The sequence below is a fragment of the Populus nigra genome, chromosome 2 (genome assembly GCF_951802175.1).
Source record: "Populus nigra chromosome 2, ddPopNigr1.1, whole genome shotgun sequence".
NCBI classification, from domain to species: domain Eukaryota; kingdom Viridiplantae; phylum Streptophyta; class Magnoliopsida; order Malpighiales; family Salicaceae; genus Populus; species Populus nigra.
Genome location: NC_084853.1, coordinates 47810046 through 47870226, shown reverse-complemented (window position 1 = coordinate 47870226; position 60181 = coordinate 47810046). Strand labels below are relative to the sequence as shown.

The 60181-nt window shown below is 34.9% G+C and overlaps 6 protein-coding genes across 6 annotated transcripts; 1 reads left to right on the top strand and 5 right to left on the bottom strand.

Moving 5' to 3' along the window:
* Positions 1 to 4030: 4030 nt before the first annotated feature.
* LOC133681352 (3-oxo-Delta(4,5)-steroid 5-beta-reductase-like) lies at positions 4031 to 5595 on the bottom strand. Its single transcript, XM_062104385.1, has 2 exons — positions 5435 to 5595; positions 4031 to 5343 (listed from the first exon to the last, which is right to left on the bottom strand). Exons 1-2 carry the CDS (start codon positions 5471 to 5473, stop codon positions 4216 to 4218), a joined length of 1167 nt encoding a protein of 388 aa, XP_061960369.1. The 5' UTR covers positions 5474 to 5595; the 3' UTR covers positions 4031 to 4215.
* Positions 5596 to 13588: 7993 nt separating this feature from the next.
* On the bottom strand, positions 13589 to 17899 carry LOC133683045 (uncharacterized). Its single transcript, XM_062106558.1, has 4 exons — positions 17621 to 17899; positions 16375 to 17505; positions 15211 to 15294; positions 13589 to 15118 (listed from the first exon to the last, which is right to left on the bottom strand). Exons 1-4 carry the CDS (start codon positions 17657 to 17659, stop codon positions 13985 to 13987), a joined length of 2388 nt encoding a protein of 795 aa, XP_061962542.1. The 5' UTR covers positions 17660 to 17899; the 3' UTR covers positions 13589 to 13984.
* A 4975-nt stretch (positions 17900 to 22874) lies between these two features.
* LOC133683126 (uncharacterized) lies at positions 22875 to 25577 on the bottom strand. The gene is made up of 3 exons (XM_062106655.1): positions 24947 to 25577; positions 23799 to 24146; positions 22875 to 23704 (listed from the first exon to the last, which is right to left on the bottom strand). The coding sequence occupies exons 1-3, from the start codon at positions 25397 to 25399 to the stop codon at positions 23081 to 23083; spliced, it is 1425 nt and encodes a 474-aa protein (XP_061962639.1). The 5' UTR covers positions 25400 to 25577; the 3' UTR covers positions 22875 to 23080.
* A 16245-nt stretch (positions 25578 to 41822) lies between these two features.
* Positions 41823 to 42528, top strand: LOC133682053 (peamaclein-like). The gene is made up of 2 exons (XM_062105293.1): positions 41823 to 42012; positions 42119 to 42528. Exons 1-2 carry the CDS (start codon positions 41931 to 41933, stop codon positions 42301 to 42303), a joined length of 267 nt encoding a protein of 88 aa, XP_061961277.1. The 5' UTR covers positions 41823 to 41930; the 3' UTR covers positions 42304 to 42528.
* Positions 42529 to 45484: 2956 nt separating this feature from the next.
* LOC133682678 (aspartic proteinase 36) lies at positions 45485 to 51513 on the bottom strand. Its single transcript, XM_062106142.1, has 12 exons — positions 51117 to 51513; positions 50909 to 51029; positions 50231 to 50658; positions 49977 to 50133; positions 48898 to 48980; positions 48671 to 48767; positions 48328 to 48400; positions 47999 to 48202; positions 46771 to 46895; positions 46419 to 46520; positions 46219 to 46316; positions 45485 to 45962 (listed from the first exon to the last, which is right to left on the bottom strand). The coding sequence occupies exons 1-12, from the start codon at positions 51362 to 51364 to the stop codon at positions 45794 to 45796; spliced, it is 1905 nt and encodes a 634-aa protein (XP_061962126.1). The 5' UTR covers positions 51365 to 51513; the 3' UTR covers positions 45485 to 45793.
* A 1742-nt stretch (positions 51514 to 53255) lies between these two features.
* LOC133683044 (pumilio homolog 12-like) lies at positions 53256 to 57294 on the bottom strand. Its single transcript, XM_062106556.1, has 5 exons — positions 56474 to 57294; positions 56214 to 56376; positions 54593 to 54756; positions 54233 to 54491; positions 53256 to 53604 (listed from the first exon to the last, which is right to left on the bottom strand). The coding sequence occupies exons 1-5, from the start codon at positions 57292 to 57294 to the stop codon at positions 53482 to 53484; spliced, it is 1530 nt and encodes a 509-aa protein (XP_061962540.1). The 3' UTR covers positions 53256 to 53481.
* Positions 57295 to 60181: the final 2887 nt, after the last annotated feature.

Below are 60181 nucleotides of genomic sequence, written 5' to 3'. Positions count from 1 at the left end.
TTTCTGCATCAAATCATGCTCCATTTGAAAATCTGTAGCTTTGCATTCATTTGTTCAAAGGTGCGAACTTAATCAGTCCAAAATTTAAAAATACAAGAAAAGCTAATTGGGGATAAGATGTTGGAAATTTTTGTGGAAGAATTTGGGTGTAAACGTCCAATTTTATAGGCACGTGGATTGTAGAGAAGGTGCTCCTCAATTGAATGATTGTGGTTACAACCTCTGAGGTAGTCGGAAATGTCACATTCATTCATCTAAAGATGTCTACTCAACCAATCAAGATTTCCAAAAAAAACAAAGATAGATAGAGAATGAATGACATGTCATCTAGGTTAAACTCTAGAAATTAGGGTTCTTTATTTGGGTTTTGGCAAAGTTTAATTTAATCCATGCTCTTCCAATTCCTTTTAATTACACCTAGAATTATCTTCTAAATTTTAATTGCATACAATTATAACCCTACTAAATTTAAATATCAGCCTCAAAGTTCAACATCTTTTACAAACAAGTCTTTGGTTTTTAATATATTCAATTTCATCCTTAATTGACCATCAAAATTTTAATTTCTTTCAATTTGACTTCTAATTTCATCAATTTTTACCCATGAAATTGAGTGCCACCTACAAGTTGATCCTTGCTCTTGGGAATCTTCAATTAAGTCTTTAATTGACCTCCAAACTCTAATATTATCACAATTAAACCCCTTATTTGACAAATTAAACTTTTCGAAGTTCAATTTCAGTTCCTAAACTTTAATTTCTTCTAATTAACACTCAAATTAACTTCAAAATCTGTTTTTCCTTGTAATTAAGTCTTCAATAAATTAATTAAGCCTTTCAAATTTCTCATTAAGTCCTTAACCCTGCAAATTTGTATTTCTATACTCTAAATAAAAATATTTCCATCCAAATTGATCCGAGTTTTGTGGTTTCATCACCGCAATGTCGCGAGAAAGCATTAGATGGTTTGATGTAGAGGTAATCAAAGAAGATGAGCTATTAGGATTCAATGAATTGGTAAAAATTAATCCATCTTATTTGAAGATAATTAAGGGTTATACATGCCCCAGTAGCGAGTAGTTGGAGCAAAAGAGTCATTTGCAAACTGGTAAGAAAAATGAAGCCCAACAAAAAATAATTAATGCATATATAGTGTGGAAGATTCATTGAATTCACAGGTCTTTGTCAAAGAAAAGCAGACAGTAGAGCCAATGCCATGTTAAGAGGCATCAAGAAATGTCCAGTGACAAGAACAAGAGAAGAATTCTCACATCGAAGCAAAGTGAGACAAGGAAGTTAGAGGAGAACCCACCAGACGAGTTGATAAAAAAAATATAAGTCTCTTCAACTGATTGAAAAATTCAAACAACAACACAAGATGAATCTATTAATTGGTAAGCAGATGCTAGCTGGAAGCGTTGGAAGAGAAATGCGAGGGATGCTTTCCCACACGAGAGCATGACGCAGCAGATTAAAATGGTGAAGAGCTCGCCCGAAGAACAACGTGAAAGCATTCCTTTTGCCGTTTTCAAATTTTCTTCCTGTAAAACCAACCTGACAAGGGAATATTCAAGTTTTGTCCTTCATCGAATAGTCAAACATTTAGGTACAATTTTAGAAATATATTTCGAATTATCTCAAAATACCTTGAAAATAAAGCATGTTAAGTCTCAACCTCCTCTTTTTTCAATGTCTGCTGCTCGAATAAATGTTAGTTTTTCTTCCGAACAAACTATACTATTAAATTTTTAATTTAAAGATTAATGATATTGTGACTAATAATCGAGAAGGATTTTATACTATTTAGCCAACGCAAACGCAAGAGTAGACATATAACTTGGAGTTATTAATTAGGTAATTTTCATTTTCAAACACGACAGGCTCCCTGCTCGAGTACTGTTTTAAAAGAGACCCCATCTTGTGGTTCAAAAGCAAACAAAAGAATCCACTAAGGGAAAAAGAAAAGCAGCTCCCCTTGGAATTACATGACTCCTTGGATATACTTGGAACATCCAACGATACCACTTCCAGACACGGAGATGTTTGGTGTGATGTCGGACTCATCGTGACTTAACCAGATGATACATCTTGTGTATACGTAATTGTCGTCTCGAGATAAAAACAAAAAGTCAAGATCGAGGCAATATATTTTTTTATTTTTTTTAATAAAAATTCACTATAAATCTTTTTCACATACAAAATTATTTTAGATTTCTTTCTTTTTACTTTCAATCAAATAAGTGTTATCCTTTTTCTTTGAAAAGTCGCTTATGTCTTGGATACTACTTGAACACAATTTCAAAGTGATTTTTTAGTATTCTTTGAGAAAATAGATAAAAATAGAAAAGACAAATACATGTTTGGTTTGCTTTGTTTCAATTTATTTTTTAAGTGCCAAGGTAGTAACCAAATGTTATACCTGGATTAAGGGATTTCATGAGGTTTTATAGTTGCAAAGAAAGCTTGTTTGATGGTTTGGAAAAATTATATAATTATTAAAAAATTACATTTTTTACAAAGACAAATGCAAAAGATATTAATAGTAATTCTTATTTTAATGAAAGAGATTAATGGATAAAATTGGTTCTTGGTTTAGTTTTGTTTTACCGCACTTATAAAGGTAGTGATCAGAAGTATTGTAAATTCTGTTTATTCATGATATTTTAAAAATACATTTTACATGAAAAAATATCAAATTAATATTTCATATGTTTTAGTCCAAAGTATTCTGCATCATAGTAACAACTAGTTATTTCTGGCCAAACACTGAAGATGAAAAATAATTATTTTTTAAAGGTGGTATTTTTTTTATATAAAAAAACTAAATTTTCACGATTTTGCACAATTCTTTTCAGATTTGGCGACAAACAAAGAAGGAAATTATTTTAAAGAATAATATAAATTATATTTTGGGACCTTACATAACAGCTTAATTTTTTTGATTGAAATGGTTCTTTAACATGGTATAAAAGTCTTGATGATCAAGCGATTACAAGCTCGAATATCACCATCACTATTTATTTAATAAAAATTAAGTACATTTGTGTAAGTTTCAAGTTCAAAGAACTTTTACTTTATGAGATGTGTTAGGGAATAATATAAATTATATATTAGAAACTCACCCAATAACTTAAATTTTTGGGTTAAAATAGTTCTTTAATAAAATATGCTTTTTGTTTATCATTTTAAATATAAAAAAACCTGAAAACTTGAAATCATTTTTTAAATAATTAGAAACATTTCAAAATCACTTTATACATTAATAAAAAATAGAAAGAAAAAAAATAATTTTAAGAATGTACACCTCTGGAAATGAAAAGGAGGAGCCATCCTTTTTTACCACTATACCTGAACCATTGAAAACACAAATTATCAATCCAAAAATTTCTCACCACCTACCATTCTTTTTTTTTTTTCTTTTTTTTTCTCACCACCTACCATTCTTGAATTATATAGACGACTCCCATTAAATATCCAGTCATTCTTATCAACTCAAGGTAGGAAATATCTTATCTCCAGAATTACTAGTAGGCTTGCAAAATAAAAATAAAATTACAGTACTCTGGAATTGTCTTAGATTATAGGGGTGTGCAGGGGAGAAGTGTCCAGGTGTAAGAGTAAAAAAAAAGTTTGGTGGTGTGAGGAATATTAATAAAAGAAGCGTGAATTGTGAATCAGTGCGAAACATCATTAATCATGATCATTACTGTCCTAAAAATTCAACAAGTATTATCAGAGTAATTGCCTATAAATCATGCCCAATAATTAATACCAGGGCTTATCGATCAACGAAATATCAAAACTGGTGGTCAGAGACTACGATAAAGTAGCTAGCACAAGTGTTTGCTCGATTGTGAAGTTTATTGAGGAATCATTAGAAGAGGCTCTGCTTTTTTGGGATCGTCTTTTTTTATTTTTATACATTAATGTAAATAAAAATAAATAAATAATCTTAAGACGGGACCAAATCGAGGAGCAATCCTTTTTTACCACTATATCTCAAGTTCTCAACCATTAATCAGAATCATGAGTAACAAAAAACACATTTATTAATCTTGCCAAAATACATATTATTAATATTGCCAACCATTAAAATTGGGTGAATTTTTATGCGAACAATCCACCTCTCCCTCGTAGCTCTTATTTTTCAACACTACCGGGCAGCAAGTTACCGACATGCAGCGGCTAATACAAGCAAAATGGAAAACAAACTTCTTCAATTAGGGATGACCTTCTGGGATCTCATCTTATCAATCCAGTGCACAAATGATTTGGTGGAATTCCTAAACCCCAAGAATCCATGTTCCTTGCTCTTATTCATGCACGATATAAAGGCATCACCACTAAGCATGGTGTCCACATACCACCAGCCCCCAACCTCCTCTAACTTCGTAGGAAACAACTGGTTCTTCTTCACGATCTCCTCCCACACTGGCCCTTTATCTTTCATCCTCTCAGCCAAGGTCGCTCTTTTCCCCCCCTCTTCGAAACCGTACTTTTCTATTCCGAACTGCTCGGCCAGGACTTTCCATAGATGCTTCCACTTGAAGTAATCTGCGTTGTGGATATTGAACGCTTGGTTTTGAGCATTAGGCTCCACACATGCCCAGATTTCCTGCTCTGCCACCAGATCGGCATCTGATGCGATCGCGTAACAGTTCCACGCCTCTTTAGTACCTGGAAACATCAACGGAGCTCCCTCGTGCTTGCATATAGCAGCATAAACAGAAAGAGTTACAATTATATTCATCAAGCTATGGGGAGAGAAGCCAAATATGATATCAGGACGGTGAACAGACCAAGTCACTCCCTCTTTCTTTGCCACTTCCTCGAACATAACATCTTCCAAAGTGTAGTAAAAATTATCCACCTTTAATCTCGGCAGATCCTCCGAGTAAGGAGGATCATGGGATTCGAAATTGTAAAATGACTCGAAAGGGCCAATGTAATGCTTGGTTCCGGTTTGGAGACTCACGTGGCGGAGATTAGTGGCGATGGGGACAACAGCCTGAAGAAGGTTTCGGAACATGAGGCCGTTGATCTTGCAGTTCTCTGCTTCGTTGGATCGGCTGGCCCAGGTGACATAAAAAATGTGAGTAACATCAGTGAGATGAGAAAGCTTTGATTTTGCTAGCGCCGAGTCTGAGATGTCACACTGGATGTACTCAACTGGGCAGTTCTCATGCCAGTTTGGACGAGGACGACGGGCCACTCCATAAACTTTCCATGGACCGCCTGGTGTGTCGGATCGTGGGAGGATTTCTGCCAAGCTGTTGCCGACAATTCCCGTTACTCCTACTATCAAGGCCACGCTTCCTTGGCCCCCTTGAACTGCCGGTTTCTTCTGCAAAATGAGCCATGGCAAGAGAAACAAATGAGGTCACAAAATTATAATAATTAAACAGGTATATCTAATTAAATATGATCTTTTTTACCCAGGCAGCGCTAAGATCACCAGCCCACCACCAGCTCATTTTGTTTTGGAAGATTGCAGCAGAGGAAGATAGGAAATGGAGAAGACAGTAAAGACAGCTACTGGGAGTGTAAGAGCAAGTGAAAGTAGTAACCAACAACCTGTGGCTTGGATCTTCCAAGTTCTCGCATTAATAAGAGCTGCCTTGCTTTTGGTGGTGTCGACGTGTCGTGTATCTTTCAAAAAAAAAAATTTAAATTGAATTTGTTTTTTAAATTAATTTTTTATTAATGTTTTTAGATTATTTTAATGTATTAATATTAAAATTAATTTTTTTTAAAAAAATAAAATATATTATTTTAATATATTTCTAAATAAAATTCACTTTAAAACACAAATATTATTTCATTTCCGAGCACCCCATCTCAAATAATTGCTCTTCTAAAGTCGTTGTGCTGAAATGCCGACGTGGCATGAAATCGAAAGTTTTGATTGCGTAATTGAATCAGAACCGTTGAAGATAAAGTAAGGATGAGATCAGTTACCTGATTCTCCTTTATGATACGTTTTCTTTCTAAAGAATAGCAATATTTTTCCAATTTATTTATTGTTATTTCTTGCATAAATAGTTAATTTCTTTATGGAGACAAGTTATGTAATACTTATCTTTTTTATATTTTATTTATTACATAAATTCTTAATAACATATTTTTATCGGTTTCATCTTACGTTTTGTCGTTGTTTATAACAGTACTCTGTTTTTATGCGGTTAGAGAATTTAAAATATAAAATTCACAATTCATAAAAAATAATAAAAATATTTTATTCAATATTTTTCTTTTAATTTTATATCTGTTTCTTTAAATTTTATTTCAATAAATAACTAATAAAATGTTACTAAATAATTCACAGTCATTATAAAATTTTCTGTACGAGTTTGTCATCACTAAACCAATTAGTAACTGAGTTTGATAATATATGCCGCTTTTTGTTCTTACTGTGAGATTGACAATATTTATATAATTCTAGTTAGATTACTCGTGCGATGCTGCGGGTTAATTTTTTTTATATAAAAAATATCAAAAAAAAAAGATCTAAAAGTATTATGTTTTTTTGCAAAGCTATACCCAATAGTCTTGGGTCTGGCTATAACACTTAATCCAAGAGTAATATTTATAATATTAATAATAACATTAAACTTGCATGACCCAAGTTTAAGTGGGTCTGACTGCAATACCAGACCCAATAGCTTTGGATGTGGGTCTGGGTGCAAGGTCGTGTCATAAAAATATGATAATTAATCAAATAAATAGATTAATTAAAAAAAACAAAAAAAAACCAATAGGAAGAAAAAAAACTAATGAAGAAAAGGAATTTTTTTAAAAATTAACTGGGTTAACCCTTCAAACCAGGTTAACCCGTCAAACCTTGGATTTATGTCGTGAAAATTTAATAACTAAATAGAAAAAAAAAATTGACGGGTTAACCCAGAATTAATTGGGTTAAGCCGTGAAACCATGTTAACCCATTAAACATGGGATTCGTGTCATGAAAGTTTGATAACTAAATAGAAAAAAATTTAACATTAATAAACTAAATTAAATGAAAAAAATTAACTAAAAAAAACACAAAAGACATCATCTTTTTCACTGTGGACTGCACCGTGCAGTCCACAGTCAAAGGAATAAAAAGAAAAAGAAAAGGAAAAAAAAACAATGTCATACGCGACGGGTTAATTGTTTTTTCTTGCATAAAAAATATCAAAAAAGGCCAAGATCTAAGAGTGTTAGGTTTTTCTGCAAAGATATATTCAAAAGTCTTGGGTCTAACTGCAACGCTTGACCCAAGAGTAATATTTATAATATCAATAATACTATTAAACTTACACGACTCAAGTTTAAGCGAGTCTGACTGCAACACCTGACCCAATATCCTTGGATGTGGGTTTGGCTACAAGGTCGCGTCATAAAAGTGTGATAATGAAATAAATTAACTAAAAAGAAAAAAATAAAGAAAAAAACCAACAGAAAGAAAAAAACTAATGAAAAAAAATGAATTAACTGGGTTAACCCTTCAAACCATATTAACCCGTCAAACCCGGGATTCGCATCATAAAAGTTTGATAACTACATAGAAAAAAAATTGACAGGTTAACCCATAATTAACTAGGCTAACCCGTGAAACCAGGTTAATCCGTCAAACCCGAGATATATGTCATGAAAGTCTGATAACTAAATAGAAATAAATTTAAAATTAATAAAATAAACTAAAAGAAAAAAATTAATTAAAAAGAAAAAAAATTTCGGGTTAACTCGTCAAACCAGGTTAACCTGCTAAACCTGAAATTCGTGTCATGAAAGTTTGATAACTAAATAAAAAAAATTAACATTAATAAACTAAATTAAATAAAAAAATTATTAAAAGAAAAAAAATTGACGGGTTAACCCAGAATTAACTGGGTTAACCCGTGAAACCTAAGATATATGTCATGAAAGTCTAATAACTAAATAGAAAGAAATTTAACATTAACAAACTAAAGTAAACGAAAAAAATTAATTAAAAAAAGCAAAAAAAAAAATTCGAGGTTAACTTGTCAAACCATGTTAACCTGTTAAACCCGAGATCCGTGTCATGAAAGTCTGATAACTAAATAAAATTTTTTTTAACATTAACTAACAAACAAAATTTATTAAAAGAAAAAAACAAAGAAAGAAGGAAAAAAAAACCTAAAAGCATAAAAAATATAAAATAAAAACAGCTAAAAAAATTAAAAAAAAACAGTTAAAAAAAAGCTAAAAATAAAAAAGAAAGATAGCTCATCTTTTACTCACAGTAAAAGACTGAGCCGTTTTAATTATAATTTAATTTATTATTAATAGAATAAAATAATTTAAATAAAAAGAAAAAAAATTGATATTAATTTTTTTTGTCACGTGTTTTGTGTTTTGTGCAATCGTCCTGAAAAATGATGGTACCCTTCCCCACCATTTCCATTTCCACTAACCTTGAGAAATGCCGTGCTACAATATAGCTTGATTTTTTTCATAAAATATTTTTTTTATTGATTTTATTTTTAAAAATTTCAACTAGATATTTTGTTTCTCTTATAAAAATAACATTGTTTTGTAAGGTATTTAATGTTTCATGCAAGTAATTTTAATACAAATTTTTAGTTAAGAGATGAAAATAGTATGAGAGTAAAATTAATATTAAAAATATTTTAAATATATAGCTAAAACTACCTCAACAATTTAAACATATAAATTTAAAATTTTCTCTTATGATTATAGTAACTTCAAGTTTGAGTTATTAATTTATTGACTTGGTGTACTTTAATAATATGTTTTAGCAGTCACTAATTTAATTAATTACACCATAATTGTGCTAGATATTAATCCTATGTCATAATTATAATTTAATAAATACTTTGTTACCTTAAAAAACAAATAAATACCACTGCTATACTAATAACAAAAGAGAGCTCGAAAAAAGAGTTTCTAAAAAAAAAAGAATTTTGAAAAGAGCACACAAACATGCTTTTGTCCGCTTGACCGCATTTAATCCATGCAATCCTGAAAACCAATCGTTTCGCCACGTCAACGTCTTATCTTAATTCTCTCAAATTTGATCACTCTTTGCGTGTTAAGTACAAGACAGATGAATGGGGAGCCTACTTTTCAGAATGTGGAACAATACGGTATCTGGTACCATCCATGATGGCTTTTGTTGACCGGTCTTCGTTGCATTGGAAATTTCCGGAAATTTGATGTTACTACGTGGATTGATATTGATGAGTTGCCTAGTGTTGCTAAGTTGGAAGGTTAATTGTATCATTATATTTGTTTATTTATTTATTTATTTATTTATTAATATAGATATATGGATCAGCTTGTGCGTACCTCGACTAATCTCACGTGCTCTAAAATTAACGACCTTGTATGTCTCTAGTAGCCCTGAGATTTGTGGGACTCGAACTTGTGACATTTAGATAGCAAATTAAAGGTCTGAGCAGTTAAACTACATCTCTTAGAGTTATTGTTTACGTGCTTTTGATGGTTGAGTTTGTTGTTGTATTTAGCTATTAAAAAATCAAACTTGTAGGACTAAAATCCAAAGTTTTTAAAGTTTATGAATGTTATAACATTCTGATTTTGAGTTTTTTTAAGAGTCTATTTGTTTTTAAAAAATATTAAATTAATTTTTAAAAAAAAATAAATAATTTTGACATGTTGTTGTCAGAGAGAAAACATGAAATAAATATTTTAATACATTTTCAAATAATAATCACTTTTGAAAAATAACATATAACCACACATACATATATCATTATACCAACCTCAAACTAAAACTTCTAGAGTTGGCAACACCAAGGATGTAATGTTGCTATGCCTCTTAAATGGTTGCTACTTACACATTATAATTTACAACTTGTTATTCAACCCATGTTTTGCTTTGTAATGAGTTATAATTTTTTTTTCAAAAACAATATCTGGTATGCATGTAATTTTAATGTCTTACCAGATTTGCTTGTCTTACCAGGTCTATAGGTAAGTAGAAAAAATCATGCTCTGACTTAGAACAATCAAATTACTATATAGCATTCTCTGCTCCGTATTAAAAAGTGTTAAAGGTTTGATGGAGCAGATATGATAGTGATTACGAGGAGGTCTATTACGCGTCCCTTTCTAGAAGTGTCGTGATTATCTACATTGGATAATGATTAGGAGTGTCAATAACCAGTTCTGAAAGAATAGTTGATGGCTTTTTAAACATTTTTTCACAGACAGTGCCAATGATGATGATGGAAAAATTCAAGTAACTTGAGAGCAAGGCTTTTGTGTTGGATAAATGAATAATCTTTTGATTACAGGAGTTGGATCTTCTAGGAGTTGGATTCACTCTCCCTAGTAAAAGCTAATGATATCAAATACCTGGAGTTTGGATAACTAAAGTGACTAATGACTGATACTTGTAAAAAAAGTCCCTCTTTCTTAGATTTGGAGACTTTCTAATGCTTAAGTAATTATATTTTTAGAAAAAAAATGGTGAGGCACAAGATATTTTTCGAAGAAGATCTTGTAGAGAGAGAGACTCCCAAAATAAGTATTCAGAAAATATTAAAAACATGGAGAGATTACCCCTTTTTGCGTATACCTCCCCCTTTATATGGTTCGTCATTCCTATTCATTTAGGGATAGAAGGGCTCAAATGTCATATTTTCTTAATAGCATCAAATATATATAACTTTATTAGAAGGAAAATATCTTTGACTTTATTAGAGGGGAAATATCTCTGATTTTGTTAGAGGAAAAATCAATTATTGGCCGAGTTAAAATATGTTGGGTCTAACATTTTTGTGAGATCCATATAATCCAAGGTTTAGTGCTTAATGCTTAGTTGAGCACAAAGATGTTCAGTCTAGTAGCCTTGATAAACTCATATATATTTGGGCTCACCGTTTAGTTGAGTTTAAGGATACTGGGTTTGGTAGTCTTACCATACCCATATATGGTTAGGCTCGGGATTTTGGATTTAGTAGCCTAGCTAGCCTCATGTATATTTGAACTCAAAGCTTAACTAAGTCTAAAAATACCGGGTATGACAGCTTTATCGGACACATATATGCTTGGACTCAGCACTTGGCTGAGCTCAAGGTTTGTTTAGGTCATATTGTTTTGTGTGTTTTATGTACATATTGTATTAAAAAAAATTAAATGTTTTAATAACATATATATATATATATATATATATATATATATATATATATATATATATATATCAAGTTAGGTTCGAATGAATTTTGGAACGAGTTTCACAAAATTTATACAATATCTACTATTTACTGGATAAAATGATTATAAAAAATAATATTCACTGGTTTAGATTTATACAATATCTACTATTTATGGGATAAAATGACTATAAAAAATAACATTCACTGGTTTAGATTGTACTGGGTCGGGTCGGTGCATGAGTTTGGATTAAATTGGCATCCTAACAACATCATGTTTAAGCTACGTTATTGCTACTGCTACGTAGCTTGATTTTTTTATATATAAAAAACTTTTTATATTAATTTTATTTTTAAAATTTTCAACTACGTTTTTTTATTTGTATTTTTGTTTAAAATTTATTTCTCTTATAAAAAAACAGCATTATTTTATAAGGTATTTAATGTTTTATGTCAAGTAATTTTAATATAAATTATTAGTTAAAAAATCAAAATAATATGAAATTAAAATTGATATAAAAAATATTTTAAATATATAACTAAAACAAATCAATAATATAAATATATATTTAAAAATTCCTCTGACAATTATAGTATTTTCAAGTTTGAGTTATTAATTTACTGATTAAGTGTACTTTAATAATTTGTTTTATTAGTCAGTCATTTAATTAATTACATCGTAATTGTGTTAAATATTAATTGTATGTCATAATTATAATTTAATAAATACTTTGTTACCTTAAAAAATAAAATAAATACCACTACCAATACTAATAATAAAAATGAATTAACCTTTTAGATGGTGGTCCAGTGGTAAGAGTTTGAGACTAAAAAGTTTGTTCTCTCTGTGGTTTCAGGTTCGAGCTCTGTAATTGCTTATATAATAGCCACTAGAGGTTTATATGGTTGTTAACTTTAGGGCCCGTAGGAGTAGTCAAGGTACATACAAGCTGACCCGAACACCTACGTTTAAAAAAAAAAAAAAAGTGAATTCAAGAAAAGAGTTTCGAAATTTTTTTTTTGAAAAAAACACAAACACATGCTTTTGTCCGCTTGATCGCATTTAATCATGCAATCCTGAAAACCAATCGTTTCGCCACGTCAACACCTTATCTTCACGTTATCTTAATTCTCTCAAATTTGATCACTCTATGCGTGCTAACTATAATTTAATTTATGTAATTTAATAAAACTTATTAATTGATCATTATCTTATTCATTTATTTTTAATTGAATGTTCGTTTTCAATTTCTTTCCTTTTCGAAGAAATATAAAAAAGGAAACGAGAAGTAGATAAAAGGAAAAATATGGGCAAGGAGAGGAGGTATTTTTTTAACAAAAATATTTAATCAACCCATGATTAATGCTGATAAAAAACGGAGTTGTTAAACTTTATATTACATGGATTAATTAATTATTTATGATAAGTTATAAAGATTAAGTCATTACAAATTCCTCTTTCCCCTTGAATTTTCTATCACTATATGGTATAATGACTTAAATGGTGACAAAATGCATTCAAATCACAAGCTAAATTTTTATGCCGATGGCGTCCAGTAATTTAACACACATCTAGAATTGAACTACAATAGACTAATTTTACACAAATCATGAATTAAGCTGCTTGAGATTTATTTTTTATAATCATGAGTGTTTGTATCAGTTTATATACATTTTAATTAATTTTTTAAAATTTTAAAATTAATAATCATATAAATTTTTAATAATAATGAGATTTATCTACCTTAAATTAATGATTTCTGATAAGGAAACCAGCCTAACCAGTTAAAGTGTTTACTCAAATTCTTGTCTTCATTTGTTAGAGTGTGTTTGGCAGTGTGGTTGCGGGTGCTTTTCAAATAGCTTTTCGTGCCGAAATGCATGCCAATGATATTTTTTTATTTTTTAAAAATCATTTTTGACATCAGCACATCAAAACGATCCAAAAAATACAAACCGTACTCAATTTTAGCAAAAAAAAAAAAATTTCAAATTTTAAGAAAACGCAGGTACAAACACAGTACCAAACGTTCCCCAGTGTCAGGTCACGTTTACTTTTCTTCTTTTGTTGTTTACTTATCCATTTGAGAATGCTATCACTTCTGATTTTACATATTTCTAAAAATTATATTTATTTTTAAAAGATATAAAATTAATTTTTGCTTTAGTTTTTTATTATTATTTTAATTTGTTTACATCACAATATCAATCAAAATCATATCTTGATAAGAGATGGATCCAAGTGAAATGAATGATTTGGAACAGGTTGAAAAATATTAAAAAATATCTTGGGATAATTTTTTAATGATTAATAGAATCTGAAAAAAAATCAAATTACCCTTAGTTCCTTATAACAAAGGCTTTTATTTTTTTCCACCCAGAAATAAAATGATAATTTCACTCCACAGTAAATCTTTTCTAGCACTAAACGAAAAATCCAAGCCCTTGGCAGCAAGCAAGATAAAATCTACTAAATTACTAGGGTTTTACAGGGAGATAGAATTAGACCAGCTCCAAATGCAATTTGACTGGATTACAAACATAGTTGCCAATCCGGTCTGGCAATTTAACCATGACTCAAAACTTGATCCCGGGTTGAATTTTAATAATCCAATCAACTCGAATAAACCCGATAGGATCATTTACAAGACAGAAAAAAATAAAATAAAATAATTGAAACATGTTTATTCAATTCCGGCGAGTTGATTCGACAACCTAATACAGCAGGGTTTTTTTATCAATTCCGAATCAGGATGACAATGTGATTACAAACCTTGATACAGAACAAAATGCCTCCAATCTCCAAGTTTATTATCAAAAACAGATATAACACCACCCGTATCAAGGCACAACCTTGTAATCTTTCATCTTGTCTAACCACGAAACAAAAGATTTCTTGGAATTTCGAAATCCCAAAAATCCATGTTCCTTGGTCTTGTTCAAATTCGTGACGATACCCGGACCACCGAATATCAAATCTGCAAACCACCATCCCCCAACTTGCTCCAGCTTGTTTGGCAGTAGCTGATTCTTCTTCACAATTTCCTCCCACACTGGTTCCTTATCTTTCATCGCCTCGGCGAATGTTATACTACTCTCCGCCTCTTCAAATCCATGTTCTTCGATCCCAAATTCTTCTGCTAAAATCCTCCACAAATGCTTCCATTTGAACAGATCCCCGTTGTGGATATTAAAAGCTTCATTTTGTGCATTAGGATCCACACACGCCCAAATTTCATGCTCTGCAATCAGATCTGCATCAGAAGCAATTGCGTAACCATTCCATGCCTCTTTCGATCCACGAAAGATTAAAGGAACTCCCTCGTGCTTGCATATTGCAGCGTAAACAGAAATAGTGACAATCAAATTCATCAAGCTATAAGGCGAAAACCCAAAGATAACATCAGGCCGGTGAACGGACCAAGTCACTCCTTCTTTCTTTGCCACTTCCTCGAACATAACATCTTCTAAAGTGTAATAAAAGTTAGGAGCATTTAATCTGGGCAGATCTTCCGTGAAAGGTGGATCATGAGCTTCAATCTTGCCATACAGCTCAAAAGGACCCACATATTGTTTCCCTCCTGTTTGGAGGCAGACATGGCGGAGATTGGGAGCGTTTGGTATAACGGCCTGGAGGACATTACGGAACATGAGACCATTAATCTCGCAGTTCTCCTCCTCCGTGGGTTTACTGGCCCAGGTAACATAGAAGATGTGGGTCACATCAGCCAGCTTAGAAAGCTTCGATTGGGTTTCGGCGGTATCGGAGATGTCGCACTGGATGTACTCCACCGGATGATCCTCGTTCCAGTTGGGGCGTGAACGTCGGGCCACGCCGTAAACTTTCCATGGGCCACCAGGTGTGTCGGAGAGTGGGAGAATCTCCGCCAAACTGTTGCCGACAATCCCCGTAACTCCTAAAATCAGAGCCACGCTTTGGTAACCTCGTGGTGCTTCATCTTCTTCGGATCTTTTCTGCGGATTGAATCAAATACAACAAATGAGTTTTATTTATTAACATGGGCGTGGATGTATCATAGCTAGGGAGAGGATTGTTCCATTCTTACCTTGGCAGCGCCAATAGCACCAGACCACCACCAGCTCATGTTAACTTGCTGCTGCTTCTGGATATGTTTTGATTCGGAATCGCCCTATTAAAATTGGTTCTCGCGTGAAAACATGAGCTATGTGACGCGAGCCATGACATACGTGACAACTAGATAGAGTTTTCTAGTAAAGCCTGCCTGTCGGGATTATCCGACAAAAGTAAAGATAAGAAACGTGATTCGATTTTTAATTTTAATTAATTTTAACATTAATTTAGAGGATTAGTATGTAATTTGATTGAGCTTGTTAAATTAAAAAAAAATAAAGGAAATGAGTTTTTACTGTTAAAAAATCCCCTTTGATTGTAATTTTTTTCTTCTTGTTTTCTATATATCATATCAACCAAACTTTCATTCGACAACACTTGTGCACGACACTCTGCTGACTCGGATGATTAGAAGCAAAAATACCAATTTTCTACCTTTCCATAATACAAAATCAGGCAAACAAAAAATTGTAATCTACAAATACACCCTCCATCTATCGAAGTGGTATCAAGTTAGTCCCTGTTGACTGCACCAACGACACCATCAACTTGTGCATTTTATGACTCAGTGGGTTTTGTTGCATGCACTTAGTAGCCCATGGCATACAAAATTGGTATAATTAATCGAGTTTTTGTCTCAATTTTTTATTTGATTTAACATATCTTTAGACTTTTTTGGTTAACTAGGTGGAACAATTTATTGAGTCATATTAAAATAATTGTTACATAATTTAATTTAAAATTTAAAATTTAAAATAAAAAATTAAATTTAAAAAATATCAAATAATTATATTTCTTGATACATGCTTTCTTCTTTTTTTTAATTCGACTCGCATTGTGTTGTAGGAAGAGTTGTAACTTTAAGTTACCTGTCTTGTGGGCTCTGGACCCTGACCTCGAAGGGAGGCAGCCAAGACAAGTTGTTAACTAATATTAATTCCAGCCCAGTCGGAGTTTTTTCTTATAAAATTAAGAACAAAGAGAAATAGACCTCCAGCAAATACATTTTTTCTTCAGAATTCAGATATGCTTTAATAGAAGTCATCAACAATAAGAAAATCCTCCAATCTTCCAAATTATTTTTTAAAACAACATGACAGCAGCAAAAAGACCAGCAAACCTAAATCCACCGAACTTAAGGCACGATCTTGTGAGCCTTCAACTTATCCACCCACGAAATCAAGGAATTCTTGGAATTTCTAAACCCTAGAAACCCATGCTCCTTGCTCTTATTCATACACGAAATAATGGACTCTGCACCCAACACAAAATCGGCAAACCACCACACCCCGACCTCCTCCAACTTGTTAGGCAATAGCTGATTGTCCTTCACAATTTTGTCCCACACTGCTCCTTTATCCTTCATCAACTCCGTCAAGCTCACTGTCTTCCCACTCTCAGGCAACCCATATTTTTCTATCCCAAACTGTTCAGCCAAAACCTTCCACAAATGCTTCCACTTAAAAACATCTCCATTGTGGATGTTAAACGCTTCATTTTGTGCATTAGGATCCACAGCTGCCCAAATTTCCTGCTCAGCAATCAGATCTGCATCAGAGGCGATGGAATAAGCATTCCAAACAGATTCGGTCCCGGGGAATAGTAAAGGCATCCCTTCATGTTTACATATAGCCGCGTAAACAGAGAGAGTGCCCATCATGTTCATCAAACTATATGGAGAAAACCCGAAAATTGTATGCGGCCTGTGCACAGACCAAGTCACTCCCTCTTTCGTTGCCACTTCCTCAGCTAAAATATCTTCTAAATCGTAGTAAAAGTTGGGTGCGTTTAATCTGGGCAGATCTTCTGTGTAAGGAGTGTCATGTGGTTCGATCTTACCTACCAACTCGAATGGACCAACATAGTGTTTAAGACCAGTTTGGAGGCAAACATGTTTGAGATTGGGGGCGTTGGGGATAACAGCCTGAAGGACATTGCGGAACATGAGGTTATTAGCTTCGATGTTCTCGGCCTCCGTGAATCGGAGGGCCCATGTGACATAAAAAATGTGAGTAACATCAGTTAGCTGGGAGAGTTTTGCTTGAGTTTCGGCCGTGTCAGAGATGTCACATTGTATGTATTCAACTGGGTGGTCTAGGTTCCAGTTTGGCCGTGGACGACGGGCCACTCCGTAGACTTTCCATGGACCACCAGGTGTGTCCGAGAGTGGTAGGATTTCAGCCAAGCTGTTGCCAACAATGCCAGTTACTCCTACCACTAAAGCCACGCTCTGGTGTCCTCGTGACGCATCTCCATTTTCAGATTGCTTCTGCAAAACATTTGCCAACAGATGAAATTAATGTTAAGTTAAAACATAAATATCAAGTTCAAATATTAAAGTGATGAAGATTTGTAAATGGGGTAATTGGTTTAATCTTAATTACCTTGGCAGCTCCAATAGCTCCTGCCCACCACAAGCTCATTTTCTAGACAAGATTCTTAGTTCTAACCAAGAGTCAATCTTCACTGTCTCGCAAACTTGTTTGCTGTGTTAGGTTTCTATGGTGCCAATTCTTGAAGATTGTTATATAGGTGGCGTGGACGACGGTATGGGATGGTTTAATGATTTTTTCAGGCCTGGCTCACTGTCTGTGGTCACACATGCAGAGATTCTAGCAATCTTTTCTTGGCAAACTCTGGTGATATTTATTATCTATCTATCTTTCTATATATAACGGAGTGCTAGTGCCCGCTGCCCACCAACGTTTCAATTGTCAATCTCTTAATTCAATTTTTAAATTATTTTTTTTTGCTTAAAAGAATATTTTTTTCTATAATTTTATTATGCTGATATTAAAAATAAAAAAAAATCTAAAAGAAAAAGTATACCTCCTCTCTATCTGTCATAACAAAACGACAAGTCGAGAAAGTTAGTTGAATGCTATTATTAATTTTTTCTTACAATCACACGATACAAATATGGGGACATGGGCTTCTGCAAGAGAGGGATTGGTGAACCGCTGTTCAAGATTCACAACAAACATTTATTTGTCTTTTATGGGTGGAGGCAGCAGTCAAGTTTATCCACGCCACCTGGTTTAGCTTAATCATAGCAGACTTGTTCCAAGACTAGCTTGGGCCATGAAGCGATGGACGCAGGGGCTAGCCTACCTAACTCAAATCTGGCTTCATGTGGAACTTGCAGGTTTGATGGGTGTAACTATAGGGTGCTTACCCTTGCTGCCTAGTTGCGAGTGCAATAAAATATCTCATTAATTTTTTTTTATTTTTTAAATAATTTTAATATGCTGATCTTATAAATAAAAAATATTTTATTTCATTTTAAAATGAAAACACTTTTTAAAATCATTATACACCATAATGCTCATATTAAAAGAACCAATAAACTGTGTCAATGGATACATTCTAATTTAACTACAAACATAAAGAAAAAAAATTCAATGATCAAAATTTTAAAAAACAACTTAATGAATCATAAAAAAAAAACCTAGTTATAAATCTACAAATTAACAGAAGTATTTTTTTTTAATTTGTAATGTAATTGTAATTCATGATTATTTCTTATATATATTTTCTCGTAATTTTAACATGACCAGTGATGCTAACCTCACATGTTCACCCACTTGAATAATATAAGAAAAAAATAACTGAAAATATTCCAGGAATTGATCATACAGTGCGTGCATGGGACTACATTATCTTGTTTAATAAAATAAACATAATGGTCTCCATTATATATTGTCTCAGGCAGGAGTTCCATTCCACGCACCTGCAGAAAACAAGTGGCCGAAAAAGTATATCAAAGATACTGAGATCACCACTTTAAAATTAAAAGTCACAAATCGCAGTATCTCTGCTTCAGCATGTAATATATAGCAGGAGATTCCATTCTCTTTGATTCTGTGATGGTTGGCTCCTCTCTCATGGTGGACAGCCCTGAAAAGTTGCAGGCCTAAGTGCAATAATGCATCAATGTTAACTTAGTGCATCTCTAGGTCGATTCAATTAAAATTTAGTTTGATTTTATTTTTGAATTTTTTTTTCAAATAACCTTTTTAAATTTTAAAATAACATTATTTTAAATTTATTAGGTCAAATAAAGTTAATCAATTCTATCCAGGGCTTTAAGCTGGTCATGAGATGGGCCGGGTTTTAATAACTTTGCTGTATACATGTGTTTGATAAAAGCTCATACTTGCCTCAGATAAAAAAAAATTACCCTTTTCTGTCGTAATTCTCATCATTCATCATATTTTTGCTGCTTGTAATTGCAACTCTCATAGGCATGCTTGCGCTGATGCTTGACGTTTTTGAGCCACGAGGCTTCCGTCTGTTTGCTGATCATTCGTGCTGCATGGTATTGAATTTTCACACCTTTGGTAGTATCAGTCTTGATGCAGCCATTCAGGAATATTACACAGTCCATCAAGCTGCCTTGGGCCAACGTCAAAGGCCTGCGATCTTCTCCATGGGCTCTTGCTGTGAGAATTTGCAGGACAGACAGGCAGGGAGGTCACTAATGGCAGCATCTAGGTCTCCAAGCAGTGACTCTGAGCTAGGTCACTGTGAAGTACCACTCTCTCTTTTTCTTAACCTCAATGGACATTATTCTTGCTTCGTTTCACTAGCAGCTCTGACAGAGATTGTACTTTGCTGCATCTGTTTATGAGCTTGAGAATGGAAGATCAAATAGTTACAAGATGTTATTCATGTACATCCTTCTGAAAGGCATAAAGGCATTCCACATATCTTATACAAGGACGAAACTGATCCTATGACCACCATGCTGTAAGATGTCAGGATGAGAGAAAAATTTTATTATTCGGAGCCCAGTGGAGGAGCCAGCATCTGCATTTCTCCACCCCACAAAACCCAAAATAATAGCAATTGTCAATCTAACCCATTAAATATCAAAAGAATTCTCTATTCTCAGCCGTTAATGAGCATAAAACAATCCATAGATTTTGCTTTGTTTTCTCTTCTATGCTCTCCAAGTGGTTCCCACATCATAAACCAAGTGGTCCTCGCCAGCCTTAAGGAGAGGACGAGACATACTCTCTACACTTCTTCACCCCACAAAACCCATACAATTGAGAAATTTCAAAATTTCAATTACCTTCATCTTCCCGAGCAGTTCATGGACCTCAAGTAACGCGTAAATTAAACATCATTTTCTCTTCCATGCACCTAGTTCATAGAGCAAGTGGTCCTATCACTCAGCATTTTAGACCTGAACTCACATAACAGCTCTGCTTTGCTTTTGAATCTCACTATTTTCACTCTCTAGATCCTCTAAAGGGATTGCATAAGCAACAAGATAAGTTTTTGCAGATTCCTATATGTCACAAAACAGTTAAAGTACTCAGATTAATTACAACTCTGGTTTTCTATACGGGTTGTTCACCATGTCGTCCAGAATGTACATTTTCGTTTGAGTTCCTTCATTAACTTCTCCATTGCTACTCTCACGGTCGCATTCTCGTTAGAAAACTGGTTTAACCATAAATGCATGCAAAAGTGCAAAACATAAAACACTGACAGGAAAGAAGCTTAGCATCAAATGTTGATGGTCACTAAACCAACTGCAACTTTGGTGAGGGTTTAGTTTCTTCTAATTAGGAAAACTTCCCCTTTTCACCATAATCGCACAAACGACTCATTCTCAGTGATTTGCCAGCTGAAAACTATGCAAGACTGAAGTGATGGATGCCATATGTACAGAGTTAGAATGTTAACCATTAGCATGCAATTTCCCCTGATTTCTTTCACTTCCAAGTTATGATAATGGTTACTGTAACATGATCTCAAGTGGGCTGCAAAAGGAAGTGAGGGACCGCAGGGTGAACATGGGACATGGTCCCTGCAAAACAGAAGCATTATATATGTGGTCCCTTCACATTCTTCAACTTATAGCTTCAATTACATACTAACTCCATAGCTAACAAATCTGAGAACAGAAGCTTGGAGAGACTAAAAAGCAGGCATACGGATTTTAATCTATCTAAAGCAAAGGCAATGCAGCCACATTAGACTCTGTAGAAATGGTAGACATAGTTTGCTTCTGTAACTTTTTGAATAAAAGTTTGAATGTTTTCTTTCTACCAATTTCTTGAGTCAAATGTTGAAAGTATCTAAAGGAACAAAGATTTGGTTTTTTCATATATCAATATCAAATAAAGAGAGAGGTTGTTCAGATTCTTGAGAATGCTGAATGCTACACTGATAATAGGCCTAGGTTCCATGATTTTGTCTCAGAGGAGAGTAAACACGTTTAATGCCTACAAATAGTTGTAGTACCGACACTAGAAATATTTCTTACAAGCAATGAATGATGGTTCCATGTAAATTCGTGACCATCATATCTGATTCTTCCAACTAAGATGGTGGAAAGAACTGTCTAACGTGTAGCATTCTGGGCATGGCACAAGGTGGAGAGAACCTCCTCCAAGCACCATTTTCAAGACTCCATATGCTGAATCAGGGCATCCATAAAGCATTAATACTCTCCATAACAGATTATGGCACCTTTAAGATACGTTTCTGTTGTGGAGAACTACTAACCTGCTAATTTGGCATCTACTTGTAACTTTTCAGGCTGTTCAAGGCTGAAATGTTTTCTTGGAAAAAAGGGAAATCTTGATAAACTATGCATATTGACAAATAATCCACAAAAATAGAAAAAAAGAGCACAAAAATCTTGCCTTTTATCTGGCAATCTCACAACCCTAACAACACATTGTTGTATATTTTACCTAGCTTAAGCACTATGGGCGACTCTGATTACTCGAGTTTCAAAGAGACTAATTATTAGTTTTCAATTTCATTTTCCTCGAGCTTAAAAATCCCCAATCCTTCTTTTTATTCTTCTCAAGCTCAAGACCAAGTACTTCCTTCTCCCATGTCACATTAATCAACAGTTTGGAGCAACACAAACAGATGGTTTAAAAGAAATTTGTTGTATATTTTGGAGAACCCTAAAATCATAGTTACAAGATTCAGATCCAGATCACAAACTGATTGGGTCAATTCTTGGGTCGGCAGTTGATTAGGTCAACCTTATTTTTTAAAACCAAAACAACATTGTTTTGGGAAAAAAAAAATCAAAATAAAACCCCATTTAAAACCAGGTTTAGTGCGGTTGTTCACCAATTTGATGACAACTATACCACGAGGCATGAAGCAAAAGCTAGGGACCATCAAGGCTTGTGCCCCGACAACACGGTAAAGTAATCGCCCAGGCTGGGGAGTCCATACAGAAATTATCTACCTAAATGGGCTTTAGTGCTCCCAGTTCTGTGTTGGTCCAGTAACTGTTGCACATCATCCACTGTCACGGCGTATGCATTGACACGGCCATGGACAGGATCAAATATTCGAGAAGCCCGATACCAGGTCTGCCTCTACATTTGATATGTTGCTTGCATTTCTGCAACAGCGTCAGTCTACAGAACGCACAGAGAACTCGAGCATTGAGGAAGTGCACTTACAAAAGGTAAATGATACACCACATTTGAATGGCTTCATAGATGAAATCTTTTTTGAGAAGCCAAACAAAGGAAATGGAACCTCAGATATCCACTATTCCAGGAGGGTGAACGGAAAACCAACCTTTGTTAGCTGTCACCCACCATAAACACATGCTCTGGCTCCATGATGGAATTCTTCCTTGAGAACAAGTTTTCAACCAGAACCTGAGAAAATATGTAAATGACTAGGCTCTATTTACAAATTCAAAGGGACATTGATTCAATGCCAATACTTCACAAAACCACTAATAAGTTCCTACCTTTACCATTCACCTTCTAATTGGTAAGAGTAAAACTAGACGCCTAATCTAGCAGTGTGATGATAAGATACCACAAGCCCTTTCCCGCCCCTTCCCTCTAAACATCTGTTTTCCACATCATATTGTTAGTAGCATTTTCATGAGATCTCTCTAGTGCAGCAACTTTAGCACGATGGGTTGAAGCAGTCACAGCAGGCTTTACCCTCTGACTGCGAGGAAGCTCGCATGTTTCACTAATAGAAGCAAACCTTAATTCAGCAGGAGGAATAAAACAGTCCATGGACAGGCCAGGGACATTGAATGCCACTTCTTCAATTGCCCATGCTTCTTCCATTCGGGTCCTAGTGTGGCTCATTGCCGTATCTCCAAACCGGAAAAGGGTTACTACTGAACGCCCGGAATGAGCAATCATAATACCATCCACTAGCCTGTAATCATCAAGGAAAGAATTGATTGTGGTCTCCCAGTAAACGGCGTCACCTCCATTGTTCTGGATGCGGGTCAAATGAGAGTCTTCTAAATGAACAAGGAGTCCTGTTTTCTGGCTGAAGTAGCCAAACAAAACATGCCTTATGATTTCTGCTGGCCCTTCACTCCTAGCCTTGAGAGTTGCAGGATCTGCACATATCTTGAGGATAAAGCAATCATCTCCATTGATCTTCTTCTCCCCAATGCATCTTGCATTAGTAAACATGCTTGCAGTTGTTCTTGGATCAAGGCCCTGGGATTGAACATGAGCATTTAAACAATCATTAGATCAAAGAACTGCCTGTTTGTTAGGTAGTAAAATGAGTGAAAGATGAGAAGCATCTCACCTGAAGTGCACGGCGCAAGGGTCTAACAGGACCTTTAGCAGCATGTGCACCAAGCCAAGGTGTATGCCTCCACACAAGCTTCCCATTGCAGCCGGCATGAACCTTGCTTCCACCAAGCGCAAGCTCAACATACCACATATCTGGATTCATTTGCCACAAGACAAACCCACCAGACTCTGCAGCTTTGGAAGAGTTCCTATTTCTAGTGACCTTGTTAGCCGTCTCAAATTCTGAAGCTATCATCCTCACCTTACCCATAGCATACGCATTGTGAATGGAATTCTGAAGCCTTTGCCCTCCTGATGCTGCTGTATACTGCTGTAATATGTACTGTGCAGACGAAGTTTCCTGCAATCACCAACATAAAACCACCTTAGCATGTGTATTATTAAAATAAATGAGCATACCCCATCGATCAATCTAACAATAGCAAAGAGTCAACTAATCAACACCATCTTTATTATTATTTTTTTGAAGTAAAAAAAGATAATTCCAAACACATTTCCCCCTTTGTTTTAACGAAAAGCACAAGCAACGAATTAAAGAGTAATCATATCGTATTGCGTATATTTCCAGATACACAAACCCAAGGAATAGAATCTTACATCACAAAAAATGTGAGTGATTGTCTCGAGAAAATCTATAATGCTGAAGCTGTAACTACTAAAACTTATAGCATAGGAGGGAGACTGATACAAGAAAATATTTTTGAGAATTAGAGAGATATTCTTCTCACTTTTAGTGCGTCAGAATATGATTTTCTCTCTTATTCTTGTTTCTATCCTTTTTCCAATGCTGTAAATATTGATAGTTACAGCTCCGATTACCGCAAAATCTTCCAAGTGATTCTATCAACAAACATCTTTTTTTCTTAAAAAAATGTTGCTCCTAAACAAGCATGAAATGAAAACAAAGAAACCCACTTTGATCTCAACATTTCATCAAAGGAATCAACTTTTTGCATAAGAACACAGTAACTTTACTCATCTGAAGCAGTGACATTACTGTAAAGTAAATTAATGCTGAAAACCAATTAAAAAAATAGCAGAAATCCAGAAAAAAAACTTCTTTTTTGTGTTATTTTTAAGCAATCAAATAATTCAGTATAAAAACTAACGCAGAGAAAAATTGCAAGAGAAGGGACTCACAATGGGAGTATCTTTTATACTAAGGTGAGGCAAAGGCTCAGCAGTGCTGACGTGAACCGGAGCAAGCGGGGCACCCAAGACACCAAGCAATAACCTCAGATCGGACCGTTTACTAGTGTTATTACAAGCATTTGATGAAGAAGACACAACTGAAGACGGTCCTCCTCTTGAAAGTTGTCCTTTCATCCACTGGCCCCACTTGCCTTCCATCCTTGAATCTCCACCGTCATCTTGATCTGGTCCCTCTTTCAACGGTGATAAAGCTTCCGCTGGCCTCAAGCTCCCTGATCTAGGAATGATCAAGGGCTCTGGCTTTGCCACGTGCTGTCCATGTCCTTTTCTCCTCCTTAACAAACTAGACATCGGTGAAGCACTCCTCGCCGGACTCTTCGCTCGTGACCTCCCCGGTGATAGTCCTCTAACAACTGAAAAGAACCCCTGCTTCCTCTCCATTTTTACAGTCTTGTCACTGTTGCAAGAGAGAAGCTAGCAAAAAAAAAAAGAAGCAAAGCGAGTGGAGAGAGAGAGAAAGAGGGAGGGAGAGGGAGGGAGTGGTGTGTGTGAGAGAGAAACCTGTAAAGATAAACTGATAGAACTAAATCATTTGCCGCGAGACAAGAAAACTGTAAAAGGAAGGCCAGTGTGTGTCTATATGTTTTGTTTTTACTGTGCTTGTGTTTTTCATTCTACGAGGAGGAGTTGATGACGTTGGATCAATTCCGTTAAGTATGTTGCTCCTCAAAAGATATTATTTGATGTTCAATTTCATATTTTCGAAGTAGTTTTAAAACTCGATAAGATAAGAGTTGATCTGCATCTGGCTGACCCGGGCTAGAATTAGGTTAAATTTTAAAAAATAAATAAAAGTAAAAATTTAGGTTGATTTTGGAATATTTTTTAAAAAATTGATTGCAATCCATTAATTATTTATTTCTTAACAAAAATAGCTTGGTTTTGTTTTATAAAAAATTAAAAATTTATCTGAAATACAGTAATCTGGTCAAAACCCTTCGTCAAGACAAAATTCCATTTAAATAAAAAAACTTAACAACACTGGATAATAAAAATAAAAAATAAAATTAACTAAAAAAAATCACTGATTTCTGATTTGAAACTCGCAATAACTTTTTTTTCCTAGAAAAATGAGTTTTAAAAGGAGAAATAGTATCTGAAATTTGTAAGCGGACTTACCTAATACAGAATTATTATTGGTACGAAAGAAAACGACAAGGACACACAATAATCTTTTTCTCGTGACAGAAATTATTTAAAAGATATTGATTGTCATGGAAAATCGTACCATCGCCGTTAGCAACGGTCAAATGGGGTTAGGTTACGGTCAAAGGATCGATAAAGAAATGCTAATGGGCATGGGGTGTAGAGCTTAATTTTTAATAATTAGAGAGTTCAGTGATCATTAATTAGTAATCAGCATGTTAAGCACGCCAGCAAGGGTGCAGTTTGTTTTTGTTTCTTGATTGTTTTTTTAATCCTAATGTTTACTTACATTAACTTTTCAGTATTCTCAGATTTTCAAAGTTTTAGGTTCCGTTACTTCATGCAATTTTTTAAAAATATTTTTAAAAATATAAGAAATTGTTTATTATATTAAAAAATGTATTTATTCTTTTTACAAAAAACAAGGATCGATCCATGAGTTATTTTTATATTGAAATTTATGTTTTTATTTAAAAATTATATATATATATATATATAGACATGCCTAATAATAATTTTCAATGAAAACTGTATGGAACGATGGGCAAAAGATCTTGATTGGACTCCTTAGGATTTACACAAAGAGAACACGCTGTTTAAAAACAACATCATTGGTGAAACTTCTTTACAGAAATTATACTCGTTTTTTCCTTTCTCCTTCTCCGTTTCGGGCACAAAAAGTGACTCGATGGCTTCATAAAACATGGCCATCCTTCCTTGTTTTTTTATAGCCAAAACTTGTGCAGTTTTAGGCGAAGGAGCCGCTGAATGGACCATGTCTCGAACAAAAAGATAAGTAGCCCCCCCAACTTTCCTGTCTCTAATTAATTGCTAAATTAGCCACCTTTTGAATCTTTGCAAGCACTGTAGCTCAATCACCATCGCCAATCACGGTCACAGCCCACAGGAGCTTCTTCTCCCTCGATTTTTCTTGGTGTTTTGTTTGAAATGAGGACGCCTGGTATAGATACGGAGTGGTTCAAATTTGCACTTCTAAATTGACCTAAAGTCGATGGACATTATCAACAAGGGGACAGCTCATCGACTCCCAGAATTTTTCAACATTATGCCATTGTTTCTTCACTTTTAGTCAATGGCCTTCTAGCTAGTCAAATGTTCTTCCCTTCCCTTTCTTTTTTTTTTTCTTTGTTTTTGTTTTTAAATACAATTATAATAAATCAAATGTTTCCTGTCATGATTGCTTGAAAGAATGCTCCACTTATTGAATGAACATGGTGTGATCTGAAATCAACCACAATGATGTCAGTTGGGTTTTTTTTTTCTCCTTTTTCTTTTTTCTTCGATTATTGAATTGTCAATCTAACGGCTTCTTTATTGAAAATATCACAATTGTTTGATTTGATTTAATTTGATCAAGATATATATTTTGCAATAGATAAAATATATGAATTGAGCATAATAATAAAGTTGCTGGGAAGATTAGCATATAATCACAACTGCCTGAATAATGTAAGCATAATTGGTGTCACCCTAATGTACTCAGCACCAAAGAAAACCATCAAAATAGCAAAGAAAGGAGAAATTTAAGAAGAAATCACACTCTATCGTTTATGTTTTTATAATAACATAGTCTTGCTGAATTTATTTGAGAGCTATGTTTAGCTGCCTAGCCACGTCAAGTGATGCTAGGTAGGTGGGCATCAAATCATCTTCCTACCAAATCTTGGGATTTAACGACAAAGCAAAAGTCAAAAAGAATACAAAATCGGCGATACCTTCAAAGGGTATCGGATCACATGTAAAGCTCCAGTGGATATCAGGACATCTCGAGATCTAAATATGTTCTCCCAACAAGATCCTACAGCTCCCCCGTTCTGCCATCGGGCCATTCGATACTTTAGTATCTCAGTTAATGTGTCAGGATCATGCATGATCCACCCAGTACAGGTTGCATGCAAGAAGACAAGCAACTCTTCGAGTAGTAATTCATTGCAAAGTTCTTATATCTGTTCTGGTATTGGGTTACTGAATCCTCTTATCAACTTATCTATTAATTAATAGATGAATTACTTTTGCTCAAAGCAATCGTGGTTTTAGTTTTCTTTTAACAAAAAAAACTATTTGAAGTTAACCTAGTTGAGTCTCGACTAAATCAACCGAATATATCCAATGTAATCAAGCTTTGAATCCACTGGGGAGATTAAATTTAATGACTATGGTTTATTTACCAGTGTCTAACACATATATGATTGGTACGAGGGGCCCTCGAGTTGCATTTCTGTTGGTCACTCAGTCCTTTTTTTCTCACTTTATAAATAAACGCCATGTTTCCTTTTTATTTTTTACAGTGAGACGCAGCAGCCGAATCATTGCTTCATTCTTCAAACTCAAGCAATGTATTCTCTCCACCTTTCATTTATGCCCTCTTCATCAGTCTGTTCATGCTTTCCTTTTCTTTCTTTTTTGGCCTTTCTTTTGCCATCCCTTTTTCAATAGAGCACTAATTAAATAAAAAAAATCCAATTCACGTATATGCTAAGCTTATGATTGCTGTAATGACTTTAATTTATTGTTTTTGCTGGTTTGGTTCCATTTCTGCTTTTAATTTTTAAAGTCTTTTTTAAATTAATTTTTATTTAAGAAAACATAAAATTTATATTTTTTATATGGTTTTTGATGATTTTGATAAATTAGTGTTATAAATTAAAAAAAATTAAAAAATTATTTTAATATATTTTAAATTAAAAAATATTTTTAAAAAGTATCACCCACTTTACTCCAATCACATAACCCTTTTATTTTATAAATCAGGTAAAATGTACTTGTTTACTTAATTCAGATACAAAGATAAATTAAATGTAATCAAAATTATGGTTATTTGAAGTAATGAAAGTAAATTTAATCATTTCTTCTATTTTAGGTACAACGGAAAAGGAGGGGAAAAAAACTAGGAAGCTCTAGAGAAACAAAGACCCGTAAGATCTGCTTGAAGAAGGTGATTCATAATTCCTGGTGGGGGCGAATCCCAAATGATTAAAGCATTTGAACCCTTCGCTGCTAGCTTCGCCGAATAGTCAGCACAATTAAGCCTTGCCTTCCCTGTACGTAAGAGAAATTCCGACTTCTCAATCCGGCTTGACAACAAGTTTCTGATGTATAAAATCCATTAGCAGGTAACTTGTCATGAAAGATAAGCCAAACAAGAATATTCGTAATTCTCTCTGGAGCCTGCAGCTTGATTGACCAAGACCATTTATGCTCAGTCACCAGGTCTCTAGATCTTGATATCAACTAAGATTAAGTTGGCTAAGGTTTAAAGAGACCCGGAACTGAAGTGCTCTAGGCAATAAAGTCACAAGCTACTGAAGAATTAGGAATAGGAATAGCCATAATTCTATTCTGCAAGCTCTCTGGAAGCATTGTATATATTGAGTTCATCAAAGTTCCAAAGACCATTCCCTCAAAGGCCCTTAACGTCTAAGACAATGTCCATGATACTGACGGTTGGAACCAAGGATGTTCAGGTTCCTTCCTCAAGCCATCGATCATACCATAAATACAAGTTACCCATGCCAATTCTCTATATAAACCCTTCCCATAATAAAGAGAGAGCTTAATTTGTGAATGGGCTTCCAAGTATATGAAACAGAATTCATTGGTATTGGATTATGGAACCATGAATTATTGTTCAAGTATTTGTGCTGTGTAAAATGTTTACCCATAATTTATAGGGGCTATTAAAGACTTGCCACACCAATTTACCCAACAACAAAATATTAGATAGCCTAGCCTCACGAACTCCAAGTCCACCGTACTTCCTAGGCTTCGTCATCGTCTGCTATTTAACAAGGTGAAAGCCTCTCCCCGAATCCTTATTTCTCCAGATAAAGGTTCTCACCACCCTATCAATGCCATCGCAGATAGCTTAAGGCACCCAGTAGTTATGCATTGAATAAATAGGAATCGCAAACACTACTGACCTTGAAAGAGTTGTATATATGCCCTACTCTGTTCAATAATCTTCCTTTTAATCCGTTAGCTTTCTGTTGATCTTCTCTAAAATAAAGTTGAAGTCGGCCTTCCTAACTCTCTCTTGAAGCAGCGGGAACCCCGGATATTTTCCTAAGTCATTGGCAACCCTGGTAGATGAGAGCTGAGAGATCTTAGTTCAGTAGTCTCTTCTACTCACAAATTTCGATCACATAAATCTGGACTTTTCGTAGTTCATTTCCATCCCAGAAACTCTTCAAAAAATCAGATAAGGCTTTATTGACAAAGCCTTACATGCGAAGTCGTGGCCAGTGTGGAAAGGAGGATATCGTCTATAAAAAACAGGTGAGAGATGCATGGCCCTTCTCTAGACACATGAATAGGCTTCCATTTATTGTCTTCAACCATCTCTGCAATCAGGCAAGACAATTTTTCCATACAAATCATAAAAAGATACGGCGACATAGCATCTCCCTGACGCAGACCTCTAGTAGGAGCAAAACTGGGGAGCTTTGACCCATTCCAGAGTCAAGTCAAGTTCGTAGACCGAATACAAAACATAATCAGCCTAACAGTGATGTCAGGAAAATCAAATTCCATAAGCGTGGCTTGCAAGAAATCCCACTCGACTCTATCATAGGCTTTTTCCATGTCAATCTTCGCAGCTAGAGACCCTTGTTTACTCTTGGACCTGTGCATAAAATGCATTATCTTCTGAGCAATTAGAGCATTATCAGATGTTCCTCTGCCAGGAACAAAGCTACTTTGAAGTGGGCCAATCAAACTGTCTAAGAAAGGTTGAAGCCGGTTCACCAGGACTTTGGTAATAAGTTTATAGATCACATCACAGACTTATTGGGCGAAACTGCTTCATATAGGTGGGATTATCCTCTTTAGGAATTAGGAAAATTAGAGTCTCCACTAATTGAGGATCAAAACTGCCAGAAACAAAGGCTTCTTTCACTAGCTTCCAGACAACATCTCCAACCACAGTACTCAACATTAGTGCAAACCACTCTCAACACACTCAACATTAGTGCAAACCAGGGATTTATAAAAGCTAAGTGCCTTATTCTGCAACACACTATCCTCTGTGCACCAGTCTCAATTAGATAGAAATAAACCATTCACTCGGTTTCTCTTCCTACGAGCTGCAACCAATATGCGGAAGAATTTGGTATTCTTGCCCCCAAACTTGACCCATTTTTCTCTCGAATTCTGATACCATAAGAGCTCCTCCTGACTAAGTACCTTGTTATATTCGCATTGCAGGGATCTCCCAAAGGAAGCCAGGGAGTCTGTTGTGTTAGGATACTAGCATGCAAACCCGACAAGATAAAAGGCAAGAGATAGGATAAAATGAGAAATGAGACACACAAGAATTTACGTGGTTCACCCAATTTGGCTACGTCCACGGGCAAGTATAGAAGGATTTTACTAAGTAATGTGGGAATTACAACCTCTCTCAAATAATAGGAGAACAACTAAGAATCTCTCTATTACTAGGAGAAAACACCTCACTTACTCTCTCACAAATACCTCACTTACTTTGTGGGATTACTCTCTCTTCACTCTCCTCTTCTTCTTCTCTAACTTGGTGTGCAAAATAAGCTTGAAGGCATTGCCTATTTATAGGCAAGAGTGAGGGGACAAATGCCATAAATCATGGCACCAATTATGCCACAAATTATGCCATAAATCATGGCACCAATTATGCCACAAATTATGCCATAAATCATGGCACCTAATTATGCCAACAACTCCACTAATATTTGTCTTCCACTAATTAATTAAGTGGTGGCTTCACATTCTCCCACTTGAAGACTTTGATGATTTAATCAAGTCTTCACACTTGATCATCTGTGATTCTTCTATCCTTTCTATACTTGCCATCTTCATGCTGCTTACGTTTCTGCTAGGCCAGAAGAGGATCTACACCATATATACTTATCAGTGTTGACTGGTTTGGTCAAAGCATCTGCTGGGTTTTCCTTTGTGTGAATCTTTTGAAAGTCCACACTTCCATCTTCCACCACTTCGCGAACAAAGTGATACTGAACATCTATGTGTTTTGTTCTTGAATGAAACGCTGGATTCCTTGCAATATGCAAGGCACTCTGACTATCACAATACAAAGAAATCTTCTCTTGTTTGTGCCCGAGCTCCTCCATAAGTTTCTTCATCCATATTGCTTCTTTACAAGCTTGTGTAGCTGCCATGTACTCAGCTTCTGTTGTGGACAATGCTACAACAGTCTGAAGTTTAGAGATCCAGCTCACAGCTCCTCCTGCAATTATGAACACATAGCCTGTAGTGGATTTTCTTTTCTCAAGGTCACCAGCAAAATCTGAGTCAACATAACCTCTGACAGTAAATTCTGATCCTCCATAACATAATGCAACATCTGAGGTACCCTTGATGTATCTCAAGATCCTCTTAATAGTATTCCAATGCTCTCTACCAGGATTTGCCATGTATCGACTAGCTGCTCCCACTGCTTGTGCAATGTCTGGTCTTGTACATATCATGGCAAACATTAAACTTCCCACTGCTGATGCATACGGTACTCGAGACATCTCCATCCTCTCTGCTTCATTGCTAGGAGACATACTTGAGGATAATTTGAAGTTAATAGGAAGTGGGGTGGAAATTGGCTTACAATCTTGCATGTTGAAGCGACGCAAGATCTTCTTCAAATAATTCTTCTGAGAAAGCCAAATCTTCCTCTTACTTCTGTCTCGGTGAATTTGCATCCCTAGAATCTTGTTTGCTGGTCCCAAGTCCTTCATATCAAACTCCCTAGCCAACTGTGCCTTCAATTCTTGGACTCGATCTTTGTTGGGGCCTATCACCAACATGTCATCCACGTACAACAACAGAATGATGAAAACATCATCTTCTTCAAACCTCTTGTAATACGTACAATGGTCTGAACTGAGTCTGTTGTACCCAAGGCTAATTATGAAGGAATCAAATCTCTTGTACCAACACCTCGGCGCCTGTTTGAGACCGTATAGAGATTTGTTCAACCTGCAAACCAAGTTCTCCTTGCCTGTTTCAGCAAAACCCTCTGGTTGGAGCATATAAATTTCTTCTTCAAGTTCTCCATGAAGAAATGCAGTTTTCACATCTAACTGCTCTAGGTGAAGATCAAATATAGCACACATTGCCAAGACTACTCTGATTGTAGTAAGTCGTACCACCGGAGAAAATATCTCATTGAAGTCTATTCCTTCTTTCTGAGCATATCCTTTCACCACCAATCTTGCACGATACCGCTCCACTTGATCATTGCCATCACGTTTTATCTTGTAAACCCATTTGTTGCCAATGGCCTTTCTTCCTTGTGGTAGCGGAACAAGATCCCAAGTGTTATTCTTGTGCAGAGCTTCAATCTCCTCTTGCATTGCTGTCATCCACATAGATACATCTGTGCTTTTGATAGCCTCATGGAAAGTTGATGGCTCTCCATCCTCTGTTAGAAGACAATATGCAATATTGCTCTCAGTACTATATTCTGAGTGCCAAGCCGGTGGTCTTCTTTCACGAGTCGACCGCCGAACTTCAGGAGTTTCAGACTCTATTTGTTCTTGCTCTTCATGCTCTAGTGCATCTTCAGAAGAAGTATGATTCTGAGTATTTTCAATCTGGACTGCTGTAGTCTCCTTTAGAATGCTATTATGTTCTTCCATTTGCATTTTACCTTCTGCAAATATGACATCTCTGCTGATGACTACTTTGTGGGCAGTGGGATCCCACAAGCGATACCCCTTCACTCCATCAGCATATCCCAAGAATACATATTTTCTGGATTTTGAATCCAGCTTGCTAACTTCTTGTGTATTGTACATCACGTACACAGGACTTCCAAATATATGCAATCGAGAATAATCAGCTGGCTTCCCAGTCCACATCTCCATCGGTGTCTTCAGCTCAATTGCAGTTGATGGAGATCGATTTATCACATAACAGGCGGTATTGACTGCTTCTGCCCAGAATGACTTTCCTAGACCTGCAGCCTTCAACATTGCTCTTGTTCTTTCTAATAGAGTTCTGTTCATCCGCTCTGCCACTCCATTTTGTTGTGGAGTGTATGCCGTTGTGAACTGTCTTTTGATACCTTCATGTTGACAGAAGTTATCAAATTCATCACTGGTATATTCTCCTCCATTGTCAGTCCTCAAACACTTGATCTTCTTTTCAGATTCAAGTTCCACCCGCGCTTTGAAAGTTTTAAAGACTGCGAACACATCTGCCTTCCTTCTAATTGGATACACCCAACATCTCCTGGAGAAGTCATCTATAAATGATACAAAGTATCTTGCTCCTCCCAAGGATAGAACCGGTGCTTGCCAAACATCAGAGTGAATCAGGTCTAAGATGCATTTGCTCTTAGTTGTTGATGTGCCAAACTTCAACCTGTGCTGTTTGCTTGTAACACAATGCTCACAAAAGGGTAAAGTAACCTTTGTAAGCCCAGGGAGTAACTTCTTATCAGAGAGAACTTTCAAACCTTTCTCTGACATGTGGCCTAGTTTTTGATGCCACATCATCGTCTTCTCTTCTGCAGGATTGGCTGATGCGATTGACGCTTCTGCCCCATGATGTGTTTCTCCCATTAATACAAACATGTTTGCAACTGTCTTTCTTGCTTTTAAAACCACCAGCGCTCCTTTGACAATTTTCATTATTCCATTGTCTGTTCGGATCTTACAGCCAAGACTATCAAATTGTCCTACGGACAAAAGATTCTTCTTCAAGTCTTTCACATGCCGCACTCCTGAAATAGTGCGAATCAAGCCATCATACATCTTCAATTTGATGGTGCCAATGCCATCAATCTCTACAGCATGATTATCACCCATGAACACTTTGCCTCCAGAGATGGGTTCATATGTATGGAACCAATCTCGATTAGGAGTCATATGCCATGTTGCTCCTGAATCCATTAGCCAGACATCAGTAAGCTCTTCTTTATCTGTAGAGATTGTCGCTGCTTCACTATATAAAACCTCCCCATCTTCTGAGGTGCTCGCAACACATCCTTGAGGTTTTGATGACTCTGCAGTGTTCTCTATACCCTTTTTAAACCAACAATCCCTTTTGAAGTGCCCTTTTCTGCCACAGTTGTAGCATTTCACAGTCTTCTTGCTTCTTGATTTGGACCTCCCTTGCCTTTGACTCCCACTGGAGCCACGCTCCGTTGATCTCCCTCTTGACACCAATAATGCCTCTGCTTGGTTTGAACTATTTCTGTCTCCTTTATTTTTGCGCCTATTTTCTTCTTCCAAGATGGCGGCTGCAACATCATCAAAAACTAAATAGTCTGTGAGGATATTATTGGTCAAGTTGATAATGAGCTGATCATACGAATCTGGAAGACTTTGAAGTAGAAGCTCTGCACGTTCACTTTCCTCTATTTGTTGACCCAACGTAGTGAGTTGTGAAAATAGAGTCCTTATTGTGTTGATGTGGCCAGTCACCGCCGTGGTTTCTGCCATTCGAAGGGTATAAAGTCTCCGCTTTAAGAAAATCTTATTGTGCAAAGACTTGGACTCATATAGCTTTGTTAGAGTCTCCCATATCTCCTTAGCTGTTTTCTTCTCCGCCACACTTGATAATACTTCATCAGCTAATGCTAAATGTATGTTAGCAATAGCATTGCCATCCATCTCATTCCATTTTGCATTATCAGTGATCTCCGCGGGTCGATCCTCAATTGCTGCCAAGCAATTGTCTTTCCTTAAGATTGCCTTGATTCTCATTTTCCACAATGAAAAATTGCTCCCCTTGAACCTCTCAATCTCGTACTTTGCTGCCATTTTATTCACCGTGATCTATTCAGCTATCACCGTTTCACCGATCTGTAACGTATATAGAACTAGTATCGTGTAAATAATACTTCACTAAGTAAGTTCCCAGGAAAGATTGGAGGGGTCACAAATGGTCCCGCTTAAAACCCAATCTCCTTAGACAGAACTTCCTAGCCTGTATTTATTTACCGCACTGATTTTCTATAGCGCCAACAGTATCGTATGTAAACAGTATCGTATGGATGAATAGTGCCGTATAGGTGAATAGTGTCGTAGACGTGAATAGTAATCGTATACACGAATGACTTTTGTGTATTAACAACACCAACCAAGAAGGCTCTGATACCACTGTTAGGATACTAGCATGCAAACCCGACAAGATAAAAGGCAAGAGATAGGATAAAATGAGAAATGAGACACACAAGAATTTACGTGGTTCACCCAATTTGGCTACGTCCACGGGCAAGTATAGAAGGATTTTACTAAGTAATGTGGGAATTACAACCTCTCTCAAATAATAGGAGAACAACTAAGAATCTCTCTATTACTAGGAGAAAACACCTCACTTACTCTCTCACAAATACCTCACTTACTTTGTGGGATTACTCTCTCTTCACTCTCCTCTTCTTCTTCTCTAACTTGGTGTGCAAAATAAGCTTGAAGGCATTGCCTATTTATAGGCAAGAGTGAGGGGACAAATGCCATAAATCATGGCACCAATTATGCCACAAATTATGCCATAAATCATGGCACCAATTATGCCACAAATTATGCCATAAATCATGGCACCTAATTATGCCAACAACTCCACTAATATTTGTCTTCCACTAATTAATTAAGTGGTGGCTTCACATGTTGGAGAAGATTCCAAGCATTTATAAACTCCCTTCAATCTAACTTCTAGCCTTCTTTTATTTCTGAGAACATTACCGAAAGTGTTTCTATTGAATATAATTGCTCATGCTTATATTATTCGCTAGAGCAGCGCCTGTTGTAAGAACATGCATCGCATCGATAATACTAAGGTTAAATATAAAATGAGCCGAATTCCTCAAGCTCTCCCTGTCATTGCCCATATAAAGACCCTTCTGAACTCTTCTTCCCTTGACTTGCCGGGCCCCCCTTGGTGGCTATAGAACCAGCTCTTCCTTTCTAGTTCTTTTCTTTTTATGGAATTTCTTTGTGGTAATTAGATGTTTCGGGCCTGCTATATTCTTCGATCCACTCGGCTCTCCTTGAACAAAGGTAGGCCTCAGACCCACATCAAACCCCCCATTAAGGCCTGCACTATGAGGCCCATGATCCCTCTGAAGCCCATCTGACTTATCATTAGCTGACCCAAGAACTGCATATTTATTGTTAATCTTAGTAGTATATTTTTCCGTAACTGAATCCCCTTTACTCGTTGAATTGAATTTTCCGTTGCGAGAAACCACTACCCATTCTCCATGAAATTCGGACTCACATAACTACACAGCTTCTTTTGCGGGATTATCTAGACTTACTGCACCCTTATGGTTTGTCTCAATCGCCGTTGTACTATCCCTTCCAGACATTTTTTTCCGGCGAGTCATTCTTATTGTCTAAGGGGCAGTATCTCCCATGATGACAATAACACCCACATCTACCACAAATAATACGCAGGCCCTCGTATTCCACCTTGTACCGGTGGTCTCTAATCCATACTTTCCCCACCACTGGAAGATTTAAATCTATTTCTATGCATATCCTTGCAAATTGTCCCATCTCCATATTCAAGGTGTTGAAATCAGTTTTGATAGAGTGCCTAGCGCTGTGGCTAGGGCTAAAAGAAATCTCTCGTCAGAATACACCACATTAAGATCTAGAATTCTGACACAGACTAGAGTGTGATCTCTTTTATCGTAAAATCCAAGGACGTCCACTGACCACTTTCAACCTAAAAGACTCCAGATCAAATTTCAATATCCATGCCCGGCGTCCATCAAGTCAAAACCACCCGTGAGTTGCCAAAGAATTCAAACGAATCTTCATCTGAGTACCCTATGTGTTTCCCTAACAATTTAATGACTAGAGAATCGCCCCATGGACAACACAGATCACTGAAGGTTTTGTCACCAAGGAATATCTTTGGCAAGAGGCGATTCCCATTCTCGAACTCAGTCATGACCAACTGATTCCCCATCATATCAGTTTTTTTCACGCAAGGAAAAGGGGTTTTAGCCCCTAAAAACTTTATCCTGAAAGGAGAGTTTGTCTCTTTGTGGCACTTTTGGGACTCTGGAATCTCCTCCACCGTCAGATGGCTTGTCTGGGATAGTATTGCAAAAGGGTTCTCTTTCCATGAACTCCACTTCCATCGGAAGTTTTAGATTCTAGAATCACGACTCCAATTATTGTTATGCTGTAACTTTACTCACATATCAATTCGAAAACTAATCAGATAAAAAAAAACATAAAACTATAAGAATAAAATAATATATTTTTATTTTATAAAATAAATCATTTCGGTGTGTATATTCATTTTTATTTTACATTGCTAAAAAATAATTTCCTTGTTTTTCATATTTAACTCACTTAAAAGAATTGGTTTAATAGAAAAATAATTTACAATGAAAAATTAAAACATGAAAAAAACAACTTATCAATAACGGGGTCCTGCTTTAGTGGCTGGGCTAATTATCATTTGTGGGCTTAATCTAAAGTATTTAGCCTTTGGTTCGGGACCTCTATCATTTATTATTTATTTTTATTCACTCCTTTCTTTAGACCAAGCCATGTTCAATGTTAAGACCATGTTTCCAACAACGCAACGGGCTTCGGTCATTTAGGCCAGCTTCCAAAAAGACAACAAATCATGAAATGATACTATTTTACGCAATAGGAACCTTACTGTTCCTTAAAAAATCTTTTCATCTTTCATCAACCGAGCATTGGAAACTCAACTTGCTTTACATTTCCTCGAACTTTCGAGGACACAGAACTATTATAGGGTCACACAATTCACAAACAATTTGCTTTGATGATGGGTGGGTCATTCATTCAGTAGGGGAGTGATGAGAGGCTTTGAACATGACAATCACAAGCATGCCCCCTTCAGCTTTACAGCTGCAATTTGTTTGATTGGTACTGAGATTAATTAGGTGAAAATTCCTTCAGCTTGTGCTGTGCTAGCTACCGAGTTTGTTTGATCGGCACTGAGATTAGGTTTGTTTTCTTTTCTTTTTCAATGCTGGATGCTGTTGTGGCTTCTGCTATTCTCATCAACCTAGATGATGCGTGAGTGTTTTAGGTCATTAAACCAGTTTTTCAATAGAATCGAAGAAATAAAGTGGCTCCTAGGTCTAGACAAAGTCAGAGGAACACAGCAAGGATGATCAGTTACAATCATCTAAAATAAGGAAGTGCTTTACATTCAAGCATTGAATCATTCAAGAACAAAGGGAAATTCACAAAAATGGTTATGAACGCAAATATATAGTAAATTAGGAGGTGGAAACAGCTTTCATGTTACAACGTACGATTCACGTGACATGTCATGCTCTGGAAATCGAAAGGGCCATGCTTCATTAATGTTGCATCGCATCTGTGCAAATCATTGGAGTTCTTCGTTTGCCCTTTTCCGTCACCCCTCTTTTCCCTACTTCTCGAGAGTCCTAAAAGCTACCGTCGGTGCTAGGAGATGCCTTGAATTACCCCCCAATCCATCCATCGATATAAAATAAATAAAAATATGTTTGATTAGAAAAGTAAAAGTAAAAACCATTTGTCTCTAAAGTAATTTGAAAAGAGAATTTCTATTATTTTATAGAAAGATATAGTAATTTTGTTTTTAGAAACAAAAATAAATAAAATTAATTATTTCGATAAAATTAAGAAATACGTTTAGGGTTTAAAAGAGCTTCACTAGGCCAAATATTTTCCCACGGGGAAACTTGTATAACATTTCACTATCAAAGCAATTAATGTTCAGATTTTATGTGGCTTGGTACTGTGATAAATGACAGTTTTTTAAAAGTATTTTTAATAAAAAATATATCAAAATAATATTTTTAATTTTTAATTTATATATCAAAATCATTTAAAAATATATATAAAAAAACATGATGTTATATATTTTTCAATTTAAAATGGAAAAACAAACACCTGCCTCACCTGAACAAAAAGATTTTCATGTACAAATACAATGTGATTTTCAAATAGCATTAATTTACAGTTGTGCTTCGTGGAGCCCATACTTATTCCTTTTGCATTATCAACACCATGGGAGGCTCCAGAGTAGGTTGGTAATTAATAAATTCTATGCTTAGGAGTAGTACACTTTCACATTTCTTTCATATATAAAAACTATTTTAACCATGTGACAAGAATTTAAAATTAAATTTTTTTTTTTTATATAGTTTTCAAATTTGATTTTTGTATTTGCTTATATGATAACCACTAAAAACTTATATAATCATTAATTTTAAAACTTGTAAAATTAATTGAAATATACACAAATGATCTCAAACACATACATTAAACAAAAAAAAATAAAATATGTTAAGCTATTTCCATCGGTCAACCATCATTTGCCTTGATTTCCGTTAAAGAGCAAGGATTAAATATGCAGGAGAAGCAGCAGATAAAGCGCAAGCTTCACGGACAGCCATCATTCGGTGAAATCTAAGTTATTAAACGTAGTCTGATTTGATTAATAGAATGGTTTGAAAAACCTGTGACTTGAATTCTGACACCACACTTGTGTCTGGTTTTAATTTAAATAAAAAATTATTGATTTAATAAGATTTTGTTGGCTCATGACTAGATTAAACTAATAAAAATTAACATCAGTTTGATAAAAAAAAATAATTGATAAGTTAGTATAAAGAATAACATTTTAACACAACAATACAGGGTATGTTTAATACTATGAGACATGATATTTTTAAATAATATTTTTTGTTTAAAAATATATTATATATTTTTTTAATTTTTAATATTAATATATTAAAATTATTAAAAATAACATCAATTAATTTTTTTTTCAAATAAAACACGTTAAATAAACAAAAACTACTGCAATCCTGTCAACTGGGACCTGTTTGGAAGTATGATTGTGATTGCTTTTCAAAGTGTTTTTTATTTAGAAATGTATTAAAATAATATATATTTTTTTAAAATTATTTTTGATATCAGTATATTAAAATATTTAAAAAATATTAAATTAAAATAAAAAAATAAAAAAATTAATTTTTGTAAAAAATATTTTTAAAATACAAAACAGGCAGAGTAGATCACTTAATGACCCGAGCTTATATCCTTGTATCAAACTCCAAGTCAGAAATGACAACCACTCGATACAGGCTACACGTAATATCTTGGTAGTAAGCAAGCCCGAAACAAGGAGTGTCAGTAGTCAGCATGTAAGAAACACAAATGGATGGATGCCACTTAAGCAAAGCAGTTGCTGGGAAAACAAGGAAGAACCCTTTAAATTACAGTCATTGTTGCATGTAATAAGATTGGTCGTCAAGCACAAGGCTTGTGTACTAGCGGTTTTGGCGAGGTTTTCTTGTTTCTGTATTCTAGATTCAAGTTTCAGTATATATATTTATTATTTTCACAGTGCTTTATTTATTTATTGGATTTGTAGGATATTTAGTGGATCCAAAAATTAATCAAATACTCTAGGTTATAATATAAAAAAGAAAAAAAAAAGAGAGATTGGTCGTCATCATGGTGATATGCCCGTTGCTTTAAAGATTCTGGAAACTGGAAAGCACTAATCCACCCTGGATGCTTCCTTCACCAAAACCCCATGACAGTCTGTAATTTGTTTTCTTAAAAACAAATTCTATAGAATCAAGCACTTTCCTGACCTCTCACCTACCCTTATTTATGTGGCCCTATAAATACCCTGTATTATACCCAAGCTCTTTCATATCAACTCCTCCCTGGGAAAATCTCGTATACAGGTCTTTGTTAAATTTTCTGCTATATAGAGAGAATTCCCATACATACTTTCAGATCATATAACAGAAATGAAGCCTGTTTTTGCAGTTATTTTTCTTCTGTGCCTTGTTTTCAGTTCCTCTTTGTTTGAGGTCACAATGGCTGCCTCGGGTATAATTATATGAGTTGGATTTGTATTTTTGCTTCTTTGTTTTGTTTCTAATACATATTTAGTAAAACTAACTGTTAATTTATGTTGTATGGCTTTACAAAATAGGATTCTGTGACTCGAAGTGCTCAGTGAGGTGCTCCAAAGCAGGAATTAAAGACCGGTGCTTGAAGTACTGTGGAATTTGCTGTGAAAAGTGCAAGTGCGTGCCATCTGGGACTTATGGGAACAAGCACGAGTGCCCTTGCTACAGGGACATGAAGAACTCCAAGGGCAAACCCAAGTGCCCTTGATGTTGTATAATGATGCCGAGTGTTACAGATGTATGTCTGCATGTTGAGCTGGGTCGTAAAACTACTAGTAATTAGGTCGTCGCTAGAATATCAATCAGCTGGGAAAATAACGTGGATGATCTGTGTCTATTCCGGTAATTGCCACCGGAATACCCTACAACCTGAATACCGTTCCGGTTAAATTAGCAGTATTATTCATAATAATAATAATCTATATTTATAAAACTCTCCAGCAGTTCCCTTTTCTTCCAAACAATGCTGATTGCGTGTGATCCTTCTCGATCCGTTTCTCAACTCCTGATCTTGTAGTGAATGGACGTAAGATCAGTCCATCGTTTTGGTTCTGATTCTAGAATATGTAGTTATTAAACCCGGTGGCTTTTACGAGTCGATCCAGTAATTAACTCAGGGTTTGAACTATACCGGATTTAATTCCAAACCACCCTTATGAACTAGCAAGTCAGCATATAATTTGGTTGATGTAATTAAACTCGAATAAGATCTTGCCGGTCAATTATAAGAACGTTTAATATTTATCTAAAACATTATTTCAGTTTTCAAGGTCAGGTCTAAAAAACTTCATAGATCACCCCCTTTTCCTCTTTGGCCCATCCTCTTCAATTAGGGTCTTCAAAATGTTCGCCATTCATGTGGTTAAGATATATAAATGAATTGATCTCCAGTAAGAATTGTGGCTGCACAATATTGCTTAAAATTAATGCCGTGCCTGGAATGTATTGTTACTCCGGCAAACAAGTTCTTGTAATATGCAAGCTTCAGGAAGTGGCATCAGTCTTCCATGGTATTGATTTAAGAACTAATTTACAAGTTCAGGTATAAATATTTTGATATTTTTTATTTTATTTTTTTTCTAGTGTCTATATATATATCCTTAAAATAAATAGACAATTTATAACAAAAGGTAGAGATTAAATTGAGTCTTGTATTCATGATCTTATTAATCAAACAAATTACATTTCTCTTTTTCTATCTAATCTATTAGTATTCTAAAAATAATCCACTGCATTCACAAAATGAAGGGACGTGCATGATTGCATTTGCAATTCATAACAATGAGTTAATTAGAATGAAAACTATATTACTAAATTAATATCTTTTTTTTAATTTTAACTTGAAACTCAATTCAAATCAAGTTATAATGATTATAAATTTGTTAAACATATTAGACAATTACGGGTTTTTAATAGCAATGATGTCTCGTGAAATATTGTTTTATAACTTTACATCTACATAAAACTTGATTAATTTAGAATTTGAATGAATTTAAATTGAAAAAAAAAGTAAATATTAATTGGCTTCAAAAAAATATTTTGACTTAATTAATCTGAACTTGATGCTAATTTTTTTTTTTGTCAAAGTAACATTATTTAAAAAAATTCGAGTTAATTTAAATAGATATTTCTAACCCGTAACGCAGGTGTTATTCAGATAGGATTTTATAACTATTATTTCAAGAACTCAAGGTTGACTTAACTTTTTACTCGGCATAATCATGTGAAGTGTACGATACAACAGACACTTTGGGCTTGAAAGGTCCCCGTTTCATTACCACAGCCTCCAGATTTATGCCACCTGTGTCTGAGACTATCGGCTGCAGATAGCCAAAGGCCTACTTGACCTGTCCTGAAATGCGAGAGAATATTTCTATTTGTCCTATTAAGAAAAAAAGAAAAAAAAAAAAGAGAAACAAATTTAGATCCTAATCCATTGCCAAACCTCCTCTGGTATGCAAACTGCCTTGTCCTTTGTTATATTTTATGACTAATTGTGCCTTTATAATAACAAATCAATTTTTCTTAATATTCATGTAAAAAGTATATATAAATTTAAAAACACTTTGAAAAAGTATTTAGAATTACATTTATCTGTATTTAGATGATGTATGAGTGTTTTTGTAATAAGATTTTTAGACCTAATATTTTTTTTTAAGTTTTAGCATCCTCAAGACCAAATTATTGAAAGAAATAATAATAATATATATTTAATTTAAAAACATTTAAAAAAAACATTCGTAGATGCGCAACGACCTTGCACACAAATGATTTTGTACACTATTCTAAGATCATATTAATAAAATATTTATATTTCAGTCTTTCAGCATTTATCACAAGAAATCTTCAGACAACATGCTATGCATGTAAGAAACTTCCATGGCAGTTGAAAAATAAGCAAAGGAGAAGAAATTGAAAACTTACAAATATTGTTTGGAAACATGGTTCAAACTGTTTTTATAAAAAATTTAATTTTTTATTTTACTAAAATTAATATGATTTGTATATTTAGTAGTATATATATCAAAATGTCACCTGTTAGAAAGAAAAAAAAGATATATATCAGCTATGTAAAAAAATATAAAAAAATAATAATTTTAAACAGATTTAAAAACTTCAAGTTCTTGGAAAACACAGTTTCAAACTGCCGTTAATATTTTCAATAATTTGATCATTTCTTTATTTGTAATTTACTGTATTAGGTTTTTACATTCTACTGGTGGCTCTTTAATGATTATCGTAATTTCACTACTAATAAAAAAAGAAAAAGAAAACTCAAGAAAGCTTTGACGAAGGATGAAAATATGGAGATGTGTCCTTAATGCAGACTGGGCCCAGCATCAGGTTGCTTGCCTGCTGCTCCATGCCAAAAGCAGCTTTCGGCAGCTGTATTTATTTTTACATTTTAGAATTTTTTTTATTTTTTTATTTTTAAAATTAATATATTTTAATGTTTTTAAATCATCAATTTCATAAGATAGCGGCTCCATGCCAAAGGTTGTCCGGGTAACTGCAACAGCATTCCCCTCCCTTGAGTGGGTGAGGTTGAATTCTCAGTTTCTGTTTAGGTTTGGGCTGGTACTGTTGTGTCTAGCGGTTAAACCCAACCGCATTAACCTCAAGATCCGAAATCCAATTAATCGAATCAAATCAAATATTAACCTAGTAAGACTTAATTGATTTGATAACTCAATTGAAACATTAAAAATTAAAAAATAATAACCCTAAATTTACCAGGTGACCTTGACAAGGAGTCTTTCTCGGATCAGTCTGTCCAATTATTTGAGTTAATGCCCTTGTGATTTGGGGGGATAGCACTCGCATCCTGTCATAGCATACACTAGAACCGACGAGACAACGGCAAGAGCCCAGAAGTAAGCATTGATGCCTTAAAAGGAAAAACAGAACTCAATTTTGCCCTTATCTTTATCCAGTCAATGTCTCAACAATTACCCCCATTGTGTACACCTATGAACGTATAAGCATGATATTCTAAACAATAAGTGTCCAGTCTCTATTAAGAAAAGGAGGAAGAAAAAAAACTTCTGATTACTCCTATATATTTCCCCTTTCAATTCTATTCATTGTACAGCAGGAGAGTGGAATCGAACTTCATCACCGCATATTTGTCACCACTGTGATTGATTAGTATTGAAGATGTTTATTATCATCCTCGTGCAGTCAACAAAAACCTCAGATCACAAAGGCTGAAGTTCTTGCTCGGGACCAACAGCACCAACAGGCACATACGTTCCAAGCGCTTTTTGACGTCTCCAGACCAACCAGAGGCCAATACTTAATAAACTAACGACCAGGGTAACAACAACTCCAACAGTCACGGCCACAAAATGTTGCTGCCACCATGTCCTACAGCACACCGAAAGAATCAAATGTGAAAGCAGCAAAATGAATCACAGTTTGGAAGAAGGCAGATATCCTAGTATAACAGCTAAAAACAAAACAAGGGCAAACACAACGCCAAAGCCAAACAGCCAAACAAACACACTCAAGAACCAAGGAAAACACAATATACAGCACTGTTTGAGATAGTCAAAGAAATGTGAAATCAGAAGCAAATATCAAGTTTGGCAATGGAGTTCAGAGAGGGGAAGAAAACACATACCTGTTCTTTTGAGGCTCAAACTTCCATTTGACTAACTCATAGCTTCCAAATCTCTCAGGAAAGTGTAATCGATGCTCACTTAATTGCTGAATTATTTTCTGCACACAGAAAACAAGTATTGGTTATGATACTTCAGTTAGTAAGTGAAAACGTAGCCAGTTGCATATGCAACAACTACAACAGCACAATGGTACGATTACCATTGCTGTGGTATTGGAAATGTAATCAGCAGATTCAGCAGGAAGGATGGCCCATTTAACAAGATAATTATTTCCTGTCGATGTGAAATTCAACATGTGAACCTGAAAATCAAGTAATTGCAAAGGTATCAGATTAAATTTATGCTTAACCTCAATCAGCTAATGTTGAACAATATTTGAGATATTGTTGCATGTCAACAAATTGAATGCACCAAATGTTATTAACTACGATGATCTGCTATGTTAGATTAATTTGAATGGTAACAATTCATGAGCTATAAACCCAGCCCATAAGGTTAAGAACCTGTTGCTCTACAGAAAGCCATGTCAAGCCAAAGTAACTCAATTGTACCTGTAAATTATCAACTTCCCACTCATGGGCAATGAACTCTGCCACTTCTGTGAAGTTGGGCTTTGTGTTTGAGTTGTTGACACTGATCAACATATCAAATGATATAATTCCAATTCGAATTTCACCTAAATATCACATGGAACAACGCAACATCATTGGATAGATTTTGAAGTACAAACACGCACCTAAAGAATGTTAAGAGCAGAAGTTGGAAAAAGAGATCATCATAACCATATCAGTTACATATTTAGGGCACCTGAAAGTAAGCATCAAACGAATGAAAACAATAAAAGTCAATATTTGGCTCAAAATCACTGGGTGCCCCTCTACATTTATTTTTTGGTGCTCTACAACATTTTGGTCCATAACAACCCTTTTACTAGCAATTTTAGTGGGTTTTAAGCCTTCCATCAATCTCCATTAGTGATAGAATAGATGTTTGATTAACAATGTTAGTTGATTCAAATGAATGGTATTGATCATGCCACATGTACGATTGTTTATGATTGTGATAAGCACAAATTATAAATACAAAAATACATAAAAAAATTATAAGATATTCCAAATAAAAATCTTGAAATAAATTTATTTTATTAAATTAAAGATTGATGCTAGAAAAAAATGCAAAGGAAATCCAGAACGAAATAAACCTCAATTTTCCACACTTGTGCGTGCAACCGCCAACTACTGATGCAAAATCACTAAGCTGCTGCAATCTATTTTTCTACTGTCACATAAGACACTTTTGAGGCTACACCATTATACTTATACATTCCATCCCAATCAAATTGTTTTATGAGGCCCTTGAGTATTTTTGAGATTCTTCTATTTAAAAACCCTATCCCAGTTCTCATTTTTGTTCAATTCATTAACATCTCAAAAAAACCCAAATCCCACCCCACCACCATTGTTCAGTTTAAGCACCCCCACGAAATTAAGTAGTCAAGAACCCAAGTTGTTCCTATTTATTCTACATCAATTTCCAAAGCTTGCAAAAGCAAACCAATTTATGAACCATCAAATCAAGCACTCAAGAATTCTTATATAAAACCCAAATCATGAATGAAAAAAATCACAACATTGTCATGAATAAACAGCTTACATGTAAGCTCTTTACAAGCTAAATTTGCAAACCATAGAAAATTATCAAAAATCCAAATCATATTTGCACTCCTATTTTATGATGCATGCTTGGCATGAGGCCGTGTAAATGATTAAATCAAAGTACCTGGATGGAAAAATGGCATACTGCTTGGAGCTTGCACAGGAGGCATTTCTTGACTTCTATTACTGCTAGGGGAAAGTACAGGTGCTGAAGCAGGCACACCAGGAACTTGCAAACTCTTCCATAGTTCAGAACAGTTAGTTTTCCAGAAGCCAATTTTATCATTCTCTCGATCGTAAGTCACAAGTGTGTTACGGACAACAATTCCTGCCACGAATGATAAAAGATAAGAGAGATCTGTCAAATGTATCTGCATGTTATAGATCATCAACTATTGAATTCAACTCTAACAACTGTCAATTTCAGAGACATGCACGCTAGAAGATGTATACCTCCTAAAAGAGTAGTCAGATCATTTCCATTCTGGAAAATACCCAGGCAATATGCACCACTGACCTTTGTGTGCTTTAGCCCATGCCATGAGAAAAGGAAGGAGAGAAACAAATAAGAGAGGGGGGAGAGAGAGAGAGAGAGACAGAAGAAGAGGGACAGGAAATTTATTACTGTGTAAATAAAAGAAATAAATTGAAACCACAATAGAGCAGATGATGCAGGAAAACAAGAAAAGAAACAGAAGGAGACGTCCTGAACCATGCTGAAGTAATTTTGCTAGAATCCCAAGCTTATTTTGTTCTCAAGAAAAAAATTAAGAAGAATAACAACAGCCAAAATTACCCGGAAGAGATAATTCTCTGGAGACAGTGACAGCTTTTGACCACTGCCAAACACCATATTGACTTCTGGAAAAACTTTTGACAGATGAGAGACCTCCCTAAATCACAATTCAACCAAAAAGAAACGAACAAAGAATAAAATAAGCACTCAACAGATCTTACAGCCAGGACAAGTTATAAAGAAAATGATGCTAGACATCAAAATTGTGTTCTTATTATAGGTAACACCTTCCAGCACCAGAAAAGCAAATATCATGGTAATTTGGATCAGGGCCCGGGATCTGCTTGAGATGACGGATTTCCTTCATAATCTGCATTTCAGTACAAAGTTAACCTTGAAATAACAGTCCAGTTTAACAATATATTCTCCCATAGCTGAAAAAAATGAAACCAATCTTTATACCAAACAGTAGCAAGACATTTTTTCTCCAATCAAAGCACAAGAAATAGGAACTACAGGAAACAGGTTATGGGAATAAAGAGTAAAGAAATTAAGCCAAAAGAAGTTGAGATTTAGCGCCAAACTCAAACATAATCTCACACTTAATAGACAACTTCTGCAATCGGCCGCAATTAACCTAGATAGAGCCAAGCAATTCTGTCAAAAACCCAATCTGATTGGATGGAGATTAATTCTCAAAATTGAGATGCATCATCCAAATTGTTAACCTTATCCTCTGTATACTTAATATATGGAATTTGCTATAAAATCAATTGGCAATTGCAAGGAAGTAACAAAATAAGTACACAGCTAAAGTTGAGTATGGAGAATATTAAACATGGATTCCAAATCTAGTTAACAAGGTAAACCCTCTCCTAACTAGAAAGGAATTAATAAAATAACCTCACTAGCATTCAAAAGAATATTTCACCTAACCTACAGTAAGGCTGTAGAATATGGATGCTTTGATGTTTGACTATGAGATAGCCACATAGGATAAAAAGTTCTTACTTGGTTAATGCAAGCCTTAATCATGAGTTCACATAGAAGCAAAATTAAGCATGGAGAACATTGGTATTCCAGGAGCATACCCATAACATGATGAGTGACGGTTTGAGTAATTATTCGTGTGATTAGGCTTAAAAAATACCGTTATATAATGGTTTATTCGCAAATTCAACTAACAGCACAATAAATTTTCAGGTGAAACTTCATTTGGTATGATAAACAGTGACATCGATAGTTATAATTGAAAGAAAGTTGGTAAGCAGAAAGAAGAACAATAAAACAGTCACAGCAGAGCTACAACTCGACTTTTAGACCAACCATGGTAGAAGAGATTGAAATTAGAGCCATGATATCTTACAGCATCTTTTAACGCATGAAATGCTGCTTCTGGAAAGTAAGCGTATGTAGTTCCACTGTCCAAAACTGTTCCATGCTTTTCATCAAAGACTTTTGGTTTTAATTTCAATGGCTTCCCAGCTACATGTAGTTCTTTCAGCTCAATATTGTAATATGGACTGTCATCATCCAAAAACTACATTAAATGTGTGAGATGTACTAAGATGAATACCAAGAAAATTAATCGACGATAACCATGTTGATAAAGTACCCTACCTGCGATAAGGGTTGGAATGGGAAAAAACCATGTTGGGGGGAGGAGAAATCTGACCAAGTACCATCGCACCCCCACCCACATCCATCCCACCATAACACAACGAAAACGAATCACCAATAACACCCTTGTCAACAAGTTGATCAACAACACTGAGCCGACCACGACCCAAACCCATTATCCCATCAGCACGTTGGCTGTAAAGATCACCAGTTTCCACATTTTCACAACCGAAAACAGCACGTTGAGGTTTAAGCTCGCTTTCATTTCCAAATGAAACAACATCCTCAGCAATCACACCACTGCTCGAGCTCATCTCTGCATAGCGTCTCTCATAAGTACACTGCTTTCCCTCATCATCACAATTACAACTTGGGTTGCACTTTACAGGCCGATAAGTACTAGACAAATCCGGTTGAAACCTCGGATCCTATATAAAACCAGCAAAAAAACAGCTCTCAAACCACCACGTTCGATTTAGTTTTAAAAATTCAAACCCCCATTTCAAATTAAGCATTATTTTAAAAAAAAATTCCTTTCATTTATAAAGTTAAAACATTGCACCAATTAATCAACATGTAAACTGATGAACTGTACACCAACAAAAGATACGGTCAACAAGTACAGGATGAAGTGTAGATACAGCAAAACCTTAGAAAAGCAGGAAAACAAAGCCAAACCTGATGCTTGCCGCATTTTTCACAGCTAGAGCACGGAACATATGTCACAGTACTTCCTGTATCCACAATAAGAGCAAATTCCTGTGGAGGCGTCCCAATAAACAGCCGCGTTGTATAATAACTGCAAAAAAAATTCATCAACGACGAAATTCAATTGTACAACAATACACAAGAAACAAAAGCAAAAAAGAAAATACAGTGTGTATACCCGTTAGAGAGGAGATCGTCAAAGAGGCGCATGCGAGCGTTAGGGAGCTCGGAATTCTGGAGATGGCGCCGGCTGTAGTGGCCGTCGAAGGGCATCCGGTGAGCGGAGATGTTAGGGGTTGAGAGGAGGAGAGGAAGTATCGTGGGATGGTGGCGATTGTTGAAATCGGAAGTTGAAGAAACGATGGCGTAGAGATTTAATAAAATTAAGGAGTAAGAGATCATGAGAGAGGAGGAGGAGTAAGCCATGAGGGTCAACGGGGTTGGGGAAGAGGGAGAGAGCAGAGATACAATACAAGTAATACACACGAGTCCTCTCCTCTCCTCTCCTCTCCTCTCTCGCCAAAGAAATGGAAAGCTATGTCAGACCGATTCGAGATTAATGGGTGTTTGGGTTGTGTTTGTTGTGTTAAATTTATATTTTTTTTTAGTAGTTTATAGTTTTATATGCATATAATAAATATAAAAAATTATCTGATATATTTTTAAATAAAAAATTATTTGAATACTTTTAAAAGTTTGTTTGCTTTTATAATTTATAAAAAAATATTAAAAAAATATTTTTTATATAACTTTTTTATGATTTTAATACATGGGGATAAAAATTAAAAAGATATAAGAAAATATCATTTTAATATATTTTTATTTTAAAAAAAAATTATTTATTACATTACTAAACACATCATTAACTAAAAAAAAATAGAATTATTAGATTAATTATATTTTAAAAAAATAAATTTAATTAGGTTTGGATTAGAATTCATAGAGTTTTTTAAAATTTGATTTGATCCAATTAATTTTTTAAAATCTTAAATTTTTCGAATTGATTTATTTAATGGAAATGTAACGAACCAATTAACTATCCACACCTCACAGTTGACCAAATAATTAACTATTCATTAGGGTTTTTTCGATTTTGTTTTTGCTTTGCACTCTCTTCGAACTCGTTGATTACTTCATGTTTTTAACAAAAATATAAGTTCTTATAATTTGATTAAAAAAATTAAAAAAAAAATTAAAGATATTCTCCTTCGATTACTGTAAGCTTACAAAATTGGTTTACTCGATTTATTTCCCTACTCTACTCGTAGTTGAAGATAGGCTAATCGTGCTTCTGTAAAACTCGGAGAACTAAAACGACAACCGTCCATAATTACAACACCACGAAGCATATAATTAATACGATCACCAATAACTAATAGTTATTCTTATATTTATAAAGTTATTTGAATATTTTCTATTCATATATTTTGAGAATATTTAGAAGAGATGAAGATATTGAGAATATTTTTTATTTTTTTATAGAAATTTATTTTAAAGTTATTTGAATTAATATTCATTCTTATATTTATATTTTTATATATTAACAATAACTAATAAAGCTGGGGAAATCACCATTCTTCTCCTCACATGTTATTATTCTTTAAAACAACATGTTTATTTTTATTTTTATATGTTAATATGAATTATTGAGAATTAAATTTTATTATTTATTTTATACATGTTTATCATGATTTTTTAAAAAATATATTGATATTGTATTAATGCTTAATTTTATAAGTAACTATTTTTTATTATACTATCAAATAAAAAAAATAAAAATATATATATAATTATTAAGAATTAGATTTTATGATTTATTTTAATTTATTTTTTATAGAGTTATTAAAATCTTAAAAAAATATTATAATATTAAATTGATATTTAATTTTACAAGCATATAACATGATTGATTTAAGTAGAAGAATCCAAACACTCCAGCTCCTTCTATCAGGGAGTTGCTAGTGAAGGGTTCTAGAGGAATAGATGATATAGAACTGTAGAAAGGCTTGCTGGGTTCTGGGCCTTGAGGCACCCATGGTAACAAAACAAAAACAGAAGATTATGTTGAGTTGCAGATGAAACTGCGTTTTATCTTAATTGAAAGTAGTTAATCAATATCACTTAATTTCTTCATTAAAACTTTAATTAAACTGTTTTTTAAAACCTGAAAAAACTACATCTACAGGAGCTTCTGCAGTAATAAACAGACTCTAAACATGGAAGTAGTAAAACGGCGGGACAATCACAAAATATACAGTTTAACCTTCTAATTTCTTGGAGATTGCTGCCGGTAATTCAAGCTAGCTAGTTCCTTCTCAGTTACAGAGTCCCCACAACTTCCAAATTCCTTCGTTCTAATGCTACAACAGTACGTACCAGAAAACAGGTGACACCTAAACAACAACAACAACAAACAACAGACACTCGCACAGCCATTCACCATGATGAAGCGTAACAATGGGGTAAAACTCGAAAAAATAAAGCCCACTACCCAGATCTGTAGGAAAATTTTGGTTAGAACAACTCCCTCAGTTTACACATGCCTACAGTTGTAGCGGCCTCATGTTCTTGTTCAACCAAACAAGCACCTTTTGCCCATAGATATTGCTGCGCATCTTTTGGGCGTTCCTTTGTATTAGAGCTACTAAATATCTTTGGACTTGTCCCTGCTCTTGCAAAAAAACGGCAACAAATGATCAGAGCCTGTTTGAGGACAACATCTTTGGGATTAAACTACACTTGGGACGATACTAGAAAATTACTAAAAACCTATACAAGCCATGCATGAAGTTAATTGGTACTAGCAAACACACTTGTCTGGCAGAGATACTCACTGGCAAGCTTGGTGAATGCCTGCCTATTAACTAGCAATGTTTTCGAGAAAGTGGAAATTCAAGAAATGCAAGTCCAAAATCAGCATCCCAGGATGCAGAGACCCTTTTTAAGTTCAGTAGTCCATCCCACTAAACAAAGAACCGTACACAATTTCTGATAAAAGATGCGAAGGACTCAATTCCTAGTGGAAAGATACGCCTCTAATGTCGAGAATTCATTAACACATATTCAGACCAATTCAAGAAGTTTGAGTTTGGAAAGTCCAGATTGCTGATCATGTCAAAGTGGCACTGTAAAGATTAATTAAAGAACAGGAAAGGCATACAGAAACAACTTGATACTGATAATCACAGTTAGATATGTCTAAGAATAGAGTGATGCATGCTATCAGTGCATTACATGGTTTGCAGTTACCTAACAAACATGTAAATGTATATCTTGGAGTGCAAATGATCTAACCTGAGATACTGATAGTGCCTTCTGGATAACAAAGTTTCCAAAAGGATCCACAAGGAGCATAGAAGCAAGTGGATTTCTTAGTAACTCCAAGATAATTTGTGTGGATTGTTCCTCTCTCGTTGTCAACAGGCAGCTTTCCACAACGTTACTTCCATACTTATTACACGAAAGAGCCATGTAACTCCCTTTAAACTGTGCTAGGAGAATTTCTGTGATTTCCGGCGACTTCAATTTCAGAATATGTTGCACTACATAGTTTCTACAGGAAATCATGGAAAATTAGAAGAACCATATGAAGTTAATATCACACTCGCATATGAAGTAAAGCGTGAAGCATTGATGAGGTTTAGTAAAACAAACCCATAATGATCTTCTGCCAGGAGTAGTGCGTTTGCTATTATCTCAGCCAATAGTCGATCTCTGGCTTCTCCCTCAGAATATTCAACACATCGCTGCAGCACACAGCATCCGCTCTTGTTGGTTGCAATCCCAAAGCAGTTCTCTGCCACCTGTTTCAGAATATACTGGAAAAATAATCCACCATCAGGTACTCATGACGCCAGATTATGATTCGGTTTCAAGCAATACTTTTATTGCAGAATAACATCACATCCGAATTTGTTGAAGATAACAAGTGCATCAGGAAAGAGGATTTATATATCAAAGCAGTTTTTGGTGATGAAATGCCAATATCTCCCTATTTCACATGATATGCAAGTCTTGTATTATGCAAGTAAATTGAGATAGAATGCCTTGTAAAAGAAAGAGGTAGACAGAAACAAGTGAGGAAAAGAATGAAAAGAATGTAAGAAAGGAAGAAAAGAGAAACATCAGGCAACAGACGTGGAATAGCCTATGGTACATATGAAACACTGCTGATTCAAGTCAAAATATTTTAGAAAGCTGCGAATAAAACTGCAGCAAGATCAAGAGATATTTCCATTATTGCAGCCTTTAAAATACTAAAAGTTTTCGCAAGCTTGTTGGAGTTCGCAAGTTTTACACCTAATTCAGTTGATTGAGATGCATTGTTTCTAGCTAAATTCTCCCCTCAAACTGCACACCAATGGTTAGGCAGAGAAAAAAGTTTCACATTGATCCTAAGTAAGTGCCTGTAGAAAGGAGGAGCCTTGCAAAGTCACAAAGATTCAAGCCCAAAACAAACCATTGGACTGATAACACGTTTGGAGTCCGATATTCCAAGGAATGAAGAGGGCACGGAATAAGCAAATAAATAAATTGATTCGAAACCCTTATGCAATGATGAAGATTAAAAAAATAAGAGCACAAAAAATCAGAAACAATCAGAACAGAAGCCATAAAGCCATCATAGATCCCAGCCAGCTGAATCAAATGCAAGCGTAGCATATACTTATACTAAACTTATCCAAAGGGAACCCAACAAAAGCCAAAGCCATGGAAGGCGAGAACCAACAGAGAAGTAGCCAATTATTCTTCATCAAGAAAAGTGACTAAGTTATAGAGTGGGAGAGAAAAATGCAGCCCTTTTCCTCTCCCCTAAAAGATAAAAGATTCCAGTAGAAACTGTTAAATATTCAGGATTATAGGCGATAGCATAGATGCATATACAGAAACAAGAATGTTGCAGTAATGATTGTACATCTACGTACGAATGTTCAGGTAGATGGAAAAAACTAGAATATATATAGTTATCACCCAGTAAGTATCAATTAAGTCGAAATTAACAGACAAAAAAGTTGAATTAATAAGATAGAAATAAGGATATAAAAGAACTTGATCCATTAAGAAAATCATTTGACAGAGACAAAATGTGAAAACAAGTACAATAATCACCATATTGAAGCGAAGTGATGAAGCAAATCATCTAGCAATACAAATAGCAGCATATATGTCACAAGAAATGAGAACACAGATTACACTCCATCAGAAAAGAACACAGGATTACAACAAACTTTATTGGAATTTAGCTTTTTGGGGGGTCAATGAATAGAAAGATCACCTTATTGTCTTCAGTGGAAAAATGCTTGACAAAATGCTGGATCACATGATGACCATTGGAATCCGTAATCAATGCAACAGCACCTTGGCTTAGAGCTGATACAACTATAGAAACTTGCTTTGGGTTCGTGATACAATTCAACAACTTTTGTACAACCCGAGTTCTGTTGCCAGAAGAAAAAATAAATCAATTCAACAGTTAATAAAGCAAAAGGAAACAAATAGAAATGAGTAGGATAACAGCCAAATGTATGTACATACCCATGCACATCAAGACAAATCCTCACAAGTTGAAAATCAGTTCGAGTTAACATTCGCAAAATCCCAGTCCTCTGTTCCTCGCTAAGCACCTCTACAAGCTTTTGTACAACATAATTCCCAAATGGGTCCACTATCAACCCACCCACATAGCCTATGACCTCGTAAAACAACATATCAATTTGTTCTCTTGTTGCACTCTCAATGAGTTTTTGCAAGAATTTACATCCGTACGGATCCTTAGCCAATGCCACAACCTTACCACTCAAATCTTCCCAGGACAAGTAATCTTGTAACCTAAGCGGCCTCCTGATCAAAGAATTCTGGTTTTTAGACACCAAACCATTATTGATCGACCTATAATTCGATTCTCTTTGCACTAATCCTCTCCGGTCGTTAAAGTCCGGATTTTGATACGCGCCGCAATAAACAGAACTGTTAGTCCTCAAATCAGAATTAGACCCAGCTATGATTGGATTACGAAGAAAATCTTGAATCCTCGTGGCCCCAAAAGTATCTATATCATTGTTTTGCGTTGTCGAGAAACCAGCCTGGTAAACGCCACTAAGGGCAAAACCATCAAAAGAGTTCAAATTCACAACAGACCCATCAAAGATTTTGCTATTAAAACGTGGATATAAATCTTGGGTATCATTAGATACACCAAGTCTTGAAAACAAAGATTCAAGAGGGAAGGGGTTGTGTGTAGAAGTTTCAGGGCTCACACGGCTTTGATCCGTCGAACGGGAATTGGGAGTCTCTGAGGAAAAAGGCCCCGTTCCAGCAAGAAATCTGAGGCGCTGTTGTTGGTGGTGACGGTCCATATTTCAGGAAAAAAAAATGAGAGAAGGGTGGGGTGCGGGAGGGTTATGGCCTTGGGGGGGGGGGGGGTGTTATACTGAAATTCTCAAGGGTTTTGGGAGGAGGTATTATAAAGGGGCTGGGGGATTTAAAGGAGAGAAAATCGGCAATTCAATTCGGAGAAGAAGGATGTGAAGGAGAGATTGTATTAGTGTTAATAGAGTTTGTGTAAAATGGAAATAGAGTTATAGATGGAGAGTGAGACTGCAAGCGCGAGCCTATTTTGCATGCGTTTTTGGTAAGAATTCATGCAGGGAAAGCAAAGCTGATGAGCCATAGAGGCTGGTCCTTTTCTTTTACCTGTCGTTTTGGGTGGGGGAACAAAATACAAATTCTTCTGTCCTCTCTTGTGTACCTTTAATATTATTATTTTTTAAGGTTGTTTCTCGTACTTTTCGCCTCCTCGGACCCATCGTTGAGGACCCATGTCGTCAGGTTTTAGCTTGTAAGTGTTAAACACGGTTTAAAACTCTTTCGCAAAACAACTTGCGTTAGAATCAATTTCGAATAAATTGTATATGTCATCACGAAGTTGTTTCGCTTTACTTTCAAATTCATTTGAGTTGACCTAGTCAACTCATACCAGATTTGTTCTTGTTACTAGAAAAGTCGACAAGGATAAGTTTTTTTGGTTAACCGAGCTCTAACTCGAATTAAGCTTTGAGTTAAAAATTTCTAGAGTTAACTTATCAAGGATAAATTGGGTTTCATAACTATATATTAATTAACTAATTACTTTTTTTTCTAATATATATTTTTTAAATTAGAAAATAAAGATTATTTCGACACTTAATTAACAAGCTCACAACAATCAAATTCTTGAAAAGATCTCTTTATATTTATATTATATACAAGAGTTTACAACGACTCAATTATTAATGGAGTTGTAGGATATAATAACTACACTATCACAAGTCAAATGTGAAGGATACTAAATAAATAAATAAAAAGGGGGTTTTGTCGTATTTTATAATACAATTTTATAATCAGATGTCAAATTAAAAAAAAAAAAAAGGTTTTGTTATACCTTATAATATAAAAAACACCAAATCAATTGATTTTGATAATGTATGTAAGATTTAGATGAAAAATCAAATAATATATACACACACTAATCCGAAAAGATATGCCTTTAAATTCTATTTACATATTAGTTTGAAAACAAAAAAAATTAAAAAGTTATAAAAGTTATTATTTATAAATTTTGAGACTTTATTATATCTTGAAGTATATTACTTTAACTTTACAGCAAATATAATGAGAAAATTAATATTTAAAAATAATACTTACCTTGTATCATGAAGGTGTGTATAGTTTTTGTAAGGATTAAACTGTATTTTTCAATAAAGTACTTATAATTTTCAAAATAGGGACTACAAAAAAGTTAAAAAAAACTTTAAGAACTGGAATAAAATTCTGTGAAAGCCTCCGTTGCATATTGCATTGTACCAAACATGTTTAATTAATTTCATTCTTTAACACATCTTTGATTGATACCACCCAAGAATTAATTCATACATATATATTGACGTAATAAAACAAATTAATTAATAATTTAAGATTCAGTTTCAAGGTCGTGTTTGGTGCAAATTTAAAAATTAAAACATAACCGTAAACAATATAATTTTAGGTCAAGAAATATATTGAACATGGTCTGCATGCAGTTAAATTCTTGACTTTCATATCTCACATCTTTCCTTGTTGGATCGGTGCTCACAAGTTACCAAGAAAATACCATTGACAAATAATTATATAACTGAGAGAGAGTTAATACTGAGTTGACGAGCTTTATCATTTATTTACTTGCCTTTTAAGATAAAGAATTAATTAATATGGAGACCAGAAGGCCCCAACCTTCCAAGACTGTTGACTCGTGAATTCTATTGTAAGCTAAATTATTGGTGGGAATAGGGAAAAAGAAACCTGTGACCACAGTGGGAATTAAAGAATAGAAAACGAGTCATTTGCCATTTTTGGCAAATCGAAGTTATTACCAATGCGGGTAATTGCTGGGATTCTTCGCTAAATCTAATTTGATTTCACGAGTTGGTTTGGAAAGTTTGTAGCTTAGAGTTTAATCCACGTCGAGTTTTAAAAGTTGAATTACAAAAATGTAGTTGCTTGAATGAATGAATGGCCCAAACAAACAAGGTTTATACTAAGAAAATTAAAAGAAAAACATAAATAACAATATTGTTTTAGTAAAACCCTATCTAAAATATAATATTTTGTAAAAGTATTTATCAATTAAAAAAATATTAAAATAATTTTTTTATATCAATACATTAAAAGTATGAAAAAACACTAAAAAAAATACAAATTTAAAACTTTTTATACCGAATACATTCTTAGAACACAATTTGAAACACAAACAACCAAGTTGACTGTAAATTGATGTTAGAAACCAGGAATGTCTCGATATTCGGCAGCTTTGAAAGTCGATGTTTTTCTCATCGAAAGTGACATGATAGTTAAAGGTCAAATGCAAGGAGGGTGCCATATATATTCTCTTTAAATACTCGCTAGCTTCCATGAAATTTCTTTGCACTGGAAATGGATGGTCAGATCACGTTAGCAACTCTAAAATCTAGCTGCGAGGTGTAGCTAGCTTAAGCAATTTCCACTGCATTTTCCACAGCAATCCACACGCCTTAATTGCGGGTTTTTTTGACTTCTCAATTACATGGGTGATCAAGAACCAAAAGTTTGGTAGTACTCTCTTTCTTTCGTTCTCTCCTCCATGACCATGCCAGGTTCATGTGGGACTAAACCAAACACATCCTTCGAAAACCACATTGTTTGAATGGATCAAATTAATTAATTAATTAATTAATTATGAAACTATGCGCC

What these genes read in the sequence shown, in the direction of transcription:
- LOC133681352 (XM_062104385.1), bottom strand. Translation starts at nt 5,473, where the DNA reads ATGAGCTGGTGGTGGGCTGGTGATCTTAGCGCTGCCTGG. An exon ending in GTGATCTTAGCGCTGCCTGG is followed by an intron (nt 5,344 to 5,434) that starts GTAAAAAAGATC and finishes CTCATTTTGCAG; the next exon opens with AAGAAACCGGCAGTTCAAGG.
- LOC133683045 (XM_062106558.1), bottom strand. Translation starts at nt 17,659, where the DNA reads ATGAGCTTGTGGTGGGCAGGAGCTATTGGAGCTGCCAAG. An exon ending in GAGCTATTGGAGCTGCCAAG is followed by an intron (nt 17,506 to 17,620) that starts GTAATTAAGATT and finishes AATGTTTTGCAG; the next exon opens with AAGCAATCTGAAAATGGAGA. An exon ending in AGGCTCACAAGATCGTGCCT is followed by an intron (nt 15,295 to 16,374) that starts TAAGTTCGGTGG and finishes CAATTTTAATAG; the next exon opens with GGCGATTCCGAATCAAAACA.
- LOC133683126 (XM_062106655.1), bottom strand. Translation starts at nt 25,399, where the DNA reads ATGGAGAGGAAGCAGGGGTTCTTTTCAGTTGTTAGAGGACTATCACCG. An exon ending in GTATAAAAGATACTCCCATT is followed by an intron (nt 24,147 to 24,946) that starts GTGAGTCCCTTC and finishes TGGTGATTGCAG; the next exon opens with GAAACTTCGTCTGCACAGTA. An exon ending in CCTTGCGCCGTGCACTTCAG is followed by an intron (nt 23,705 to 23,798) that starts GTGAGATGCTTC and finishes GTTCAATCCCAG; the next exon opens with GGCCTTGATCCAAGAACAAC.
- LOC133682053 (XM_062105293.1), top strand. Translation starts at nt 41,931, where the DNA reads ATGAAGCCTGTTTTTGCAGTTATTTTTCTTCTGTGCCTTGTTTTCAGT. An exon ending in GGTCACAATGGCTGCCTCGG is followed by an intron (nt 42,013 to 42,118) that starts GTATAATTATAT and finishes TTTACAAAATAG; the next exon opens with GATTCTGTGACTCGAAGTGC.
- LOC133682678 (XM_062106142.1), bottom strand. Translation starts at nt 51,364, where the DNA reads ATGGCTTACTCCTCCTCCTCTCTCATGATCTCTTACTCCTTAATTTTA. An exon ending in AAAAATGCGGCAAGCATCAG is followed by an intron (nt 50,659 to 50,908) that starts GTTTGGCTTTGT and finishes GGTTTTATATAG; the next exon opens with GATCCGAGGTTTCAACCGGA. An exon ending in TTTGAGCCTCAAAAGAACAG is followed by an intron (nt 45,963 to 46,218) that starts GTATGTGTTTTC and finishes GGTGTGCTGTAG; the next exon opens with GACATGGTGGCAGCAACATT.
- LOC133683044 (XM_062106556.1), bottom strand. Translation starts at nt 57,294, where the DNA reads ATGGACCGTCACCACCAACAACAGCGCCTCAGATTTCTTGCTGGAACG. An exon ending in TTTCCACTGAAGACAATAAG is followed by an intron (nt 54,757 to 56,213) that starts GTGATCTTTCTA and finishes TTATTTTTCCAG; the next exon opens with TATATTCTGAAACAGGTGGC. An exon ending in AGGCACTATCAGTATCTCAG is followed by an intron (nt 53,605 to 54,232) that starts GTTAGATCATTT and finishes TTGCAAGAGCAG; the next exon opens with GGACAAGTCCAAAGATATTT.